This window comes from Aegilops tauschii, chromosome 2 (genome assembly GCF_002575655.3).
Source record: "Aegilops tauschii subsp. strangulata cultivar AL8/78 chromosome 2, Aet v6.0, whole genome shotgun sequence".
In the NCBI taxonomy this organism is placed as follows: Eukaryota; Viridiplantae; Streptophyta; class Magnoliopsida; order Poales; family Poaceae; genus Aegilops; species Aegilops tauschii.
Genome location: NC_053036.3, coordinates 580,730,669 through 580,802,757, shown reverse-complemented (window position 1 = coordinate 580,802,757; position 72,089 = coordinate 580,730,669). Strand labels below are relative to the sequence as shown.

The 72,089-nt window shown below is 47.3% G+C and overlaps 1 protein-coding gene across 1 annotated transcript; it reads right to left on the bottom strand.

Annotated features, from left to right (window-relative positions):
- Window positions 1-29,341: 29,341 nt before the first annotated feature.
- Window positions 29,342-34,158, bottom strand: LOC109736818 (peroxisome biogenesis protein 22). Its single transcript, XM_020296032.4, has 9 exons — window positions 33,726-34,158; window positions 31,158-31,388; window positions 31,029-31,076; window positions 30,874-30,930; window positions 30,693-30,794; window positions 30,274-30,339; window positions 30,069-30,170; window positions 29,867-29,989; window positions 29,342-29,592 (listed from the first exon to the last, which is right to left on the bottom strand). Exons 1-8 carry the CDS (start codon window positions 33,879-33,881, stop codon window positions 29,876-29,878), a joined length of 876 nt encoding a protein of 291 aa, XP_020151621.1. The 5' UTR covers window positions 33,882-34,158; the 3' UTR covers window positions 29,342-29,592; window positions 29,867-29,875.
- Between the last annotated feature and the right edge of the window lie 37,931 nt (window positions 34,159-72,089).

The following is a 72,089-nucleotide window of genomic DNA, read 5'->3' as shown; positions in this document are numbered from 1 at the left end:
TCCTCCTCTGACGCTCCAGAGCCCGAGCTCCGCCGCCGCCGCCGCGCACCTCGTCTTCACCGACCAAGGCCGCTGCATCAACCTGTCTTGACCAGAATCCTGCGGCGCGCTTCCGCTGCTCATCAGCACCAGTAAGTCCTCGCCGTCCCGTACCTTAGATCCGCATTAGGGCTCGCAAGTTCTCTGTGTTCTTCGTAGTTCATCGCGATTTCTTCACAGTTCCGCCACCGAGGTTCCCTTTGATCCAAAAACGGTACAAACTCCCTGCGGTAGTAGTTTCTCACTCATTTTTATGCTAGTAAATCCCCTTTGTCCGCAACAAGACCTCATTTAGAGCTTATGAACTTCTCTGTATCAGTTTTTAGGTCTAGAAATTTTTCCTTTCTAAACGATCGTTTGATCCAAAATAATCCCTGCAATCTGTGAAACTTGTTTGTGCAACACTTAGACAAAAACTGCATCTGTTAGCCATGGCGGCTCATATCGCCGGCTTAAAAGAGGCCGTGCTTTGTGAAATTTCCGGCTCATTCATAATAGATTTTTAAACAACTTGAATTACTTATGATATCCGCAGCGGCTTAGATAACCCGACACAATTAGCCATATATCATTAGGCCCCTTCATAAGCCGCCATCTTGAATACTGAACTGAAATCTTCCTCCGGCTTAAATTTGAACCGGAAATTTTCTTTTGTCATAGGCTTCCGTCTTTCACAATGCCGCCCAAGGCTCCCAAGGCACCCATTACGTGCAACTGGGTGAGATCCAACGTTACTGATAATACCTTAGATGACTTCGTGAAGACAGGTTACCTGCCTAAGAAGGAGGTCATGTCCTATCGTGCCCCTGACCCATCCGAAGAAAGACCTCAACCAAGAGACGGAGAGGTTGTTATATTTGCTGATCACATGAGCCGGGGTTTTGCACCTCCCGGCTCAAAATTCTTCAGAGATGTTCTGCACTTTTTCAATCTGCGACCTCAAGACATTGGACCCAATTCCGTGTCGAACATTTGTAACTTCCAAGTGTTCTATGAGGTGTACCTTGGAGAAGAGCCCAGCCTACTGCTCTTTAGGGAGCTGTTTTATCTGAACCGCCAGAACGAGTGTGCCAACGGGCCTAGCTTGGAACTTGGCGGAATTTCAATCCAACGACGAAGAGATTGTCTTTTTCCTTATGCTGAGCCGCCAAGCCACCCAAAAGATTGGAACCAGACATGGTTCTACTGCCAGGACACCTCTCCGGCTAACGAGAACCCTCTGCCCGGCTTTCGTGCCCTGCATCTGGAGTCAAATCACCCCCTGCCAGACAAATTATCTCAAGCTGAGCATCAACCACTTATCCCCACCATCAACAAGATCAAAGCTCTTCTGGGAAACGGCCTTAACGGCGTTGATCTGGTCCGGGTCTGGATTGCTTGGCGGGTGATTCCTCTAAGCCGCCGCCCCGGCTTAATGTGTGATTACACGGGCCGGAAGGATGATCCTCTTCGGCACAGCCCCAACGACTTACCTGAGGACGTCGTTGATGACATGACCAAGTCCCTTCTAAACGAGAGCTTAGCAGATTGCGGGAGGACAGGCTTAAGTCCCTTCTGCAAAGCTAACCCGGCTCCGGCGGTAAGCTACTGATCTGAGCACCTTACTTTCCATTTTAACAATTTTCATCTTAACTTCAAGAAACCTTTGTTGTATTTTTCAGGCCAATGATAAGTTCTGGAAGGTCAGGTATGACCATGAGGCTGCTAAAAAAGCCAGGAAGGTTAAAAAAGCCGCCAGGAGAGCCGCTCCCCGCAAGAAGGGGAGTAAGCCCAGTGCCTCAGACTTGCTTCAGTTGGATGACACCTCCGAGTCAGAGGTAGCCCTTGATTCTCTAGGCTCTTCTTTTGTTTTTTTGTCTGTTTTTAACCACCTTATTGACACTGACTATCAGCAGGATGATACCAGAGCGAGTAACCCGGTGATTGAAGAGGTAACTATACTTTCCTCCGACTCGGAGCCCTTGCCAAGGCTGAAAGTCCGAAGAGTAACCCGGAAAGTAAGATTTTCACATCCTTTAGCTTATCAAGATCCTCAATTTCTTTTGAAGAGACAGATTCATGAGAGCCGGAGGCAAACCCGGACCAATAAGGATGCAGACCTCTCCTCCGGCTTACCTGAAGCATCAAGGAAGCGCCGGACCGAGGTTATCTCCAACTTATATCCTTTTCATCCTTTGGCGGGCGTCACTCGTCAACCACTCAATTCTTCTGATTCAAACTATCAGGAAACTTCACCTTCCTCCGGGGACTCCATGCAATCTAACTTGCCGGCTTTCAAGACCGCACCCGGGTAATGATGATCAGCTTATTTTGTGCTTATCTTACTCATGTTTTTGCACTAACCTTTTGACTTTCAGTGCACAAGCAAAGCTCAGCAAGAGGGCAAAGAAAAGTAACCCGGTCGAAGAGCCGGTCTTGACTGAACCCAACGCCTCTGCCTCTGAGCCGCCGTCTGCACCGGCTCCAGAAACCACTGCTCCAACTGAAGAACAAGCCATGGAGGGTTCTGATAACCCGGAGATTCCCAGCCCAGCTCAACCGGCCGATGACCCGGATGTGGTGATTACCCGGACCGAATTTGTTGAACCGGGAAGACCCACCGTGCTGGCTAAGTGCTCTGCTAAGGAGGAACTTCTGGAACACCGCAGAGCCAGGCTGGACATTACTAACTATGCCAATCTGAGCATTGGAGATATTGTCGCTGGTTATATTGGTCAAGTGCACAACAGCCGGGACCTGGAAATTGACATGGTGAAGCAGATACAGCAAAAATCTGAGGTACAACTCTCTTGCTTACTCCATAGTCATCCTTACCATGCTAGCCCCCAAGTCTATTACTTATGACAGAATATGTTGTAGACTTAATACCGGCTTACCTGGTAACACTCAAGGGCCGGCTTAAACAGCATAGTTCACCTGATTCTTTCCTTACTTTAACCAAGTAGTTGAGCAACTTGACACATTAGCCCCCAAGTGCCAAGTACCTATGCCTGCAAATTGCTTGGGACTTATTTTCATGAACCGGCACTGTAAATAAAGCTTCTCAGCCTACATTAGCCCCCAAGTGCCAAGTGTCTTTGCTTGCAAAGTGCTTGGGACTTTAATGTTGCATGATAATCACTCAAACTGTAACCCGGAATTTGTACAGGCTGCCTGCAAGAAACTTGAATCGGAAATCTCTGATCTGAAGAACCGCCTGAAGACTCAGGAAAATGAGACCCAGAAGGCCAATGCCAAATTTGAGTTCAGTGTCTCTGCACAAGAAAAACTGAAGAAAAAATTTGAAACGGAAAGAAAAGCCTGGGCCGATGAGAAGACTGCCCTGCTCAGCCGGAACGAACAAGCGGAGGCTGCTCTTACTGAAAGAACCGCTGAACTCTCCGGCTTAAAACACCATGTATCGCAGATGGTCTCCGCAATCTTCGGTAAGTTACTTTGTAATCTTCTAACAAGTTTACATCATTCATGTCTCATAAGTCCCACCATTGCCATCAGCTCACCTGACTTTGTTATACAGGTCCCAGAAGCTCCAATCTCAATCAGAACATGCTGACCAAGCTGAAGGCTGTTTACACCTTGGTGGAGCAACTCTACACCGGGTCACAGCGTGCTTTAGCCGTTGTGGCTCTGTCCAATGAGGTTCCCACTCACTTGGCAGACGTACTCAGGCGGCTTGCCGTACTTCCTCAACGCTTCCAAGAGCTGAGATGGGCTTCTGCAAGAGCCGGAGCTATAGCTGCTCTGAGCCGGGCCAAGGCGTTTCTACCGGAGCTAGACTCGGCCGACATCGCTCTTGGATACCCCAGCCTGAAGGAAGACGGCACCCCCTTTGACCAGAAAGACTTCACCGCCTGTGTGAAGAGCGTGCGCCCGGTGGCCACCTTGATTGGGAATGACACAGACCATACCAAGTATCAGCCGGGCTATGACGCGGAGAATCAGAGGATCACTCCACGCTATGAAGCAATCAGCCTGATCCCTCCGACTCGTAAGCATACCTTCGCCCCAGAAGTTGACCTGGCCGGGTTAATTGATGATGAGGCTCAATTCGAAGCTTTGAGCGGCATTGACTGGAAATCATCAACCTTCCAGGTCATGGAAACAGCCGGAGGCGCGGAGAGGGATGAGCCGGAAGCTTCAACCCAACGAGCACTTTAAATTCTTAGGCGGCTCATGGTATGCTTTAAAAACAATGCCTCACCTTTTGGGCTCGGGGAGTCCTGTAATAGAGTAGGACAAACACTTAATTTTGTCGTGCCATAGTGCACGTGTGCGGCGCTTAACTCTGTTGAAGCTGCTCTTTTATATTCCTCCGGGTTATGTTTGACCATTTGCTTTCCTTAAACTTAAAGAGATGTCTTTAATTGTCCTGCATAGAAAACAAATCACAAGTCTCTAGGCGGCTTACCGCACTGAGAGTCATATTTTTGACATATAACCCGGAATATGAACCAAAGTCATAAAAGACCAGCTCTCAATTATATCCTCGAGGTAACCATAATAGCATACCTGCAAGCCTTCAAGTACACTTCCGGTTTATGTAACCCAAATAATGAGGTTAAGAACTCAACTCCGGTTCACCAGCATCGATAATGCTTATTGTGTGCTATCAACATTGTTAATCAAAGTTAAGCCGGCGGAGTAAGAACCGCCCTTGCACACTGTTGATATGATCAAAAGAACTTGTTGCAAACCAAAAGATCAAAACTTAGGGGCTTCTGGTTCGAATACGACCAGAGAACCGTCCCAAAGGGGTTAAGCTAAGATTCGAATGCGATCATGTAGCCCCCAGTGGCTTTGGCGTTGCCGATCAAGAGGGTACCGACAGCTATGTTCTCTTAGGTTCGAATACGACCTATGTTTGAACAGGAAGCCCCCAAATGACCTTGAGAGTTGTTTAACGACGCTGATTCGAATACGATCCACGTCGGTTCCCAAAGGGGGTTGAGCTATGATTCAAATATGATCAAGAAAAACTCCCCAATGAGCTCGGCAATTTGCCAATCAAGTGGGTATCAACAACTATGTTCTCTTTGGTTCGAATACGACCTATGTTTGAACAGGAAGCCCCCAAGTGATCATATTGTTAATAGCTAGATTCGAATACGATCATAAGCCAGATCAACCTCCAAGTGACCATGTAATGTTGTAATGGAAACAACAATAACACATTTACCTTTGGAGGAGAAAAAGGACAGAGTTCCTGCTTTATTATTTATCATAATATATACATGGCTATAGAAATATGTACATTATGAGAGCCGGTGGCTCAAGTGTAATAAGGCCGAAGCTGAGCTATGTTCCACGGCCGACGGGTTTCTTCCTCCGACTTACGTGAATCTTTGTGCTCCCGAACATCGATAAGGTAGTATGAACCATTGTGCAAGTTCTTGCTGACCACAAAGGGCCCTTCCCAGGGCGGGGATAACTTGTGTGCATCTGTTTGATCTTGGATGAGCCGGAGCACCAGATCGCCTTCCTGGAAGACCCTGGACTTAACCCGGCGGCTGTGATAGCGGCGCAGGTCTTGTTGGTAAATCGCCGAGCGAGTTGCTGCCACATCACGCTGTTCGTCCAACAAGTCAAGAGCATCTTGGCGCGCTTGCTCATTATCTGCCTCAACATAAGCCGCCACTCGAGGCGAGTCATGACAGATGTCGCTAGGGAGGACCGCCTCCGCTCCATAAACCATGAAGAAAGGCGTGTAACCCGTAGACCTGTTAGGAGTAGTATTGATGCTCCATAACACGGAGGGTAACTCCTCCACCCAACAACCCGGCGTCCCTTGCAAAGGGACCAAAAGCCGGGGCTTGATGGCCTTCAAGATTTCCTGATTGGCTCTCTCAGCTTGACCATTGGATTGAGGGTGAGCCACTGATGAAACATCAAGCCGAATATGCTCTCGTTGACAAAACTCCTCCATGGCGCCTTTAGACAAATTGGTACCATTGTCAGTTATAATGCTTTGTGGAAAACCAAAGCGAAATATCACCCTTTTCATGAACTGAACCGCTGTGGCTGCGTCACACTTACTAACTGGCTCTGCCTCAACCCACTTTGTGAACTTGTCGACTGCCACCAAGAGGTGGGTCTTCTTATCCTTGGACCTTTTAAAAGGCCCAACCATATCAAGCCCCCAGACCGCAAATGGCCAGGTGATTGGAATCATCCTCAATTCTTGAGCCAGCACATGAACCCGTCGCGAGAACCTTTGGCAACCGTCACATTTACTGACCAAGTCCTCTGCATCAGCATGAGCCGTCAGCCAATAAAAACCATGAAGAAAAGCCTTGGCCACAAGGGATTTTGAGCCGACATGATGGCCACAATCCCCCTCGTGAATCTCACGTAAAATTTCTTGACCTTCCTCAGGGGAAACACAACGCTGGAAAGTTCCAGTGACACTGCGACGATGCAGCTCGCCATTGATAATTATCATTGACTTAGACCGCCGGGTTATTTGTCTGGCCAAAGTTTCATCCTCAGGCAATTCTCCCCGGGTCATGTAAGCCAAGTATGGTACTGTCCAGTCCGGGGTAATGTGGAGAGCCGCCACCAACTGTGCCTCCGGGTCAGGAACAACCAAGTCTTCCTCTGTAGGCAACTTAACAGAAGGGTTATGCAAAATGTCTAAGAAAGTATTAGGCGGCACCGGCTTTCGCTGAGAGCCCAGCCGGCTTAATGCATCAGCCGCCTCGTTCTTCCTGCGATCGATGTGCTCTACTTGGTAACCCTGAAAATGTCCTGCAATGGCATCAACTTCGCGGCGATAAGCCGCCATGAGAGGGTCCTTGGAATCCCACTTGCCTGACACTTGTTGGGCCACTAAATATGAGTCGCCAAAGCACCTTACCCGACTCAAGCTCATCTCCTTAGCCATCCGAAGGCCATGGAGCAAGGCCTCGTACTCAGCCGCATTGTTAGTACAGGGAAACATCAACCGTAGCACATAGCAAAACTTGTCACCTCGAGGGGAAGCTAATACAACTCCAGCCCCCGAGCCCTCCAATTGCCTAGACCCGTTGAAGTGAATAGTCCAGTATGTATTATCCGGTTTCTCTTCAGGCACCTGCAGCTCTGTCCAATCGTTGATGAAATCCACCAATGCTTGAGATTTGATAGCAGTGCGCGGCACGTATTTTAGACCATGAGGCCCAAGTTCTATAGCCCACTTAGCAACTCTTCCTGTGGCTTCTCTGTTTTGGATGATATCTCCTAGGGGAGCAGAACTAACCACAGTGATAGGGTGACCCTGGAAATAATGCTTAAGCTTCCGGCTTGCCATGAATACACCATAAACAAGCTTCTGCCAATGCGGATACCGCTGTTTGGACTCAATGAGTACTTCGCTAACGTAGTAAACTGGCCGCTGAACCGGATACTCCTTACCCGCTTCCTTACGCTCCACCACCACAGCCACACTGACGGCTCGTGTGTTAGCGGCCACATACAGCAATAAGGGCTCCTTGTCAACGGGAGCAGCAAGGACTGGTGGCTCAGCTAGCTGTCTTTTCAAATCCTCAAAAGCAGTATTAGCAGCATCATTCCAGATAAAGTCATCCGTTTTCTTCATCATCTGGTACAGTGGCATGGCCTTTTCGCCCAACCGGCTTATAAACCGGCTCAAAGCAGCGATGCGACCCGCCAGACGCTGGACATCCTTTATGCACGCCGGCTTAGCCAGAGAGGTGATTGCCTTGATCTTTTCCAGGTTAGCTTCAATGCCTCTGTGAGAAACCAGGAAACCCAAGAGCTTGCCTGCAGGAATGCCAAAAACACACTTGGCCGGGTTAAACATCATCTTGTAGACCCGGAGATTATCAAAAGTCTTTTTCAGATCATCTATCAAGGTCTCCTTCTCCCTGGACTTAACCATGATATCATCCACATAGGCATGAACATTGCGCCCAATCTGGTTATGAAGACAATTCTGCACGCAACGCTGGTAAGTCGTCTGTGCACTCTTGAGCCCAAAGGGCATAGACACATAACAGAAGGCTCCAAAGGGAGTGATGAACGCCGTCTTCTCCTGGTCCTTAACTGCCATTTTAATCTGATGGTATCCAGAATAAGCATCCAAAAAGCTTAGGCGCTCACAACCCGCCATAGCATCAATAATTTGATCAATACGGGGGAGAGCAAAAGGATCAGCCGGACAAGCTTTGTTTAAATCTGTGTAGTCCACACACATCCGCCAGGTGCCGTTCTTCTTGAGCACGAGCACCGGGTTAGCTAACCATTCTGGATGAAAAACTTCAACAATAAACCCGGCCGCCAAGAGCCGGGCTACCTCCTCACCAATGGCTTTCCGCCTCTCCTCATTAAACCGCCGAAGGAATTGCCTGACCGGCTTAAATTTCGAATCAATATTGAGAGTGTGCTCAGCGAGTTCTCTAGGTACACCCGGCATGTCAGAAGGTTTCCATGCAAAGATGACCCTGTTCTCATGGATGAACTCGATGAGCGCGCCTTCCTATTTCGGATCCAGATTGGCACTGATGCTGAACTGCTGAGATGAGTCACCTGGAACAAAATCAACAAGTTTAGTCTCATCAGCTGATTTAAATTTCATTACCGGCTCATGCTCCGTGGTTGGCTTTTTCAAAGACGTCATATCTGTCGGGTCAACGTTGTCCTTGTAAAACTTCAACTCCTCTGTTGCACAAACAGATTCCGCGTAAGCCGCGTCACCTTCCTCACACTCCAAGGCTATCTTTCGGCTGCCATGAACCGTAATAGTCCCATTGTGACCCGGCATCTTGAGCTGCAGATACACGTAACACGGCCGTGCCATGAACTTGGCGTAAGCCGGCCGCCCGAACAAGGCATGGTATGGGCTTCTTATCTTAACCACCTCAAAGGTTAGTTTTTCCACCCTGTACTTGTACTCATCTCCGAAGGCTACTTCCAGCTCGATCTTACCGACTGGATATGCCGACTTGCCGGGCACCACGCCATGGAAAACCAGTATTGGACTGGCTGAGGTTTTTATCAGTTAAACCCATACGACGAAAGGTCTCATAATATAGGATGTTGATGTTGTTGCCTCCGTCCATGAGCACTTTAGTGAATTTATACCCCCAACCTGAGGAGCCACCACCAAGGCCAGGTGACCCGGATTATCAACCCGGGGAGGATGATCTTCCCTACTCCACACAATAGGCTTCTCAGACCATCTTAAATAGCGTGGAACCGCCGGCTCAATAGCATTCACAGCCCTTTTATGGAGCTTCTGCTCTCGCTTGCACATACTGGTAGTAAACACATGATACTGCCCGCCATTGAGCTGCTTTGGATTGGTTTGGTATCCCCCCTGCTGCTGCTGCTGATGACCCTGGCCGGACTGCTGATTAAAGCCCCCTTGAACATTCTGAGAATTGGAATTTGAGCCGCCGCCCGGGCCATGAAAGCCGCCGGCGCCTGAGCCGCCGCCCGGGCCATTGTTGCCATTGAAAGCATTGGAATTCTTAAAGGCCTTCATGATTGCATAGTCCTTCCATAGATGAGTGGCCGGCTTTTCCCTAGAGCCATGCCTTGGGCAAGGCTCATTCAACAATTGTTCAAGCGTCGGGCCTGACCCGCCGGCTCGAGGAGGTGGTCTCCCCTTGCGCCGGTGGTTGTTACCCTGTGAATTGGCATTGGCCACAAATTCCATACTGCCATCAGCCTTACGCTTGTTACCTCCTTGGTTCGCCGGGTTATGCTGGGGGCCCTTGCCATTGCCACTCCGTTTTCCCTTCCCTGTCCTTTCATCATCCGATGCGGGATCCTTGGTACTATCAGAGTCGGCGTACTTGACCAGAGCCGCCATCAGCGTACCCATATCATTGCAATCGCGCTTGAGCCGCCCGAGCTTCATCTTCAGGGGCGCAAAACGACAATTCTGCTCCAACATTAAGACTGCAGAGCCGGCATCCATCTTATCAGATGAATGTATTATCTCTTTGACCCGGCGGACCCAATGGGTTGTAGACTCACCCTCCTGCTGCTTGCAGTTAGTCAAATCCACAATTGACATAGATTGCCTACATGTATCTTTGAAGTTTTGGATGAACCGGGCTTTTAACTCAGCCCAAGACCCGATAGAGTTAGGCGGCAGTCCTTTCAACCAAGTGCGGGCAGTCCCATCTAACATCATGGTGAAGTACTTGGCCATTGCCGCTTCACTGACCTCCAGCAACTCCATAGCCATCTCGTAACTCTCGATCCATGCTCCGGGTTGTAAATCAGCCGTGTAATTAGGTACCTTCCTAGGCCCTTTGAAATCCTTGGGCAGACGTTCATTACGGAGAGCCGGCACCAGACAAGGAGCACCTCCGGTCCTCGTAGGTATACCTGCGTCGATAGAAGCCGTCGGATAAGCCGGGAGTGGCTGGTAAGCGGTCAACTGAGCCGCCTGCTCCGCCTCTTGTCGTGCTCTGTCTTGGTCTACCGCGCTAAAAGCTCCATTATGAACCGGGCCGTGGCCTGGAGGCAAGTCACGGCGTCGGACATTGCTAGAGCCGGTCGCTGAGACCATGTGTCTGCTATAACTCGGGCTCTGGCCTGGACGAGGGATTGAATGAATCCTGTCCCGGCTATATGAATATGCCTCCTGTTGCGCCAGAGCCGTCTGAAGGAGTTCTCTGACCCGGCGGGTTTCAACCGCCATTGGAGAGTCGCCCTCGATTGGGAGAGCCGCCAGTCGTGCCGCCGCGGCGACCATGTTTTCCAACGGGTTGGCATAATGACCCGGTGGTATCGGCACGTACTGAGGCGGGGTAGTGTTCACCCGGGGAGGCCCCATCACTTGGGCTGAATTGGCGTTCCAGCCCCGGGCGCCGTGAACTCTGGCGGGTTACTGGGCCCTGCACCAGGCGTGTTGAAGAGGTTTCGAGGATCGTAAACCGGAGGGAGTCGAGATTGGGCCTTTTGATGCCTCCTTCTCATGAACTCATTGGACACGTTCTGATCCATCATGAGCTGGAAAGACTGCGCCTGAATCAGCTGAGTCTGGGCGTCGAGAGCCGCCCTCTCTGCAGCCATCCTGATCCCTTCCGCCGCCAGATCCTCCTTGGCTTTTGCTAGATCCAACTTTAACTGTGCCACCTCCGCGTCATGCTGAGCTTGATCCGCTGGGGCGACCGTAGCGGTTAACAGGGCCGTCATCTTGTATGTGAGATCCATCAGCACCTGAGCCAGCGAGGGCACAGGACTTCCTGCCCCGGCGGCGGGGTTTTGAACAGGTTGTGCGCCAGCATAAAGATTCCAACCCGGCTCGGCGGCTCAAAGGGGTCCGGAATACTGTCGCCATCGGAACAACCCCTGAGCCTGCCATCTTGAAGTTGGTATAACGAGTCGGTCTCCTCTGTGGATGACTCGCCGTCAGAGCGAGCGGCCGTCTCCTCGCCAGATCCAGATCTTTCAGAGAGTCCTCCATGGACGCATCCCACGAAAGCATGCTTCAAGGCAGGCAGAGTCCGGGCGGGTCGTGCACGCTGAGCCGTCTCGATGAGATCGGCGCAGAGGTCCGGCTCAAGGCCCGGCTCACCAATCTTGCCAATGAAGACATGGATTCCGCCGAAGGGGACCCGGTACCCGTACTCGATTGAGCCGGCATCGGGGCCCCAGTTTGCATCGTCGATGTAGAGCTTGCCGCGATGACTCTTGGTCATCCGGCCCACAGCGTATCCCTTGAGCCCTTCGAAGCTGCCCTTCAAGAACTCAAATCCACCGTGCGCTGGCCCCACGGTGGGCGCCAACTATCGTGGAATTGTCACGGTAGATGTCCTCGTGCAAGGACTTAGTCGTGGAGCCATCGTAGCTAGGAAGCTTAAAGGGGTTAAACGGGATAAGGGACACGAGGATTATACTGGTTCGGCCCCTTACGGTGAAGGTAAAAGCCTACGTCCAGTTGAGGTGGTATTACTTAGGGTTTCGTTGACCAGGAGCTAAATCGCTCTGCCTGGCTATCGATCTCATCTTTCCCCCCCTGAACCGCCGCCGGGTCGTCCCTTTATATAGAGAGGTTGACGCCTAGCGGCTCTCAGAGTCCCAGCCGGCTTATAACAGTGTCCGGCTCGGACTCTTAACTATTCTTGTCTTACACTACAAGTCTTGCCATAACGGCGGTTTATCACTACGGGCCTTAAGCCGCCTCCGGGTCTTAAGCCCATTATTGAACCGCCATCGTCAAGCTTGGTATTGGGCTTCACGTGATGATCATTATGAGTAACCCGGCCCCTCCTGGGCGGGTGACTCTAATAGTTATATCCTCAACAAGTACCAAAGTCTGTTCCAAGTGAAGATACAAGTTCCACTCGGAGATAAAAGCAAACATATTCAAAGAAAAACCAAGTTCAGATAAATCCCACGAGGTTCCGAACTGCAGATAAAAGTACTCGAGCATCAGGCCCGAAGGAGTTTAACGGTTACAAAATCACTCGGCATACCAAGGCAAATTTAATTAAGGCTTAAAGTTTGTTCACTCCGCGGGAGGAGGGCTGGCAGGCTCGACGAACTCATCCAAGTCGATTCCATCTGCAATATGAGTAGCAGCAGCAATGAAGGTCTCCATGAAAGACTGGAAGTCAAGTCTCTTGGTGTTGGCGACCTTGATCGCTGCTAGTTTCTCTTCTTTGGCCTCCTTGCAATGGATGTTGTTGGTGTCAAAACCGGCGGATCTCGGGTAGGGGTCCCGAACTGTGCGTCTAAGGCGGATGGTAACAGGAGGCGGGGGACACAATGTTTACCCAGGTTCGGGCCCTCTCGATGGAGGTAATACCCTACTTCCTACTTGATTGATCTTGATGATATGAGTATTGCAAGAATTGATCTACCACGAGATCGTAGAGGCTAAACCCTAGAAGCTAGCCTATGATTATGATTGTTGTTGTCCTACAGACTAAACCCTCCGGTTTATATAGACACCGGGGGGGCTAGGGTTACACAGAGTCGGTTACAAGGGAGGAGATCTACATATCCGAATTGCCAAGCTTGCCTTCCACACCAAGGAGAGTCCCATCCGGACACGGGACGAAGTCTTCAATCTTGTATCTTCATAGTCCAACAGCCCGGCCAAAGTATATAGTCCGGCTGTCCGAGGACCCCCTAATCCAGGACTCCCTCGGTAGCCCCTGAACCAGGCTTCAATGACGATGAGTCCGGCACACAGATTGTCTTCGGCATTGCAAGGCGGGTTCCTCCACCAAATACTCCATAGAAGATTTTGAACACCAGGATCGTGTCCGGCTCGGCAAAACAAATTCCACATGCCACCGTAGAGAGTATAATATTCCACAAATCTATTCTGCTGACAAATTTCATAACATGACATCATGCAACGGTCCGGTCATTATTCGAACCGTTTTTCTCAACCAGCTACTGCACATATTGCGAGTCAGTTTTATAGGCACGTCTTGTCGAAGTAGAGATCGTGTTCCCCTTATCACGGGATTCTCATCAATACGGGTGTGGGTAACCCAACCGCGCCATCAATCACGGCGCTTGGGGAATAAGCGAGTTTACCAGGCAAGTGGGGAGGCACACAGTTTCTACCGCCCTTATAAAGGGACAAGGACTCCTCTTTTTCACCCACGCCTTCTTCTTCCCTGCCCATCTATCCTTGCGCACTTGAGCTCCAGCGCCCAAGTTCGCATCTTCTCCGCAAAACCACTCCAAACATGTCTGGAGCGGGAGGCAAGTGGATGGTCTCCTCCGTTACGGAGGAGGACATTACGAAGCTCCGGAAAGCCGGATACCTGGCCGCAGATATCGCGCACCGGCTCCCAGACGCGGGGCAGATCGTCCCTACTCCAGAACCCCATGAAAGGGTTGTATTCCTTACCCACTTCGTCCGCGGGCTGGGATTTCCTCTCCATCCGTTTGTCTGTGGGCTCATGTTCTACTACAGGCTGGACTTCCATGATTTGGCCCCTAATTTCATCCTCAACATCTCGGCGTTTATCGTCGTGTGCGAGGCCTTCCTCCGCATCAAGCCCCACTTCGGCCAGTGGCTGAAGACCTTCAATGTGAAACCGAAGGTAGTGGTCGGCCAGCAAGCGGAGTGCGGAGGCGCCATGGTGGGAAAAATGCCCAACGTCACCTGGCTGGAAGGCTCCTATGTGGAGACCGTGAAGGGGTGGCAATCGGGGTGGTTCTACATCACCGAGCCACGCAACACCAACTAGGTGGCGGCCCCCAAATTTCAATCTGGCATCCCCATGCGGCTCACCTCCTGGAAAGAGAAGGGCCTATCCTGGGGCTCATCGGCGGAGCTGACCGGACTCCAAAACTGTGTTAAAAACATGGTAAGCAAGAAAATCAAGCTTGTCAACGTGGTCCAAGTCATGCTCTTCCGCCGGATCCTCCCGTGTCAAAGACGGGCATTCAATATGTGGGAGTTCGACCTGGCTAAGCTCCAGACGTTGCGAGAGCTTTTCGACACGACGCACCAAGACATCTGGAAGGTGATGTTCAAGTCCGTCGAGGTACCTCCTCCCCTTACCGAGGATCGCGGACTCAGCGCAAAGCGCCCTGCCAATCGGGTAAGCTCCTTATATCTCATGAGATATTTCTTTTCCCAGTATAATCATGTGAGGGATCTGAGCCTCCATGCCATTTTAACAGGACTGGGTAGCGACAGCGGAGCTGATTGATTGTCCGGCTCCACTGCCCGAAGATCCAGCAACAACTCTCTTAACGGAGATGCTGGTTCTGGCGCCCTATGAGGTGCTGGAGAAGAAGGCCAAGAAGAAGGCCGCGGGGACCAGGAAAGGTCTCCGGCGCAAGGTTGTATCGGACTCGTCGTCTGAAAACACCGAGGCGCACTCCTCCCACGAAAACGAGGAGGAGGAAGAAGAAAGTTCCCCCCCCCAACCGGGGGGCGGGGGGGGACAAGAAAAGGAAGGTCGTCCCATCTGGGGAGGCCTAAGGGTCCAAGAAGGGAAGGGCCCTCCCTCCGGACCACTCCACAACAGCCGCCTACAGCGACGAGGAGTGGTTGCTCAGGGACAAGCCCCTGGCGAAGTCGTAAGTATCCGGATACTATAATAGCTCTGGTGTGTTATGTTTTATTGCTTGTTATATCATGTCAAACACTATCGTGCAGTCCGTCCAAAGCCCACATCGACGTATCCTCTTCGGAGGAGTCTTTGGCCCCGTCGGCGATGAACAGCGATTCGCTCCCGACAGCCACCTCCCCCCGGCCCATGGACGACACCGAGGTGCTGTCTCAGAGGATACCGGCCCGAGGGGAGATAATTCTAGAGGCGCCCCAAGGCGACATCCCAGACGCCGGGCGCGTGGGGGGTAAGACTCCCATGGGTTCCGATGATGGGGGCCGCGGCAAGCTTGGCCCCCGGCCGGATACTGCGCCGGAACCTTCAGTAGTTCCGGATTTTGACAGGCGACCCCTCGCTAAGGGGGGCGAGCCGTCTGTGCCGATGACCTCTGTCCATCCAAAGGCATCGGACAACTTGCTGGAAGCGCTTCGAGGCGCTTCCATTGACGAAGAGCACCGCGCCATCATGAGTGCGGTGGTCGAGAAAATTCAGTCCGCCAAAAGCGGATTGACCGAAGCCTGTGCCAGCCTCCTAACAGGCTTTGAGGTAAGTAATCAACTTATGAGAAAACATCCCAGCATAGACAGTAGCCCCTGATGCTCTGTTTGGTGTTCGGAAAGAAAGGCCGAATAGAGGATCAAATAATAATCACAGGAGTCTAATCAGAATATGTCTATGTGAATAAGCAGGCTGCGGTACTGGCCGCTGCCGCTCATACTGCGGAGGTCTCCGCACTGAAGCATGACCTTGAGCGGTCCGAGGAAGAGCTCGGCCTTGCCAAGAGGCAGCGCGAAGAGAACAAAGGTAAGTGATACCCCGTCTATATGTTGATAAAGAAAAAGAAGGTGGTTGTTAGATCATAGGATCGTCATGAATAGGGGCCCCGACCGAAGTGGCGGCCCTGAAGAAGGCGATGTCCGAGGCCGAAAACAAAGTAGCCAAGGAGCGCACCGAGCGCGAGAAGCAAGAGGCCCGAGTCGGCGAGGTTCAGCAAGAGGTCCAGGATTTGACCAAGAAATACAAGTCCTTAGAGCGTGACTCAAAGACGCAAGGGTCCGAGCTTGCGAAGGCCCTCGAGAACGCACAAAACGCCAAGGCCGAAGCCCAAAAGGCCCTCCAGGAGATTCAGGTGGTCAAGAAGATAGCAGCGGGTAAGGCATTCATTATGCAAAGCAAGCATGTGAAGGAAACTTTCCTTTTACTTACCCGAATTCGGAGCTCTCTAGGAGCGTTCGCAGATCTGCCCCGCAGCATATCGGATGCCCCAGAGTTCTACCTGGCCGAGGAAGGGAGCTCGACGGAGAAGTTGTTCTAGTCTTAGTATACTGGGACCAAACATCCGATGCCCTTGAGCGACCAGTTGAAGCAACTGGTCGAGCTTCACAAGGCGGCCGAACAGGCCATGAGGGGTCTCATAGTCCGGATGTGGCCAGGCGAGCCCCTGCCTGGCAGCTACTTCGGTCTGGTAAGGCGGCTTGTGAATGCCTGCCCACGTTTTGAAGCCATAAAGCGGTCCGTCTGCATTGAGGGTGCGTGCAGGGCCTTTGCCTGGGCAAAAGTGCACTGGGCGAAGATGGACGCCGAAAAGCTGGTGAAGGAGGGGCCGTCGGAGGGCAAGGAGCATCGCCACCCTGAAATGTATTATGACAGTGTCCTGAAGGGTGCTCGCCTCGTGGCGGAGGAATGTGCTAAGGATGTAATATTTGAATGAATGTACTCATGTGATCCTATAATATGAAAACTAGTTCATGTGCGCTATATAACGCTTGTTGATTTAAAATATTACCTTCTGTGCGGCCGTTTATAAAATCTGAGAGTTGGCAAGTCGTCGGCTTCTGCCCCCATGTAACTAGTACTGAGGTGTTCGGGATAAACCTGAGCACTCTTTATCCCAGTGTTGGGTCCTTTGAAGGAGGTGTTCAGCACAACGAACGAGGCAATCGGACTATAAAGCTTTATCACTCTCACTTAGCCATAGAAGTCTACAATTTTAAATTTTGGCGAAGCCCCTAGTATTCGGAAGGCCGAACTTGGGGCGCTATATACGCCTAAATCGGACAAGGCCGACTCCTCGCCCGAAGTGGAAAAAATCTTTAAGGATTTGAGACCTCTCGAACAGCGACCAGCTCTCGCCGCATCATGACAGCCAGTTTTCGGCTTTCTCTACTGAGGTGCTCGTCCGGAAGAACCGGGACACAATCGCAGTAGTTCTCCCAGTGCTACCTTAGCCGATATAGCGGAACCTAAGGTACCAAAACATGGGAGCCGGGCAAACCCAACTATTGACCCAAGACATGATTCGGAGCTGATGCATATAATGCTATAAGTTAGGGGTGCCGCACTGTCGAAAGTGTTCAGACTTTTCTTGCCATGTTATGGGGTACAATGAAGCCCCTGGCGCGCTAGACATACCAGAGTGTACGGGTGCAATGTGTCGTAAATAAGCAGACAAAGGAAAAAAAGATGAAGAAAAGCAATAACAAGCTAACGATGTACATTGTTATTAAATGATACGTCAAAGCGTATGTATACAAGTAGTGCAATAAGCAAAAAATAGGACTATTTGACATGTCCTATCCAAGGGCAAGATGCGTGTGGGTATGTAAAACAGTTATAGCGACCATTATCAGAGAACACCTAGGGATTCCCTTGTACGTCAAAGCTTCTTGCTTCCTTGGTGCTTCCCTCCCATGATGGGTCCGATAATCAGGCTATCGGAAAGGGCCTCCAGAGAAGAGGGTCCTGAAAGGAAGAAAATGATAGATATACTGGTCCTGAGGCGGTTGAGCCGCATTGTGGGCCGTGTCATAGCCGTGCCTCCGCCTATGCCCATGGTATCTTGAGTGCGTAATTATGTACGCGCGGCACAAATTTCGCCGCTTGACTGGGACTAGGACGGAGGCCGAATTGCTAGGCGAGCTCTGAACGTGCCTGGCGATCCTGTTGCAGGGTACTCCGAACTCGCTTGAAGGTGTCCGGGGGCTTGTTCGCCAAATTGGCGTTTGGCCTCAGAAGGCTGCTTTGCACTTCTGCTGCAAGGGCAGCGGTGTGTTCCTCCGTACGGAGCGAGCGTTCTGTGTTTCCATTAACTGTTATAACCCCGCGAGGTCCTGGCATTTTGAGCTTGAGGTATGCATAATGCGGTACCGCGTTGAATCTGGCAAATGCGGTTCGTCCGAGTAGTGCGTGATAGCCACTGCGAAAGGGGACGATATCAAAGATTAACTCCTCGCTTCGGAAGTTGTCCGGAGATCCGAAGACCACTTCCAGTGTGATTGAGCCCGTGCAACAGGCCTCTACACCTGGTATGACACCTTTAAAGGTGGTTTTGGTGGGTTTGATCCTCGAGGGGTCTATACCCATTTTGCGCACTGTATCCTGATAGAGCAGGTTCGGGCTACTGCCACCATCCATAAGGACTCGAGTGAGGTGAAATCCGTCAATGATGGGGTCAAGGACCAATGCGGCAGAACCGCCATGACGGATACTAGTGGGGTGGTCCCTGCGATCGAACGTGATCGGACAAGAAGACCATGGGTTGAACTTTGGGGCGACTGGCTCCATCGCATAGACGTCCCTTAGTGCACGCTTCCGTTCCTGCTTGGGGATATGGGTTGCGTATATCATGTTCACCATTTTCACTTGGGGAGGAAATTTCTTCTGTCCTCTTGTGTCCGGCGGCCGGGGCTCCTCCTCCTCGTCGCTATGCAGCCCCTTTTCCTTGTTTTCAGCGTTCAACTTGCCGGCCTGTTTGAACACCCAGCATTCTCTGTTGGTGTGGTTGGTTGGCTTATCGGGGGTGCCGTGAATTTGACACGAGCGATTGAGTATGCGGTCCAAACTGGATGGGCCCGGATTGCTTCTTTTGAACGGCTTTTTCCGCTGAACGGATTTAGAGCCACTGAATCCGGCATTAACTGCCGTGTCTTCGGCGTTGTCGCCGTTGTTGTGACGCTTGTGTCTGTTGCGACGTGGCCTGCCGTTGCTATCTTTGGCGTCTGAATTGCCAGGGTTTCTTGATGTGTTGTTGCTGCGAGCCAGCCAGCTGTCCTCGCCCGCACAAAAGCGGGTCATGAGTGTCGTGAGGGCTGCCATGGACTTCGGCTTCTCTTGGCCGAGGTGTCGGGCGAGCCACTCGTCACGGATGTTATGCTTGAATGCCGCTAAGGCCTCGGCATGCGGACAGTCGACAATTTGGTTCTTTTTAGTTAGGAACCGAGTCCAGAATTTCCTAGGTGATTCACCGGGCTGTTGGGTTATGTGACTCAAGTCATCAACATCCGGTGGTCGCACGTAAGTGCCCTGGAAGTTGTCAAGGAATGCGTCTTCCAAATTCTCCCAACTGCCAATGGAGTTTGCCGGCAGGCTATTCAGCCAATGCCGAGCCGGTCCTTTGAGTTTTAGCGGGAGGTACTTGATGGCGTGTAGATCGTCACCGCGGGCCATGTGGATGTGGAGGAAATCTTCAATCCATACTGCGGGCTCTGTTGTACCATCATATGATTCAATGTTCACGGGTTTAAAACCTTCTGGGAATTCGTGATCCATTACTTCGTCAGTGAAGCATAGGGGGGGTGCGGCGCCTCTGTGTCGGGCTATGTCACGACGCAGTTCATACGAGTCTTGTCTGCTGTATTCGGCCCGGCCGAATTTGCTTTTAGTATATCCGGCGTGACGATCGTCGTCACGCGTTGGGGCGCGCCCCCGTGATCCGTAGATCAATCTTGTATGTCCTGCTTTGTTTTCCAATACTTCTTGCAGGTCTTGCGTGTTGCCCCGGGCCTTGGTGTTTTTGTTAGGTTGGCGACGGGGTGCGGGCTGGACTTTGGGCTGATATGCCGCTCTGTCTCGGCCACGAGGTGGCCGGTCAGCCGCATCATGCGCTGGAAGCATAGGCTTTAGTGCTTCCTCCTCGAGTTGGGGTACCAACCTGCGCTTTGGGTAACTTTTTGTTGGGCACTCGAGTTCGTATTCCTCGGCCGCCAGGACCTCAGTCCATCTATCCGCTAGCAGATCTTGGTCAGCTTGAAGCTGTTGTTGCTTTTTCTTCAGGCTTTTTGCTGTGGCTATAAGCCGGCGCTTGAAGCGCTCCTACTCGACGGGATCCTCAGGCACGATAAATACTTCGTCGCCGAGGCTCACCTCGTCTTCGGAGAGAGGCATCTAATTGTCATCCTCTGATTCTCCGTCTGCTACCTGTTCCTTAGGGCTAGCTCGCCCATCCTCCTGCTCAAAGCCTGGCTGGAGGGGATTGTCTTCATCTTCGGCACTATCTGCAGCGTTGTTGTCTCTTGTGCCGGTATCGCTGCCTTTGCTATGGCGGGGCTTAGAGCGGCGCCGATGACGCCGTTGCTTAGATTGCTTCTCGAGGGGATTATCCTCCGTTGCCTTATTGCCATCGCTTTCTTTGGGGGTATCCACCATGTATATATCATATGATGAGGTGGCCGTACAGCGCCCTGTGGGCGGTGGTTCCTGTCCGTCTCCAGCATCGTCGTCCATACCGTCGATGTCTTCGGAGCCGAAATCAAGCATGTCGGTTAAGTCATCGACAGTGGCTATTAAGTGGGTGGTGGGTGAGGAACGAATTTCTTCGTCGTTCGCTTCCCACTCGAGCCGGACATAGTTCGGCCAAGGGTCTCCTAACAAGGAGAGAGACCTTAATGAATTTAGCACGTCGCCCAGGGGCGAGTGCTGAAAGATATCCGCGGAGGAAAACTCCATGATTGGTGCCCAATCAGATTCGATAGGCACAGACGCAGGCGGTTCAGAGCCCGTGGCCGGGGACGAATCCAAGTGTCCGGCAACACATGTCTCATAGGAGGTGAAGTCAGCATTCGGCTCTATCGCCGCTGAGTGTGCGGCCTCCGTGGCGGGGTCCATCCACCCGTCCTCGGACGGCGCGATCTGCTTCGGATTGAGGGCCGGAGCGGCCATAGGTGTGACCTCCCGAACACCGTCCGACGGCAGAGCTAAGTCATGCTCATCCTGATTGTGCGGCACACCTGACATGGGCTCGAATCCGTCGAAGATCAAGTCTCCGCGGATGTCAGCAGTATAGTTCAAGCTTCCAAACCTGACCTGGTGGCCAGGGGCGTAGCTCTCGATCTGCTCCAGATGGCCCAGCGAGTTGGCCCGCAGTACGAAGCCGCCGAATACGAAGATCTGCCCGGGGAGGAAAACCTCACCCTGGATCGCATCGTTGCCGATGATCGAAGGGGCCATCAAGCCTTTATGGTGACGGCACAGTGGAACTCTCAATGAAAGCACCAATGTCGGTGTCAAAACTGGCGGATCTCGGGTAGGGGGTCCCGAACTGTGCGTCTAAGGCGAATGGTAACAGGAGGCGGGGGACACAATGTTTACCCAGGTTCGGGCCCTCTCGATGGAGGTAATACCCTACTTCCTACTTGATTGATCTTGATGATATGAGTATTGCAAGAGTTGATCTACCACGAGATCGTAGAGGCTAAACCCTAGAAGCTAGCCTATGATTATGATTGTTGTTGTCCTACAGACTAAACCCTCCGGTTTATATAGACACCGGGGGGGCTAGGGTTACACAGAGTCGGTTACAAGGGAGGAGATCTACATATCCGAATTGCCAAGCTTGCCTTCCACACCAAGGAGAGTCCCATCCGGACACGGGACGAAGTCTTCAATCTTGTATCTTCATAGTCCAACAATCCGGCCAAAGTATATAGTCCGGCTGTCCGAGGACCCCCTAATCCAGGACTCCCTCAGACGCAAACAAGGGACAGAGCTACGTCAGCACCGCACCGAGCAGACGATTTCTTCCATTCTTGCACTCGACCAGGGATCTCATTGAGTCGAGTCATCAGAGACTCGAGGTCATTTTGGAGCGTCTCCCTTGGCCAGAGCGCCGTGTCGATCCGCGACACCGCAACCTTCAGTCGAGCGAGGTAGTCTGTAATGCTGGCAAGTCGGGATTCCAGTCGAAGCACGTTCATGGCAGCTTCATCTTTAACAGGGGAATTGATGGGGTCTAAGCTTGTCTCGATTCGCCCAGTTTCTTCCTCAAAGTTTTGGTAGAATTCTGCACTCACAAAGAAATAATGAGTCGACGGCTTTATGATTAATCGACGATAGCAAAACAATCGGACAAGGAAAGGTACCTTCAAGCATAAGGAATAATTTCTTGGCGAGTCCTCCCAGATAAGTCTCCAGCTCGTTTCTCCTCCGACTGAGATCACCAACCTTGTCAGTCAAAGCTCCCTTGTCCTTCTTCAGCCGAGTCACCTCCTTATTGGCCTCGTCAAGAGCAGTCTTTAGCTTGGCATTTTCTGTTTCTAACTTCCCGACTGAAGCCAGCTTCTGGTCGGCAAGTGTTGTTTTCTCTTCGGTCGATTTTTGTGCGGCTGCAAGGTCAAGATCCTTCTTCTCCAAAGCCTGGTTCATTTTTTCTGAGAGAAATAACGCTCGATTCAGAGGAAGTAAATAACACTCGGTTCAGAAAAGAGTCAGTCGACAAGTTTTCCATACCAGCAGCATCATCCTTAGCCTTCTGCAAGTTCTCCTTGGCAAACTCCAGATCAAGATTGAGCTGGATCTGCTTCTGCTCCAAGTCAGCAAACCGGGCTTCAAGTTCACAAGATTTCTGTGGTCAGAGGACAGTCAGTCGACAGATACAAAGTTTGGTTGCTTACCATGCAATAAAGTTCAAATTCAAAAAAGTTCTAAGACTACTGCTGAATCAAACATTCAAAAGTAGTCTCGGGGACTACACCCAGTGGGTGCACTTAGCGTGCCCCCACTAGTTCAGGTTCCACTCGACATAGTCCGTCCAGACCGAGTAGAAGAATGTCAAAAAAAGAAGAAAAAAGAGAAGGAATAGTTATTCTCAGACCACAACTGACTGCCCGCAGTCGACCGCGGTCTCGGGGACTACACCCAGTGGGTGCACTCAGCGTGCCCCCACTGGTTCAGGTTTCACTCGACATGGTCCGCCCAGACCGAGTGGAAGAACTGAAGAACAAGACATTTTTATCAAGACCCTTGCCGAATCACGCATTCGACGGCGGCCTCGGGGACTACACCCAGTGGGTGCACTCTGCGTGCCCCCACTAGTCCAAAGATAGAATCAACACAACCTAGTCGACTCAACTGGAAAAACTACTCAGCATAAATTGAAACACCTAGTGGGTGTACAGATGCGAAGTGCAGACTGACAAATGGATGCGCAATGAAGTTTTCAGGTAGCATATCCTAATAGAACAAGCGACAAGCTAGAAGATCAGTCGGAAATCAACTAACCTGGACATTGGCCTGGAGTGCTGAGCTGGCGTCATAGGCAGCTTGACTAGCCTCGCGCACCATTTTCATCTGCTCCATCATAAGGCCCGCCTGGCGTATAGCTTCCTTGGCGACGCTCACTTGGTCCTCTGAGACATGATGGGCGGTGAAAAGTGAAGACGGTGGATCAGCTGTAGCAGCTTGAGAATCTGAGGCATGGAGTTGCACAGATGAAGCAGGGGCCTGTGCAGTCGACGCTGAAGGATGTGCACTCGACAATGGAACCGCAAAAGTAACAAAAGCACGGTTGAGATCCCCGGACTGCTGGATAGCCGGTTCTGCCGCCAGCGTCGACTGAGGCGTCTGGCTAGCTGGTGTCCTCCTGCCCGAGGTCCTGCCCCTCCTTCCCGTGGGCTTCTGTGGCACATCTTCGTCGTCATCTGGAAGTTCAATAACATTTTGCGGAGCTGCAAAAGAATCGACCACAAGAGCTCAGTCGACCATAGAAGTGGCTGACAAAGAAAAGACAAGATGAAATGAGCCATACCAGCTTTGGATGTGACCGCATCTTCCATCTCCTCATCATCATCATCCTTATAAATGGAAGTCCCAGAGGTAGCAGCACTACAAATTCCAAGATTCACTCGGTCAAAACAGGAAAGTGAGTCGACCGAAGATCGAGTCATGCAAAAACTGAGAGGTCGAGTATAATGATTACCCAGAAGCGATGGGGACGTTCACTTTAATCTTGGGCAAGGCCTTCCGGGGTTTTGACGGCGCTACTTTGGGCTGCTTCGGCGCTTTCTCAGTCGGCACAGGAGAAGATGTTCGAGTGCGCTTTGAAGTCTGTCCAGTCGGTGGAGTCGCTTTGCCACGAACACTTGCTGGGTCTTGCCTCTGCTTGGAGCGTCTTTCCGGGCGAGGTGGAGAGTCAACCTCCTCACCACTGCTTGAGTCTTCACTCTCCTCATCTTCTCCTCCGTCAGAATGCCAGTCACCGCTGTCACCTCCGCTCGCCTCTCCCTCCTGCTCCTGCTCCTGCTCTCCGTTGGGCATCGAATACATTTCAGTGTAGATCTGCAAGGCACAGAGTTGAGCGGATATCAATCAGTTTCGAGAACAAATACATGTCAGAACAAAAAGACACTCGAAAAAAAAGAGTCGGACCTTGTCTGGTTCGTTGGTGTTGTCGAGTGGGGGAATCCTCCTAGACCCCCTGGGGTTGTCCTTGTTGCCAGTGATGCCCTGCAGCCACTGCGCCACCGTCTCCTCATCAACTTCCTCCGGGTGGATCCGAGTGCTGTCATCAATACCCGAGTACATCCACATTGGATGATCACGGGCTTGGAGTGGCTGAATGCGTCGACTGAGAAACACCTCTAACAAGTCATGCCAGTCACACCATCGCGGACAAGTTGGACTACTTGCTCAACCAACATATTCACCTCCACTTTCTCAGCTGGAGTCACTTTCAAGGGAGAGGGCTTCTCAACTCGCTCCATGGAAAACGGAGGAAGGCCAGTCGACTGACCAGGGGTCGGTTGGTCCTTACAATAGAACCAGGTCGACTGCCACCCTCTGACTGAATCAGGAAGAATCATAGCAGGGAAAGTACTTTTACCCCTCATCTGGATCCCTAGACCTCCACACGTCTGGATCATGTGCATCCTCTCATCACTCGGATTAGCCTTTTTTACAGACTGAGAACGACAAGTGAAAATGTGTTTGAAGAGACCCCAGTGCGGTCGACAGCCCAGAAAGTTCTCACACATGGACACGAATACAGCGAGGTATGTGATAGTGTTGGGAGAGAAGTGATGAAGTTGGGCTCCAAAATAGTTCAGAAAACCCCGGAAGAAAGGATGGGGGGCAAAGAGAAACTGCGGTCGACGTGGGTCGCAAGGACACACTCACCCTCCTGCGGCCGGGGCTCGGTCTCGTCCTCCGGAAGCCGCCAGGAACCGTGGGGAATCAATCCCCCCTCACCCAGATCCTCCTGCTAGATCGTGGACCGAATCCAGTCGCCCTGGATCCAGCCGGGCGCCAGGCCAGATCTTGACGACGACCCTCCCCGGCTCGTCTTCTTTCCCTTCGCCTTCGCCGTCGCCTTCTTCGCACGCTCTGGAGCCGCCGTCTTGTCCTTCGCCATCGCAGCGGGTTGCGCTTGGGCTGGGCGGCAGCGCCGAGGGTGGGGGCGGACGCGATGGAGAAGCAGGGGAGGAAGAAAGAAAGTGGGACGCACTGTGTAGAAAAACACCGCTCCAGACACCTTATATGGGCCAATTCCCCGAGTGACTGACTTATGGGCCCAGGCAATCCTGTCAAATCCCGCAACAGTCGCGCGCTCGGTACGTGGCGAAAAAGGTGGCGCGAGAATCAATCCGCCCCTGCCTAATCCGCTCCGCTTACTGCGGTCCTCTCCACCCCGCCCGCTTCCCCAAATTTCGAATCCTGTGAGATCCGGGAATGACAGTGCAGTCGATCGCGCCAAAGATTTTATACCATATAAGCATTCAAAGCTTATCAACAAAGTTCACTCGACAACCTCGGAATGGCTCAAGGCGACTGAAAACGAGGTCGAAGTTTTTGCATGGTTCACCAATCCAAGTAAAATGCTTCCGAAGCGTGAAAATTGGGTCGGAACCATCTTCAACTCCATCTCCACTCAGACCCTGAACCATTCGGGGGCTAATGACGATGACATGTACCTAGGGTAGGGTAATAGACCTGATCTAAACACCCTTCCCAAGGACACTGTCCTACAGTTAAGGACATTCAAAGGACAGCAACTTCTACCGACTGGAATCACCTCAAGATGCAACCCACTCGACCAATGGTTCCACTCGGATAATTCAATTCCATTCGACCAGGATATAATCATTCGACCATATCAGAAACCACTCGGAGTACAGAAGATCTAAGGTCACTCTGGATGGCAACGGTCGGACGTTCACTCCGTAGTCTTAATGATCATTTATATGACTTTAATGCTGACGTTACCTGTAACGTCCCCTCTTTATGTACATTGAACACTATGTAAGGGGGACGGCTAGGGTCCTGGCGCACTCTATATAAGCCACCCCCCCCTCCTCTGGGACAAGGGCTCGCACCCCCTGTAACTTCACGCATAATCCAATCGACCAGCCTCCGGGCACCGAGACGTAGGGCTGTTATTTCCTCTGAGAAGGGCCTGAACTCATAAATCTTGCATGCACAACTTCACCGTAGCTAGGATCTTGCCTCCTCATACCTACCCCCCATTTTACTGTCAGACTTAGAACCACGACAATGACTACAAGCATTGAAGCGAGCCGAAGACGTGCTGTCGTCATTGCCTCTCCCTCGCCGGAGCCTGGCACAACTTGTTGTAGTAGACAGTCGGAAAGTCGTCGTGCTAAGGTCTCATAGGACCAACGCCACAGAATAACAACCGTCACCGATGAAGAGAATTTTAGATCAGAAGGATCCAACCTGAAGACACATAAACAAAGACAAACAAAGACCGGATCCACCAAAGACAACCACCGACCAAATCTCGCGAGGTCCGCTGGAGACACACCTCCACACGCCCTCCGACGATGCTAGACACACCATTGGGAGGGGGGCTAGGCGGGAGAACCTTATTCCATCTTCAAGAAGTCGTCGCGGTCTCATTTTTTAAGCAGGACACAAACTCTAACAAAAATTGAAGAAGCACCTGAAATTGGAGCCCTCGCGCTGGTAAGGGCCGGTATCCACCGTCACCCATGGCCCTACGACCACAGGAGATGTGGGAGATCGGCGGCACCGCCGGCGGGAGGCAGAAACCCTAGCCGCCTTTTTTTTAGGCACGGCACAAAAGCAGTAAGTCTCAAAAACCAAAATGCATCGTGTTCTAGGCGGACGTGCCCATACAACAACTGAGTGTCGTTTCTCGCCCACTGATTTCGTCGACACAAAAAGGCTTATGCCCAAACCCGGTGGGTATCTTTGCCCCATGGAGATACGAATCAGGTATATCTCATGTATGCATATATTTGTCTCGCAGATAGCAAGTTCAATAGTAAACCCAAATCTTGATGTTGAAAATATAATGCAATACTGACAGAATGGCATTCTTATATCTCTACCTAATAATAAATACGGAGTTCTTATCACGTTCCGTCAAGCAATTTGCAAAAAAGAAAACTGCATTTTGTGTGAATTAATCCGCAGTACACACTTAAGTCACAGCCGAACCGTTATTTTACATTTTTTCAGAAACTCCCTCCGACTTTTTAGGTAATTCACGCGCAGATCATATTTAAGTCAAACAAATATATTTTTTAATTATCCAATCTCTTAAACCGTAACTTTGATTTTAATATGTTAAATATTAATTTTGATTAGAAAATATGTAGAATCTGAATATGATGTTATTTTTACCTGCTAAATTTTTATAAAATATTATTTTGGAAGATATTTAACTCAAGCAAATGTTTTTTCTAAACTATCCATATCTGTTAAACCGTAACTCCGATTTTAGTATGTTATATATGCAATTTTATTAGAAAAATGTGTAGAAGCTGAATATGATGTTATTTTTACGTGTGAAATATACTTCTAAATATTATTTTGGAAGCAAACTTATACTCTATAGTGCACAATCCGTTTTTCCTTTCGTACCGGTGGCGATCCGAATTGCAAATAAACACTTACTAACATCGATAACTACACATGCGCACCTCTAAACCTCGCGGGAGAAAAACAACAGCTTTCTCATCTCGGGAGCGGGGGGGGGGGGGGGGGGGGGGGGGGGGATGCTTTAGGATAACCACATTCAAACACATTTTGGTTTGTGTGAACACTGAGACCACCGCCGGCGAGGGTGGGAAGGAGGATAAACAGCAACACAAATGTGATGCCTCGCTAAAATAAGGACGTGGACCTATTGTAGTCTTGAGTGATGGTTATTGAGTTAAGAGCGTGTATTATTTTTTCTTTCGTTGCAACGCACGGGCTCTTTTGCTACTATACATTCAACGATTCAACCACATCATATCGAACGATTCAACCCATTCATAAAATGTTCGTTGATTCAAAAATGGTCATGCTTTCCAGAAAATGATCGTTAAATAAAAAAAAACGTTAAATCGAAAATTGTTTGTGAATTTCAAAAAAATGTTCGCCAATTCAAGAAAATTGTTTAAAAAAATGTTCACAATTTTTAGAAAAATGTTTGAAATAGTATAAAATGTTCATGAATTTATAAATGTTCTTCATTTTAGAAAATGTTCAAAAACTTGTAAGTGTCCAAGAATTTGAAAAATATTCGCAATTTCAAATATGTGCACAAGTTTTAAAATATGTTGATGATTTCACGAAAACTTACAAATAGTTTATTCATTCATAAAATGTTCGTTGATTCAAAAATGGTCATGCTTTCCAGAAAATGATCGTTAAATAAAAAAACCGTTAAATCAAAAAATGTTTGTGAATTTCAAAAAAATGTTCGCTGATTCAAGAAAATTGTTTAAAAAAATGTTCACAATTTTTAGAAAAATGTTTGAAATAGTATAAAATGTTCATGAAATTATAAATGTTCTTCATTTTAGAAAATGTTCAAAAACTTGTAAGTGTTCAAGAATTTGAAAAATATACGCAATTTCAAATATGTGCACAAGTTTTAAAATATGTTGATGATTTCACGAAATTGAGAGTGATAGTGTATCTCGGTGGTGCAGCAAAATGTGATCATAACCATTGGAAATTATGATTTTTTTTCCTCCCATTGTTTTGCTAGTATACATCAAATAACATGTTTTGTATAGGCTAAAAGAAGCCCATTTTGTTCTATGTATTTGTTCTGCACCACATATTAAAATATGTATACATTTCTCAGATTCTTTCGAGGTACAGAAATACTGTTTTTGAATCATTATTTTGTTAAAAGAATGGCTACATGTACGATGTAGCCCAGGCCCTAGAACTGTGGAGGTCGAGGGGTGGCATCAATATCATCTATCTTTGCCGGAGCGCTAATGCCAGTGTTTGTGAAAATACATATCATCATCTTGACAGCTGTTTACTTTGGTTATACAGGGACAATGTTGATGCATGAATCTACAGGTGCTGTCTTTCTATCCATAGCTTATGGGGCATTGCAGAACAAGTTTAGTACCAGCCACAACAAGACTTTTACACACAATACAAGAAAAACGAATTGCACCATTCAAGAAAATAAATTGAACAATGATGTTCCTCTTCGCTCTCACTATGCCACGGCTCGCTCAAGTCTGACCTGCAAATTATGCACATTCAAAACATAAGAGCATTTCAGGTCGAATCATATATGTATTTTCTGTTATCTTGAGCTCTCACTTAGGTTATAAAAGATGCATCAAACCAACTATTTAGTTTCATAAAAACACGCAAATGCACGTGTAGAATAATATATGTATTTTCTGTTATCTTGAGCTCTCACTTTGGTTATATAAGATGGGTCAAACCAATTATTTAGTTTCATAAAAACACGCAAATGCACATGTAGATCTGCATACTAGTTCCTGTTGTACCTCACTTTGTCATCTCTGATCAAGACCTCCAAAGAACTGTTCCAAGCTTGCAGAGCTGAAAACATTGGGTGACACCCTCTCCGTTTGCTGTGGCGAAATGTGCAGCTGATACTTGATAAACCTCTGCAATGGAGATAGCAAATAAAACCTCTGCAATGGAGATAGCAAATCAAACCTCTGCATTTGTGCATTTGTGACTTACAGATAACTGGTGAACGATTTCAGGACTCGAGTCAATGTGCCAGTCAGGTTCCAGTTGCCGGACAAAAGAGGTGCGACCAATTTCCGTACTGCAGAACAGAACCTACAGATTTCAGCAACAGTTATATTTCAAACACCTATTCCATATATCCAAAACTAAGGGTAGTGATAAATGTCTGTCTGCAAGGTCTTATTATGAAGTTTACCTTCTCTCTCACCAAACTGCCACTGGTAAAAAGCCCAGCTTCACTTAGGGCAGACAGTACCTTTTCCTGCATCAATTCAAATGTGTGGGGGTCAAGTTATCTGCTCCAAACACTATACTAGGTAATGAAGCACATACTTGTAATAATTCAAACTCTAAATTCCAAAACAATGAGCTGTAGTGAAATGAAAAACTTTATTTGGTATGCATATGATGATGGAAGTATACTGGTGCACAACATAATAAAGTAACAAGAGAACACACAGACCAATCCACCTACTTTGATAGCATAAAATCGTTCGGGGATTTTAATGTAAAAACACCTGCGCAGAGCTTGGAGAGCAGAGCACTCGGTTCTGGACAAAAAAGAAAAGGAAAAAGGAATTTATAGGGACAGTGGGGGGCTCTTTCAAGACCTACCTCACTTTCATCATCAAGAACGTGCTCCATCAGATAGACGTCACAAATTTTTGCAATTTCTAGAAGAACCTCCAAGACAGAAGGTCTCACTGTGACGTGATTCTGAAGGAAGACATACATCCATGAATTCATTAGTTAGTCAATAAAAATTAGCAAAATTTGCTGAAGCATTTCTGCTCACCTGGAGCTCCTCTGGAGTTGTTTCCTCCAAAATCACACCAAGTAACCGGCAGGTAACCTGAAACAGTTCTTCCCACATTAGTGAAACACATGCATTGGTCCAACAGGACGCTTGAAATTTTGTAACAACACTAAAAGCAGTGGTTTGCGCAGTACCCTTCGCCCTTCGCTCAGTTTATGCCTGACAAGCTGCTCAAGAGTCAGCTGAAGAAGAAACAGGCAACTATCAACCTAAGGATTACTTAAACATTAACATTATTTAGAAATAAACAAAGGAAGCACTACATTTACTGGTTGGAAAAGCTGATTGATCGCTTCATGTGCTCTTGAATCTACTGATGAGCAGGCATCTGTTCCGACCAAAGCACCTGGCTGTGATCTACTGCTTGTGTTGCTAGATGATGGAGCATCCCGTCTCCGTGGCCTCCGAGGTTGCTCTGGAGGAGCTCTCAACAGTTTCCAGGCAAATACAATTGTGATGGCAATTGCAGCAAGTGTGGTAAGCGAGCGAAGCTTCTAAACGAGGAAACGAAAGAAGTACTTCAATAATTCTGGCAACAAGGACTCAAAATAACATATCATAAAAATGGCAAGTCATGGGACTTAGCACTTGAGAACCCAAAAAACCTGTGATGGCAATTGCAGCAAGTGTGGTAAGCAAGCGAAGTTTCTAAATGAGGAAATGAAAGAAGTACTTCAATAATTCTGGCAACCAGGACTCAAAATAACATATCATAAAAATGGCAAGTCATGGGACTTAGCACTATAGAACCCACAAAACTTAATGTATCCTTTTGTTCTAGCCAAGTAACACACAATGCACTGATCAGTCCACTGTTTGCATCAAGCACTTATACTTTGTGGAATCATATCGTTGTTCAAACAGTGTAAATTTGCAATTATAGACGTCACAGGTCTTGATGTCTTGCATGAAGTGCTTACTTATGTTGCTTTGGTGTTTGAAACGGAATGTCTCATTACCAGAGCATTCCGTTTCGATGCGGACATATTAATTAATGTGTATTCAATTTATAGACACGAGTCATATAATTAGAAGAAAGATAAAACGTGAAAAATAATGATGAAAGGGTTAATGGTAGCTTGGACTAGCATGTTTACAACAAGGGAACGGCGAAGCCTACAAAGCAACAGGTCGAATATTCCATGTATATTGGCTCTCAGTAAAAGTAGAACCTCAGGACAATAGTACCACCTCGCTCTGTGGCACCGATTTGTCCGGCAACCAGCGTGTCCGTATCAAATACTGTATCTGATAAGGATACATTCCCAATATATATCAGTGGAGTATCAGTTAGTACGGTAATAATAAAGTATCTTAATTTAGATACATTTCAGAAGCTTCCCTGATCCTTTCTTGTACGGCCCGGCCCGGCCCAGCAAAAACTGAGTAAGGGGCATATCCTAATCCTAGCCTGTCCCCATCCCTTGTGTCCAGCCTCCACACCCGATCCTCTTCCTCCCTGCTGTACCCACTCTTGGCGGCGCCACCAGATCTAGCAGGCAACCCTAGCCTGTCCCCATCCCTTGTGTCCATCCAGCCTCCACTCCCAATCCTCTTCCTCCCTGCTGTACCCACTCTTGGTGGCGCCACCAGATCTAGCAGGCAAACCGGCGACAAGCCGGCTGTGGGCTACTCGCCTCCTCCCCCTCTCAGGCTCTAGCAGCAGCGCACTGGCCACAAGATACGGTGTGCTCCCCGCACCCTCCCCTTCTCAGGCTCCAACAGCAGGCCAACAGCTCGCCGGTGGTGGGCTCCTCGTCTCTTCCCCCCTCTCAGGCTACAGAAGCAGCTCACCACCGTGCTTCCTGCCTCCTGCCCCCTTAGGCTCCAGCAGTAGCTCGCCGGTGGTGAGCTCCTTGACTCCTTCCCCTCTCAGGCTCAGCATCAAGGTATGCTCCAGTGCACCAACTCCTCTCCTACAGATTTCTATCTAATGGCAGCTCCCCTCCTGTAGGCTAAAAACTTCTCCATTTTTGTGTTCTTTTGCGCGCTGTTTCTACCTAATCTGCACCTTCACTATGAACGGGAAAAGAGCAAAGCATCAAGCTAATCTGCTGTTCCTAGAAGAAAACTGTTTGTTGTTAATTGTTGGCCACTTTGCTATTGCAGTGTCCTGGCTGGAATTGCCAGAATTATGGCCAGTACGGAATGCAAGCTGCTGCGTGCTGTTTTTGTTCTGAAGCAGAATGAACAGGTAACTCCGGCCGGAATGGAAGGGGTTAAATAGGTATGCTCTATTGATCTAGGACATCATATTCTATTAACTAAAGAATATTTGCCATTTGGCAGTCTGACCTTAATCTATATCAAATTCAGGAATAGCAAAAAACACCCCATCACTATCTACCCACAGAGGTATATCATCTCTGGAGATCACATAGTAGCCATCCGAATCTTTCTGACTAACCGGCATTCCTATATAGCAGTACTGACTGATTCTTTCAGCCAAGGAGACATCAAAATCACAAGGACCACAGCAATCCCCTGACCTTTTGCCGAAACCGATCGCGCATTACCCTGAAAAATAGGAGACATGCTTTACAGTGAACACCTGCGAACCCCCACCATGTACATGCCCGAAGCTTGCGCGGCAGCTAACAATACATTACTGAATCGATGCCTCGCAACCTACGCAGTAATAGCTAGCGCAGCAGAACACCCGGTGGCTTATATACACAGCTCAAAAGCATAGCCCTTCCCCAAATATGGAGCCAGCAGCTTTGGAGGCCAGGCCACCAACAAAAGGGAATTCCTACTCAGCTACGAGGTAGTACTACCGACAGATCATTCAGGCACGGGAGGGGAGCGAGGCCACAGATCCGAGCGGAAACCTGGCGGTCGAGGTCGAAGGGGAGGCGATCGGAGTAGCGGGAGAGGACGTCGACGATGCGCCGCACCAGATCGGCCAGCTCGTCGTCCTTCCCGGCCCCGGCCCGCGCCGCCGCCGGAGACGAAGCCGACGCCGCCGCCGCGGACTCCGACGCCATCGCCGCCGACGAGACGGGGTGGGGACGGGCGGCCTGGGCAGACAAACCCTAGGAGCTAGTCCGAGGCGAGGCGCTCGTCGGTCGCGGCGAGGCCGGGGGCGGAAGTGTAATTTGGGGTGGGGTTGGAGGGGGCGGTGGGCTGTGTGACCTGTGAGATGTCGGGACGGAAGGAAGGGGAAAGCGGCTGCTTCGTGCTCTTGTTTTTGTCACGGCCTGGCGTGCGAAACCTCGTTTTCGCAGTTAAGGCCTTGGATTAGGGGAACTATTTTTTCTTCCCTCAGTTTATCAAGAAGTGAGGCTTTCTTAACTTTTTTTCAAGCTTTGCCTCTCAACTCTTCATACCAGTCTCCCTGACAGCGATATTTCTCGGTCAAACTCGGTTTTGACACTTCGCAAGCTTTGTCCCTTAACTGTTAATATCAGGTAGAATAGTCCCTAAAAAGAGTGTTCCTCGGCCAAATCCGGTTTTGACTTTTCCTGGCACGGTTTTGATCACTCAAACACTTGTAAGGTTTCCCCTCCCTTTGTCTATCGCCTCGCTCTTCCTCTCTTGTGAACTAGATACCACCGCCATCGAATCCTCCATGTCATTGGTCCAACTGGTACCAATGACCATGATGCCTTCGCCTTGCATCCCCAAGGGTTTGGGATTGTACCTCATCACGGCGGAGGCTTGTATGCAGTGGCGAATTGTGCTCCTTTCTCTCATCTGTGCTAGTTTAGATCCGATCTGCCACCTATCCTCACCCTGACTGTCCTGGTGACCATCTAAAGCGGGAGGATCTTCTCCCATCACCAACCTCCTAGAGCAGCACCGTCGCCTCGCTCTCAGCATCACGCAATGTACATCTAAAACGGGTGGAGTTGCTCCAGTCGCTGGAGCAGCGTCAATGGTTCAATGACGATATGTATGTACGTATGTATGTATGTATAATAAAAGAGAGAGAGAGAGATTCTCTCGGTGACATGCGGCCCTATGCCACCTAACAGTGATGATGTGGCCAAAACCATGTGACATAAGGTCAAAACCGGGTTTGTAAGGGAATACCGATATCAGGGACTAACTATACATGGTATTAAGAGTTGAGGGAAGAAGGTTGCACCAGAAAAAGTTAAAGGACGAAAGCCACATTACACGATAAATTGAGGGACGAAAAATACACTCTTCTAATTATACCCCGAGAATACCCTAGGTCGGGCTTGGAAAGGCCCTACTGAAAATGCCACGCCCTGGCCCAAAAGAAGTTAATTTTGTATTTAAAAATTATGTAGTACACATGATTTTTGGAATCAAATAACAGAAGACTATACATATGTTTTCAAAAAACACGAAAAATCATATTGTTCTCCATATCTATGGACGGGGCTATTATCTACGTTAAGACACCATCTTTCTATATCACTTGCTCACTCATGCGCTTTGTTCTCTCTTTGCGTGAGTGGCGCTTGTCCTCTCGATGCTACGAATAGAGTAGTGGTAAGAGCACCCTATTTACGGTTGCTTTGATTCAAAGAAGTTTCATATGTTTTTTGGAAGATCTAGATTGTTATTTTTCTACATATGTCGTTTGATTTATTGGAATGGAAATACTTACGAAAAAATTATAAGCTTTGCTTTCCACGTTATTTTGGAGGAAAATTTTCATCTACTCAACCCTCTTTGTGCAATTCCTTTATTTTTCTTACATTAAACACTCTTTTGATCCAAATTCATGTGGCTTTCTATTCCTCTAGGGTTCAAGAGGACATGCCATTCTAATAATCTTCTTTTCCTATTCCTGCATTTTGTGAAGTCTATAAATCAAAGAGGCCTTATATAAGAGACAAATGTCGGTTGCTAGCTAAACATTTGAGTCGTAGTGACCTTTCAAAACTCTTGGAACTGGTAAGAAACATTGGTTGATGTCTCACTCAATTGACAAAATAGTCGATTATTGTTGCGTGGACGACATGCAGATGCAGGAGTCCACGTCCATATTTCTGCTTCCTACACTAGGGTGCTACTAACACAACCAACTCCCTTTGTTTCTTTTTAGTCTTCATATAACTTTAAACCCGCATATCAAGAAATGGAGATACTAAGTTTAGGGTTGGTCTTGAGATTTAGCAAAACTAGAATCCTAGACCCTTAGTTCAAACATCGAAATAATAATAAACATGTGTATATATACTCTCTTAAGCTTGGACTGTTTGAGGATTTCCATACTGCCTTTTTTGGTGGTTCTCATTACTAATAGTTTTCTTAAAAAGAATCGGACCTGGCATAATGAAGTGTTCTTATCTACCTTGGTAAGAAATTCATGAACCCTAGCTATTCTTGCACATTCTTTCCACCTAGACTTATTATACATAGACATAGGGAAAGGGTGTGTAAGCTGTGTTAAAATATGCAAAATTAGTATGTTATTTTCTCATGCTCTCTTTCTTAAAAAAACAATGTCATATTTTGTTCTTCACTTAACTTACAAGAATGAGGACCTATGTACAAAAACTATGGAAAATATATTTGATTCTTATGAATTAATCAATGAATTGAGATGAATATTTTTCTAGATCGATCAAACGCATGCCAAACCCTTCCTTTCCCATCACTAAGCCCTTACCCATCCATTACGGTCATCCATGTCAAATGCCCCCCTCACGCTGATTCTCCAAGTTGTTGTATAGGATATTGCAGAGCGCATGAAGATGGTGCAGTCTGAGGGTAGGACCATCTACGGTGAGTGTGTTATCTTCCTATTCACTCGAAAATAGCTTCTGTATGCACCTATGACTTTTTTGTGTAGTTTTTTTTGTTGCAATAATTTATCTCGTAAGACTATTCATGTTCTATTGATGATGATCTTTAACTTTGCTTTGCAATGTGACAAGATCTAGTAGTCAATAGTAATATGCTGCCTCTTTCTTAAGAGGTATATACGTATCCAATGTATCACATGGTTTCAGTTCCTATTGTTCAAGTCTGATTTATAATAGGGCCTTCCATTGAATATAACTTTTGTATTCACCTATTTACATTTTTTGTGCATTTTTATTGTTTCAAATTAAGTTGCATCTTGATTGACTATCCACATATTGCAATTGCTAACATTTTTATTATTTTACGAATTATTTGTGCAATAATTGTGTCATTTTGAGTTGTTATATGCTTATTTTGAGTACATTCACCACTCTACATTGTGCTTTTCTCTTTGAAATTGTAGGTATTAACTTTTGTTCCCATTTATATGCTTGCAAGCTTCAGTTAATCGTCATGCTAATGTTTTTGTTGCCCTTACACATTTTTTGCACTTTTTCGATTTTTTTCTCACATGGTGAGAAATCATGGGCTTGGATTAGCTTCGACTCCCGAATTATTCTTGCATTCCATGATTCTAGATAGCATTAAGCTTTTCCTTGTTTTTCTATAGTGTAGGTTGATTGGAGCAAATGATTACACTAACCAAATAAGATAAAATGATTGTTTAACCATTCATTTGAGGTAACTCATTTCCTTCAAATGTGCATATGATGTCATGTGACTGTTGCTGGATATTACTCGGTAATACGGATAAGTTACTAGACGGGCATGTTTTCTTTGGAAGCTGCTATTGAATTGGTATGTGTCTTACTAGCTTTGATCAAATCAAATTTCTTTTGTCTTGCTATTTGGACGAGAAAAATAAGCTGCCATGTTTTTTAATCATATATGCTTCTAACTCCATACCATCTTTTTTGGACTACTATTCGTGTTTTCATGCCACTCTTTTGTAAGCTTTATGGTATGAAAGAAAGTCATTGTTCTCCTTTTGCACTTCAAATAGTTTAGATTTGTTGTTTGTGGCCGGCAATCTTACTTACACTTATAATTTGGTTTGATGCAACGACAATCTACTGGAGGGGCTTTAGCATGCTCGAGTCTACGCTCCAGCAATGCAAAATTTTCTACTGCTAATATTAAGGCCTACCCAGCCAATCGGTGCCAGCCCATCAAGCCCCACACAACCATGATCAAGATAATATGTCCTTGAGTAGTCACTCATTCATTCCAGACCACCTCGCATGAGCTGCTCGCACGCCATGTCACCATCAATGCCCTAGTTGCCGCCAAAATCAGTTGGCCGGAATCTCTTCATTGTCTCGTCCCCAACAATGACTAGCCAACCTCCCCTACGGTGGACCAGCCTTAGCCGGCTCGTACCCTCAACAACATCGACTTCCCCAACATGGCGCCGGTGGCATCCCCATCTAGTCCACCGACGATGGCATGGACTTAAGGGGGCTTGCTCCAACCTCTTGCTCACTGGTTACCTGTGGTCAACAGCTCTCGCATCCTGCTCTGTCTGGTCATCCGGGGTAACGCTACTCTGAAGGTCGTGTTTAGCTATTTTCTCTATTTTGTTACTCTTTTATAGTAGCTAGCTATTAAGAGTTAAAATTTAAGAATTAGGCAATGCTTTTTGTTAAGAGTTAAAATCCTCTAGTTATAGTAGCTAGTCAGTATAGTTATACTTTAAATCAATCAATGTATTAAGTTATATTCTTGTTTGTAGAAATGAAGAGAAAGAGGACTTTGCACAATTGGTTTGGAAGCAATTCAAATGTCCCCATGTTGTTCCCGAACCCAACACTTCCCCCATTGATGTTGTTCTTCAACCAGCCCCAGTTGAGAACATAACACCCCCTACTCCAATAAATGAGAGCACTAAACCCATCCCCTACATACGAGAGTACCAATCCTCAACATATGAGATAACTAGCTGTTGGGGAACGCAGTATTTCAAAAAAAAATTACCTACGGTCACGCAAGATCTATCTAGGAGATGCATAGCAATGAGCGGGGAGAGTGTGTCCACGTACCCTCATAGACCGAAAGCAGAAGCGTTTAGTAACGCGGTTGATGTAGTCGAACGTCTTCGCGATCCAACCGATCCAAGTACCGAACGTACGGCACCTCCACGTTCAGCACACGTTTAGCTCGATGACGTCCCTCGATCTCTTGATCCAGTTGAGGACGAGGGAGAGTCCCGTCAGCATGACTGCGTGGCGATGGTGATGATGAAGTTACCGGCGCAGGGCTTCGCCTAAGCACTACGACGATATGACCGAGGTGTGTAACTGTGGAGAGGGGTACCGCACACGGCTAAGACAATTGATCTTGTGTGTTCTAGGGTGCCCCCTGCCCCCGTATATAAAGGAGGGGAGGGGGAGGCGGCCGGCCCCTATAGGGCGCGCCAGGAGAGGAGTCCTACTAGGACTCCAAGTCCTAGTAGGATTCCACCTGGAGGAAGGGGGAAGAAGGAAGGGAGAGGGGGAAGGGAGGAAAGGGGGGTGCCGCCCCCTTCCCCTAGTCCAATTTGGACCCAGGGGGCTGCGGCCAGCCCCTTGTGGCCCTTTTCTCTCCCCACTAAGGCCCATGAAGGCCCATTAGTTCCCCCGGGGGGTTCCGATAACCCTCCGGCACTCCGATATTTATCCGGTACCTTCCAGAACTCATCCAGTGTCCGAATAACATCGTCCAATATATCAATCTTTATGTATCGACCATTTCAAGACTCCTCGTCATGTCCATGATCTCATCCGGGACTCCGAACAAACTTCGGTTATCAAATAACATAACTCATAATACAAATCGTCATGGAACGTTAAGCGTGCGGACCCTAAGGGTTCGAGAACTATGTAGACATGACGAGACACATCTCTGGTCAATAACCAATAGCGGTAACTGGATGCTCATATTGGCTCCTACATATTCTACGAAGATCTTTATCGGTCAAACCGCATAACAACATACGTTGTTCCCTTTGTCATCGGTATGTTACTTGCCCGAGATTCGATCGTCGGTATCATCATACCTAGCTCAATCTCGTTACCGGCAAGTCTCTTTACTCGTTCTGTAATGCATCATCCCGTAACTAACTCATTAGTCACATTGCTTGCAAGGCTTATAGCGATGTGCATTACCGAGAGGGCCCAGAGATACCTCTCCGATACTCGGAGTGACAAATCCTAATCTCGATCTATGCCAACTGAACAAGTACCATCGGAGACACCTGTAGAGCACCTTTATAATCACCCAGTTACGTTGTGACGTTTGGTAGCACACAAATTGTTCCTCCGGTATTCGGGAGTTGCATAATCTCATAGTCATAGGAACATGTATAAGTCATGAAGAAAGCAATAGCAACATACTAAACGATCAAGTGCTAAACTAACGGAATGGGTCAAGTCAATCACATTATTCTCTAATGATGTGATCCCGTTAATCAAATGACAACTCATGTCTATGGCTAGGAAACTTAACCATCTTTGATTCAACGAGCTACTCAAGTAGAGGCATACTAGTGACACTTTGTTTGTCTATGTATTCACACATGTACTAAATTTACGGTTAATACAATTCTAGCACGAATAATAAACATTTATAATGATATAAGGAAATATAAATAACAACTTTATTATTGCCTCTAGGGCATATTTTCTTCAGAGAGTTGGTGCAAACTTCGCCGGTGCATCCAAACCCCGTGATACGATACACTCTATCACACATAAGCCTCCTTATATCTTCCTCAAAACAACCACCATACCTACCTATCATGGCATTTCCGTAGCCATTCCGAGATATATTGCCATGCAACTTCCATCATCATCATATACATGACTTGAGCATTTATTGTCATATTGCTTTGCATGATCGTAAGATAGCTAGCATGATATTTTCATGGCTTGTCTATTTTTTGATATCTTTGCTACGCTAGATCATTGCACATCCCGGTACACCGCCGGAGGCATTCATACAGATTCATATCTTTGTTCTAGTATCGAGTTGTAATATTGAGTTGTAAGTAAATAAAAGTGTGATGATCATCATTATTAGAGCATTGCCCTAGTGAGGAAAGGATGATGGAGACTATGATTCCCCCACAAGTCGGGATGAGACCCCGGACTTTAAAAATAAAAATGAAAGAGGCCAAAGAAGCCCAAAAAAAGAGGCCAAAGAAGCCCACCAAAAAAAATGAGAGAAAAAGAGAGAAGGGGCAATGTTACTATCCTTTTACCACACTCGTGCTTCAGAGTAGCACCATGTTCTTCATATAGAGAGTCTCTTGAGTTATCACTTTCATATACTAGTGGGTATTTTCATTATAGAACTTGGCTTGTATATTCCAACGATGGGCTTCCTCAAATGCCCTAGGTCTTCATGAGCAAGCAAGTTGGATGCACACCCACTTAGTTTCAGTTTGAGCTTTCATACACTTATAGCTCTAGTGCATCCGTTGCATGGCAATCCCTACTCCTCGCATTGAAATCAATTGATGGGCATCTCCATAGCCCATTGATTAGCCGCGTTGATGTGATACTTTCTCCCTTTTTGTCTTCTCCACACCACCTCCACCATCATATCCTATTCCACCTATAGTGCTATCTCCATGGCTCGCGCTCATATATTGCATGAAGGTTGAAAAAGTTTGAAAATACTAAAGTATGAAACAATTGCTTGGCTTGTCATCGGGGTTGTGCATGATGGGAGCATTTTTGTGTGACGAAGATGAAGCATAGCCAAAATATATGATTTTGTAGGGATGAGCTTTCTTTGGCTATGTTATTTTGAGAAGACATAATTGCTTGGTTGGTATGCTTGAACTATTATTGTCTTAATGTCAAATGATAGACTATTGCTTTGAATCACCCGTATCTTAATATTCATGCCATGATTAGATTACATCATCAAGATTATGCTAGGTAGCACTCCACATCAATTTTTTTATCATTTACCTACTCGAGGACGAGCGGGAAATAAGCTTGGGGATGGTGATACGTCTCGGTCGTATCTATAATTTTTGATTGTTCCATGCCAATATTCTACAACTTTTATATACTATTGGCAACTTTTATACTAATTTTGGGACTAACATATTGATCCAGTACCCAGTGCCAGTTCCTGTTTGTTGCATGTTTTTTGTTTCGCAAAAAATCCATATCAAACAGAGTCCAACAGGATAAAAACTGATGGAGATTTTTTCTGGAATATATGTGATTTTTGGGAAGAAGAATCAACGCGAGACGATGCCCGAGGGGGCCACGAGGCAGGGGCGCGCCCTAGGGGGTGGGGGCGCCCCTGACCCTCGTGGACACCCCGTAAGGCGGTTGGTGCGCTTCTTTCTCCGCAAGAAAGCCAATATCCGGATAAAAATCGTGTTCAAATTTCATCCCAATCGGAGTTACGGATCTCCGGGAATATAAGAAGCGGTGAAAGGCCAGAATCTGGAGCGCAGAAACAGAGAGACAGAGAGACATATCCAATCTCGGAGGGGCTCTCGCCCCTCCCATGACATGGAAGCCAAGGACCAGAGGGGAAACCCTTCTCCCATTTAGGGAGAAGGTCAAGGAAGAAGAAGAAGAAGAAGGGGGGCCTTCTCCCCCTCTCTTCCGGTGGCGCCGGAACGCCGCCGGGGCCATCATCATCACTGCAATCTACACCAACACCTCCGTCATCTTCACCAACATCTCCATCACCTTCCTCCATCTATCTACAGCGGTCCACTCTCCCGCAACCCGTTGTACCCTCTACTTGAACATGGTGCTTTATGCTTCATATTATTATCCAATGATGTGTTGCCATCCTATGATGTCTGAGTAGATTTTCGTTGTCCTATCGGTAATTGGTGAATTGCTATGATTGGTTTAATTTGCTTGTGGTTATGTTGCTGTCCTTTTGTGCCCATCATATGAGCGCGCACGTGGATCACACCATAGGGTTAGTTGTATGTTTTTTTTGAGAAAGGGGTTAGTTGTATGTTGATAGGACTATGCATTGGAGGGCAAGAGTGACAGAAGCTTCAACCTAGCAAATAAATTGATGCATACAGGATTGAAGGGGGACCAATATATCTTAATGCTATGGTTGGGTTTTACCTTAATGAACGTTAGTAGTTGCGGATGCTTGCTAATAGTTCCAATCATAAGTGCATAGAATTCCAAGTCAGGGATGACATGCTAGCAGTGGCCTCTCCCACATAAAACTTGCTATCGGTCTAGTAAAGTAGTCAATTGCTTAGGGACAATTTCGCAACTCCTACCACCACTTTTCCACACTTGCTATACTAACTTTATTGCTTCTTTACCTAAACAGCCCCTAGTTTTTATTTACGTGCTCTTTATATCTTGCAAACCTATCCTATCACACCTACAAAGTACTTCTGCTTTTATACTTGTTCTAGGTAAAGCGAATGTCAAGCGCGCGTAGAGTTGTATCGGTGATAGATAGAACTTGATGGAATAATTGTTCTACCTTTAGCTCCTGGTTGGGTTCGACACTCTTATTTATCGAAAGAGGATACAATTGATCCCCTATACTTGTGGGTTATCACACCGCACGCGACTAAGACAATTGATCATGTGTGTTCTAGGGTGCCCCCTGCCCCCGTATATAAAGGAGGGGTGGGGGAGGCCGGCCGGCCCCTGTAGGGCATGCCAGGAGAGAGGAGTCCTACTAGGACTCCAAGTCCTAGTAGGATTCCACCTAGAGGAAGGGGGAAGAATGAACGGAGAGGGGGAAGGGAAGGAAAGGGGGTGATGATGACATAGACCTGGTGTAGGGTCATAGGTCTGACCTATACGCCCTATCCAGGGTCGCTGCCCTAGAAGCAAGGAAGCTCAGTAGACAACAGGGAGGGCCTAACACTGGTGTCGAGTGCAATCCACTCGACCTACCATCTACTCGGAGACCCCTCCTTCCTGTGGTCACTCGACCACTCGACCATACAAGAATCCATTCGACTTATTGAAGACCAGGAGTCATCCAGAACAGCAACGGACAAGCGTTCACTCTGTAGTCTTTAAGGCCATTAAGGCATTTAAGGCTGGCGTTATCAATAACGTGTCCTCTTTATGTACATTGAACTCTTGGTCACGGAAGATGGCCGGGGTCCTGGCGCACTCTATATAAGCCACCCCCCTCTTCTGGCACAAGGGTTCGCACCCCTGTAACACACACACATAATCCAGTCGACCGCCTCCGGGCATCGAAACGTAGGGCTATTACTTCCTCTGCGAAGGGCCTGAACTGGTAAAACTCGTGTGTACAACTTCGCCATAGCTAGGATCTTGCCTCCTCATACCTACCCCCATTCTACTGTCAGTCTTAGATCCACGACAGTTGGCGCCCACCGTGGGGCAGGTGTCTTAGCGACTTTTTGGTGGAGTTGCGCTTTTTTCCGATTCTCGTCATCATGGTTTCCACCGGAGGATTGGCTGAGGGCCGCGAGATCTGTCTCGGCACGCTCGTTTTCGTTGCCGACGACTCCGCTTGGCTTCAGGAAGCTCTACTCGACGTCGAGGCGCTCCCCGTCCGCGGGGCGACGCACTTTCGTGCATGCGTCCGCGGTGTCCTTCTCCGGCAGCCGTCGACGCAGTATTGGTCGGCTCGTATGGTGTCCTCGCCCCCCGCTGCTCGCCGGCGCAAGCGTTCCGGTCGGTCGCGGCTCCAGCGGTGGGTGAGACACGCGGTGGCCCGTTAGTCAGCCACCCCTCAAGTCGCGGCAATCGAGCCCGACGAAACTCTCTATGGCCTGTTCGACCTGTCGACTGGCTCCGTCGAGACCGCATCTGAGTGCGACAGCAGCGATCCCGCGGCGGAAGTCTTGATGGTCAATGGACCACGCAGTCCTCCTGGCTTCCCCCACGACGACGATGGTGATGGCGGCGGCGATCCGTCGCGCGTTCACGAGGAGTACCGCCCCGAGCCCCTTTCTTCGCAGCAGAGGGAAGAGCTTCGTCGCCGCAATATGGATGCGCTTCACACTCCTATCGTTGGAGAAACCCCTGAGGCTCGGGCCTTGGAGGAGGCGCGCCTGGCCAACTTGGCTGAGCGCACTCAACTAGAGAATCTGCAGCATGCACTCGACGAGCGTGCTCGGCAGCGGATCCCTGAGTCCAGTCGACGACAACTTTTTCCGCCTCAACCTCAGGTATATCGCACTCCGATTCAAAATCTCATGGCAGCGGCCCGCATAGCAGAGTCAATTCAGCCTTCCCAGTCGGAGGCTGGCAGAGGTTTGATGCAGATCTGGGCCTTACTCCGGGCGGCCGGAGAGCAGAACACAGCGGTATCTCAGTCGCGGAACAGGATTCATAGCAGATCTGTGATGGCAGATACGGTTCAGTCGGCTCACAGCCCAAGATCGCCCCCGCGGCGTGAAGGACGTGGGCACAGGCAAGATCAGTACAGAAACCACGAGCAATATGATCACTGGCTCGGCCACGATGACCGTCGTCGAGTGCCCACGCCTCCTCCGAGGAGTGGGTCATATGTGCCTCGGTGGCATGATGACAGACGCCCTCACAGCGGCGAGCGAAGAGTACCAGTCGACCCAAGGGAGCCGGGCATTGATGCGAGATCTATTCTCGTTCAAGGTCTGGTTGACAGGAACAGAGCACACAGAGAAGGCCATGACAGATATTATCCGACTGGCAGCAGAGTGCGTGTTTCAGTTCCCGAGTGTTTCAGCAAAGCCATCAGGGCCGCAGTGATTCCTCCCAACTTCAGGTTGGCGACTGGAGTCAGCAAGTTTACTGGTGAGTCTAAGCCTGACACTTGGCTTGAGGACTACCGAGTGGCTATACAAATTGGTGGTGGCAATGATGAAGTGGCCATGAAGCACCTTCCTCTGATGTTGGAAGGCTCGGCCAGAGCATGGTTGAACCAGTTAGCGCCTGGCAGTATATTCAGTTGGGAGGAACTCGCCCGAGTGTTTGTTAGGACTTTTGAAGGTACTTGCAAACGACCAGCGGGATTGACAGAATTGCAGCATTGTGTGCAAAAACCGAATGAAACCTTGAGAGACTATATCCAGAGATGGATCATGTTGCACCATACAGTGGAGAATGTGTCAGATCACCAAGCAGTTTATGCTTTCAAAGAAGGAGTTAAGTATCAAGAGGTGAATCTGAAATTCGGTCGGACAGGGGATATGTCCCTGACTCGGATGATGGAGATTGCCACCAAATACGCTAATGGCGAAGAAGAAGACCAACTCCGGAGTGGCAAGCACAAAACAGTCGCCCAGGAAACCGGAGGAGGGAATTCCAGTCGGAAACAGAAGCGCAAAGCCAAGCCAGCTGCTCCTGGAGAAGCCTTAGCCGTGGCTCAAGGAAAGTTGAAGGGGAAGCCCAAAGGGCCCTGGACCCCCAAGAAAGTGAAAGATCAAGCCAGACATGATGTGTTGGATTTGCCATGTCACATTCACATCAAGAAAGATGAAGAGGGTAATCTGATTTATCCTAAACATACCACTCGATAGTGCTGAGTTTTGATCCAGCAGTTCCGAGAAAAGCAACCCAATGAGAAGGAAAAGGAGTTGGACAAAGATGAGGATAAGGAAGAAGATGACGATGGTTTTCCCAACGTCAATTCCACTGTGATGATTTTTGCTGATGTGGAGAGAAAAAGTTGACTGAAAGTTATCAACAGAGAAGTAAATATGGTTGCTCTGGCAACGCCCAGTTATTTGAAGTGGTCTCAGACGGCCATCACATTCGACCAATCTGATCACCCAGCGCGTATAGCCACCCCTGGGAGGCAAGCGTTGGTGGTCAACCCAGTTGTTAAAGGTACTCGACTGACCAAAGTGCTAATGGATGGTGGTAGCGGCCTGAATATCCTTTATGCTGAAACCTTGAAGGGAATGGGCATTCCGATGTCCAAGCTCAGTGAAAGCAATATGAGTTTCCATGGCGTTATACCTGGCAAGAAGGCTGAATCACTCGGCCAGATCGCCCTTGATGTGGTTTTCGGTGATTCCAAGAATTACCGCAAGGAAAAGTTGACATTTGAAGTAGTGGATTTCCAGAGTGCTTACCATGCTATTCTGGGTAGGCCTGCCTATGCACATTTCATGGCTCGACCATGTTACGTGTACCTCAAATTGAAAATGCCTGGTCCCGATAACCCACAAGTATAGGGGATCAATTGTAGCCTCTTTCGATAAGTAAGAGTGTCGAACACAATGAGGAGCTAAAGGTAGAACAAATATTCCCTCAAGTTCTATCGACCACCGATACAACTCTACGCACGCTTGACGTTTGCTTTACCTAGAACGAGTATGAAACTAGAAGTACTTTGTAGGTGTTTTTGGATAGGTTTGCAAGATAATAAAGAGTATGTGAATAAAAAGTAGGGGTTGTTTAGATAAAGACACAACTAAATTAGTTTTAGTAAAGAGCTTGTTGTCACGAGAAAGTTATTTGTCCCTAGGCAACCGATAACTAGACCGGTAATCATTGTTGCAATTTTATTTGAGGGAGAGGCATAAGCTAACATACTTTCTCTACTTGGATCATATGCACTTATGATTGGAACTCTAGCAAGCATCCGCAACTACTAAAGATCATTAAGGTAAAACCCAACCATAGCATTAAAGTATCAAGTCCCCTTTATCCCATACGCAAACAACCTACTTACTCGGGTCTGTGCTTCTGTCACTCACGCCACCCACCATAAGCAAATCATGAACATATTGCAAACCCTACAGCGGGGATCCCTCACGCTTGCACGACACGGAGAGCACAATAGGACAGCACCAATAATAAAACATGCAACTCAAACCAATCTTGATCATCAAATAACCCATAGGACAAAACGGATCTACTCAAACATCATAGGATAGCCATACATCATTGGGAAATAATATATAGCGTTGAGCACCATGTTTAAGTAGAGATTACAGCGGGTAAGAGAGAGGTTACACCGCTGCATAGAGGGGGAGGAGAGTTGGTGATGATGGCGGTGAAGTTGTTGATGTAGATTGCGGTGATGATGATGGTGGCCACGGCAGCGTACCGGCGCCACCGGGAGAGAGGGGGAGAGGGGCCCCCTTCTTCTTCTTCTTCCTTGACCTCGTCCCTAGATGGGAGAAGGGTTTCCCCTCTGGTCCTTGGCCTCCATGGCATGGGAGGGGGAAAGCCCCTCCGAGATTGGATCGGTCTCTCTGTCTCTCTCTGTTTCTGCGTTCTGTTCTGCTGCCCTTTCACCGTTTCGTATATATATGGAGATCCGTAACTTTGATTGGACTGAAATCTTCGCTGTGATTTTTTCTAAAAATTAGCTTTCTTGCGGCCGAAGAAGGGCATCAACCGCCTTACGGCGAGCCCACGAGGGTCAGGGGTGCGCCCAGGGGGGTGGGGCGCGCCCCCCGCCTCGTGCCTCCCTCGGGCACCGTCTCGCGTGGATTTTCCTTCCCATATTCTCCGAATATTCCAAAAATAATCTCCGTCCGTTTTTATCCCGTTTGGAGTCCATTTGATATGGATATTCTGCGAAACAAAAACATGCAACAAACAGGAACTGGCACTGGGCACTGGATCAATATGTTAGTCCCCAAAAATAGTATAAAAAGTTGCCAAAAATATATGAAAGTTGTAGAATATTGGCATGGAACAATAAAAAATTATAGATACGACGGAGACGTATCAGGTCCCAGAGGAGTGATCACTATCACTGGCAATCGGCAGAAGGCAGAAGAGTGCTTCCAGAAGGGCTCAAAAATCGCCGATGCACAAATGGCTGTAGTCGAAATGCAAGAATACCGGAAAAATGCAGACCCGAGTGATTTGCTGCGCTCCAAGAAGACTGCCACAGATTCTGCATTTTGGTCGTCCGGTGAAACCAAGCCGATTCATATTCACCCGACCGATCCTAATGCTGCTCCTACTCATATCTCAACATCACTCGACAGCAAATAGGAAGAAGCGCTCATCCAGTTCCTCCATGACAACGGGGACATCTTTGCATGGAAACCTTCTGACATGCCGGGTGTACCCAGGGGACTGGCTGAGCATCGTTTGCTAGTCGACCCGAAAGTAAAACCAGTCAAGGAACATCTTCGACGGTCCGCCGTACAGAAGAGAAAAGCAATTGGTGAGGAAGTGGCTCGGCTCCTGGGTGCTGAGTTCATCCGAGAGATTTTCCACTCCGAGTGGCTCGCCAGTGTTGTCATGGTCCCCAAGAAGGACGTCTCACTTCGCATGTGCATTGACTTCAAGCATATCAATCGGGCCTGCCCGAAAGATCATTTTCCTCTTCCCTGCATCGACTAGATCGTCGACTCGACTGCGGGGTGTGAGCGTCTATCTTTTCTAGACGCCTATTCCGGGTACCATCAGATCCGACTGTATGGACCCGATGAGATAAAAACGGCTTTCATCACTCCATTCGGGTGTTTTTGTTATGTCACCATGCCATTCGGTCTCAAGAACGCTGGAGCCACATTCATGAGGATGATTCAGAAGTGTCTCCTCACTCAAATCAGTCAGAATGTGGAAGCAGACATGGATGACATTGTGGTCAAGTCACGTAAAGGTTCCGACCTGCTGGCTGACCTTGCTGAAACCTTTGCCAACCTAAGAAGGTATGATATCAAGCTTAATCCATGAAAGTGCACATTCGGAGTTCCTGGCGGAAAGTTACTCGGCTTCCTCGTTTCCGAACGAGGGATCGACGCGAACCGAGAGAAAGTTGGTGCCATACTCCGGATGAAGCGCCCTGCGTGTGTGCATGATGTCCAGAAGCTTACTAGTTGTTTGGCCGCCTTGAGTCGATTCATTTCTCGCCTCGGTGGAAAGGCATTGCCTCTTTACCGACTAATGAAGAAATCTGACAAGTTCGAGTGGACTCCTGAAGCTGATGCAGCATTTGCAGAACTCAAAGCCCTACACCCAGTGGGTGCTCGCTACCCCCTTCAGCAAAGAGCCTTTACTGCTTTATATTGCAGCCACTGGACAAGTTGTCAGTACAGTACTCACGGTCGAGCGGGAAGAAGAAGGAAAAGCCTATAAAGTTCAGCGCCCAGTATACTATGTTTCTGAAGTTCTGAATCCATCCAAGCAAAGATATCCTCATTATCAGAAGCTTGTTTATGGGATTTACATGACCACGAAGAAGGTTGCACATTATTTCTCTGATCACTCCATTACAGTCGTCAGCAACGCACCATTGTCAAAAATTCTGAACAACAGAGATGCAACTGGTCGAGTGGCAAAATGGGCGATTGAACTCCTTCCCTTGGATATCAAGTTTGAGGCAAAGAAAGCTATCAAGTCCCAAGCAATAGAAGATTTCCTCGCCGAGTGGGTCGAACAGCAACTGCCGACTCAGATTCACTCGGAGCATTGGACCATGTTCTTTGATGGATCCAAGATGCTGAATGGTTCCGGTGCTGGGGTGGTATTGGTATCCCCCCGAGGTGACAAGCTCAGCTATGTTCTCTAGATTCATTTTGATTCCTCCAACAATGAAGCTGAATATGAGGCACTTTTGTACGGGTTGCGTATGGCCATTTCACTCGGCGTCCGTCGCCTCATGGTCTATGTCGACTCGGATTTAGTGGTTAATCAAGTAATGAAGGAGTGGGACGTCAGAAGCCCGGCTATGACTGGCTATTGTAATGAAGTGAGAAAGTTAGAGAAGAAGTTTGAGGGTTTAGAGCTCCATCACATACCCTGATTGTAAAATCAAGCAGCCGATGATTTGGCAAAGATAGGTTCCAAGAGGGAAGCCATTCCCAGCAATGTGTTTTTGGAACATATTCATACACCTTCAGTTCAGGAAGATCCTTTCACTGAAGAGCCCCCACAACCAAAGAGTGCCACTGATCCGACTGAAGTCGAAGTCCTAGCTGTGGTCGACTTGATCTTGGAGGTTTTGGTCATCACTCCCGACTGGACAGTGCCGTACATTGCGTACATTCTTAGGAAGGAACTCCCAGAAGATGAAGAAGAGGCTCGACAGATCGTCCGTCGATCCAAAGCCTTTACGGTGATAAAAGGACAGTTGTTCAGAGAAAGTGTAACTGGAGTCAGCCAGAAATGCATAACACCAGAAGAAGGTCGAGTGATCCTCAACGACATCCACTCGGGGACCTGTGGTCACCATGCATCCTCTCGGACCATTGTGGCCAAAGCATACCGAGCAGGGTCTTATTGGCCACAAGCAAATGAAATGGCGAAAGAAATAGTCGACAGATGTGAAGGTTGCCAGTTTTACTCGAACATGTCTCACAAACCTACATCAGCCCTGAAGACCATTCCACTCGTCTGGCCCTTTGCTGTTTGGGGATTGGACATGGTTGGACCTCTGAGGACTGGCAAAAGCGGCTTCACTCATGTGCTCGTGGCAATCGACAAGTTCACCAAATGGATTGAAGCCAAGCCTATCAAAAATCTTGAAGCCAGTACTGCTGTCAGCTTCATCAGAAAATTAACATTCAGATATGGTGTTCCGCACAACATCATCACCGACAATGGATCTAACTTCGATTCTGATGAGTTCCGAGCCTTCTGTGCTTCCCAAGGCACTCGAGTCGACTATGCTTCAGTCGCCCATCCCGAGTCGAATGGACAAGCATAGAGAGCAAATGGATTGATTCTCAAAGGACTGAAACCCCGATTGATGCGTGATCTCAAGCATGCAGCAGGCGCCTGGGTCGATGAACTTCCATCAGTGCTTTGGGGATTGAGGATAACTCCAAATCGGTCGACTGGCCGAACTCCATTCTTCTTGGTCTATGGAGCTGAAGCTGTTCTACCGAGTGACTTGCTTCACAATGCACCCCGAGTCGAGCTTTTCTCTGAAGATGAAGCGGAGCAGGCTAGGCAAGATGCAGTTGATCGCCTGGAAGAGGAAAGAGAGATGGCCCTGATCCGGTCGACCATTTATCAGCAAGACCTGCGTTGATTCCACGCCAGAAACGTGAGGGGTCGAGCATTTCAAGAGGGAGACTTGGTTCTTCGAGTGGATCAACAGAAACCTCACAAGCTCGCTCCTGCTTGGGAAGGCCCCTTCATTGTCACCAGAGTGCTCCACAACGGAGCGTATCATCTTTACAATGTCGAGCACAAGAAAGACGAGCCACGCGCTTGACAACCCACAAGTATAGGGGAATTGTAGCCTCTTTCGATAAGTAAGAGTGTCGAACCCAACGAGGAGCTAAAGGTAGAACAAATATTCCCTCAAGTTCTATCGACCACCGATACAACTCTACGCACGCTTCACATTCGCTTTACCTAGAACAAGTATGAAACTAGAAGTACTTTGTAGGTGTTGTTGGATAGGTTTGCAAGATAATAAAGAGCGCGTAAATAAAAACTAGGGGCTGTTTAGATAAGGACACAACTAAATTAGTTTTAGTAGAGAGCTTTTTGTCACGAGAAAGTTATTTGTCCCTAGGCAATCGATAACTAGACTGGTAATCATTATTGCAATTTTATTTGAGGGAGAGGCATAAGCTAACATACTTTCTCCACTTGAATCATATGCACTTATGATTGGAACTCTAGCAAGCATCCGCAACTACTAAAGATCATTAAGGTAAAACCCAACCATAGCATTAAAGTATCAAGTCCTCTTTATCCCATACGCAAACAACCTACTTACTCGGGTCTGTGCTTCTGTCACTCACGCCACCCACCATAAGAAAATCATGAACATATTGCAAACCCTACAGCGGGGATCCCTCATGCTTGCGCGACACGGAGAGCACCATAGGACAGCACCAATAATAAAACATGCAACTCAAACCAATCTTGATCATCAAATAACCCAAAGGACAAAACGGATCTACTCAAACATCATAGGATAGCCATACACCATTGGGAAATAATATATAGCGTTGAGCACCATGTTTAAGTAGAGATTACAGCGGGTAAGAGAGAGGTTACACCGTTGCATAGAGGGGGGAAGAAGTTGTGATGATGGCGGTGAAGTTGTTGGTGAAGATTGCGGTGATGATGATGGCCACGGCAGTGTTCCGGCGCCACCGGAAGAGAGGGGGAGAGGGCCCCCTTCTTCTTCATCTTCCTTGACCTCCTCCCTAGACGGGAGAAGGGCTTCCCCTCTAGTCCTTGGTCTCCATGGAATGGGAGGGGCGAGAGCCCCTCCGAGATTGAATCTATCTCTCTGTCTCTCTCTGTTTCTGCGTTCTGTTCTGCTGCCCTTTCACCGTTTCTTTTATATCTGGAGATCCGTAACTCCGATTGGGTTGAATCTTTCGCCCAGATTTTTCTCATAAAATTAGCTTTCTTGCGGCAAAAGAAGAGCGTCAACCGCCTTACGGGGTGCCCACGAGGGTCCAGGGCATGCCTGCCCCCTGGGGCGCGCCCCTGCCTCGTGGCCCCCTTGGGCACCGTCTCGTGTTGATTTTACTTCCCAAAAATCATAAATATTCCAAAATAATTCTCTGTCCGTTTTTATCCCGTTTGGACTCCGTTTGATATTGGGTTTCTGTGAAACATAAACATGCAACAAACAGGAACTGGCACTGGGCACTGGATCAATATGTTAGTCCCAAAAAATAGTATAAAAAGTTGCCAAAAGTATATGAAAGTTGTAGAATATTGGCATGGAACAATCAAAAATTATAGATATGACGGAGACGTATCAGCATCCCCAAGCTTAATTCCTGCTCGTCCTCGAGTAGGTAAATGATAAAAAATATATTTTTTGATGTGGAATGCTACCTAATCTTGATCATGTATCTAATCATGGCATGAATATTAAGATACGAGTGGTTCAAAGCAATAGTCTATCCTTTGACATAAAAACAATAATACTTCAAGCCTACTAATAAAGCAATCATGTCTTTTCAAAATAACATGGCCAAAGAAAGTTATCCCTACAAAGTCATATAGTCTGGCTATGCTCCATCTTCACCACACAAAATATTCAAATCATGCACAACCCCGATGACAAGCCAAGCAATTGTTTCATACTTTTGACGTTCTCAAACATTTTCAACTTTTGCGCAATACATGAGCGTGAGCCATGGATATAGCACTATAGGTGTAATAGAATATGATGGTGGAGGTTGTGTGGAGAAGACAAAAAGGAGAAAGTCTCACATCGACGCGGCTAATCAACGGGCTATGGAGATGCCCATCAATTGATGTCAATGTGAGGAGTAGGGATTGCCATGCAACGGATGCACTAGAGCTATAAGTGTATGAAAGCTCAAACTGAAACTAAGTGGGTGTGCATCCAACTTGCTTGCTCATGAAGACCTCGGGCATTTGAGGAAGCCCATCATCGGAATATACAAGCCAAGTTCTATAATGAAAATTCCCACTAGTATATGAAAGTGATAACTCAAGAGACTCTCTATATGAAGAACATGGTGCTACTCTGAAGCACAAGTGTGGTAAAAGGATAGTAACATTGACCCTTCTCTCTTTTTCTCTCATTTTTTTTCTTTTTTTTCTTTTTTTGGGCCTTCTCTCTTTTTTTTCGTCCGGAGTCTCATCCCGACTTGTGGGGGAATCAGTCTCCATCATCCTTTCCTCACCGGGGCAATGCTCTAATAATGATGATCATCACACTTTTATTTACTTACAACTCAATATTACAACTCGATATCTAGAACAAAGATATGACTCTATATGAATGCCTCCGGCGGTGTACCGGGATGTGCAATGATCTAGCGTAGCAATGACATCAAAAAACGGACAAGCCATGAAAACATCATGCTAGCTATCTTACGATCATGCAAAGCAATATGACAATGAATGCTCAAGTCATGATGATGATGGAAGTTGCATGGCAATATATCTCGGAATGGCTATGGAAATGCCATGATAGGTAGGTATGGTGGCTGTTTTGAGGAAGATATAAGGAGGGTTATGTGTGATAGAGCGTATCGTATCACGGGGTTTGGATGCACCGGCGAAGTTTGCACCAACTCTCGAGGTGAGAAAGGGCAATGCACGGTACCGAAGAGGATAGCAATGATGGAAGGGTGAGAGTGCGTATAATCCATGGACTCAACATTAGTCATAAAGAACTCACATACTTATTGCAAAAGTCTATTAGCTATCGAAACAAAGTACTACGCGCATGCTCCTAGGGGGATAGATTGGTAGGAAAAGACCATCGCTCGTCCCCGACCGCCACTCATAAGGAAGACAATAAATAAATAAATCATGCTCCGACTTCATCACATAACGGTTCACCATACGTGCATGCTACGGGAATCACAAACTTCAACACAAGTATTTCTAGAATCCACAACTACCCACTAGCATGACTCTAATATCACCACCTTTATATCGCAACTATTGCAAGGAATCAAACATATCATATTCAGTGATCTACAAGTTTTATGTAGGATTTTATGACTAACCATGTGAATGACCAGTTCCTGTCATCTCTCTAAATGGATATAAGTGAAGCAAGAGAGTTTAATTCTTTCTACAAAAGATATGCCCACGCTCTAACAAATATAAGTGAAGCAAAAGAGCACTCTACAAATAGCGGTTGTCTAAGTGAAGAGAAACAGGCAATCCAAACTTCAAATGATATAAGTGAAGCACATGAAGCATTCTATAAAGCCATACTCAAATAATATAAGTGAAGTGCAAAGAGCATTCTATAAATCAACCAAGGACTATCTCATACCAGCATGGTGCGTAAAAGAAAAATGAAAACTAAATGCAAAAGACGCTCCAAGATTGCACATATCGCATGAACGAAACGAATCCGAAAACATACCGATACTTGTTGAAGAAAGAGGGGATGCCTTCCGGGGCATCCCCAAGCTTAGACGCTTGAGTCTCCTTGAATATTTACTTGGGGTGCCTTGGGCATCCCCAAGCTTGAGCTCTTGCCTCTCCTTCTTCTCCTCATATCAAAACATCCTCGATCTTCGAACACTTCATCCACACAAAACTTCAACAAAAAACTCGGTAAGATCCGTTAGTATAATAAAGCAAATCACTACTCTTAGTACTTTTGCAAAACAATTCATATTTTGTTTTTGCAATAGTTTCATTAAAAGAAGCAAACTACGCATCAAAAACAGAATCTGTCTAAAACAGAGCAGTCTGTAATAATCTGAACATTCACCATACTTCTGATACTTGAAAACTTCTGCCAAAATTAGTAAAAATAAAAAAATATATAGAAAGACAGTGCAAAAAGAATCAGAACCATTTGATGTTCCAGTAAAAAATTAAAAATCACGCACTACAGCCAAAGTTTATGTCCTGCACCGTACAAACCAACAAGCATTGTAAACATCCTAAAGGCAAACCTTCGCACATTATTTTTATAATACAATGGAATTGTACAAGGGGATAATTATTTTTATTGAAAAGTTTCTGTAATCAATATTCACAAAGTTTCCGTGAGCATGAACAAAGTTCAAGGCTAGCTCCCACTTCAACAATGCTTGTCTCTCTCACTTTCACTTTCCTTTTTGATAAAGTTTTGGGTTCCCCTCTTTATTTTTTGTTGTTTTTAAACTATATGAAAGAACTCAACAGAAATAAATGACTCTCTAAAACTTCCGGGTTGTCTCCCTGGCAGCGCTTTCTTTAAAGCCATTAAGCTAGGCATATAGTGCTCAAGTAGTGAATCCACCGGATCCCAAGGTATATCAAAGCCAATTTTAATTAGCAATGATTTATAATTTAATAGTGAGCACAAAGCAACATATATCATGTAATGACGAAGTCTAACTCTCTTCTTATGCATCAGCATGTCATAAAAGAACAATTCATGCACATATAGTAAAGGCCAATGCATAGTATAAACAGTTTCTTGCAATTTTACCATGTTGGAAACATAGAGAGGTGGAGATATAGTTCCTCTCTCATAATAATTTCAAGTAGGAGCAGCAAGCACATGCATATTATATTCATCAAAATCATCATGTGCAACGGTATAAGGCAACCCATCAATAAGGGTAAACTTCTCCGATATAGTGTAGTTGGGAGAATTCAAAAAGATAATAGGACTATCATGCGTGGGTGCAATAGCAACAATTTCATGTTTAACATAAGGAACTATAGCAAGTTCATCTCCATAAGAATAATTCATATTGGCATCTTGGCCACAAGCATAGCAAGCATCATCAAAAAGGGATATTTCAAAAGAATCAACGGGATCATAGCAATTATCATAACATTCATCCTTCGGTAAGCATGAAGGGAAATTAAACAATGTATGAGTTGAAGAGTTACTCTCATTAGAAGGTGGGCACGGGTGATCAATCCGCTCTTCCTCCTTTTGTTCTTCGCTCTCCTCCTCATCTTTTTCATCCAATGAGCTCACAGTTTCATCAATTTCTTCTTCCATAGATTCCTGCAAAATATTAGTCTCTTCTTGGACAGCGGAGACTTTCTCAATAAATGCATCAATATCGGAATTGTATTCATAATTCTCATAGCAATATTTCAATATAGCAAAATTTTCAGGCCTATAAACATCATCATCAAAAGCTTCATACTTTTCAAACAAAGATTCAATTTCATAAGCACCCTTAAAAGCAACAAATTCTTCAATTTGTTCAACATCATAGTAATCATATATACCATTAACATAAGAAGATAAGGTTTCATTATCACTAAATTTGCATGAAAAGGGAAGGTGTGGAGCCTTCATCCTAGAGCAACAAGTATAATCATAACTCAAGCATACTTGCCTAGCATACCACTTCAATATATAAATTTGATCCCATAATAGTTTCCCTTTTTGAGTCAAGCGATAATCCCTAAAGTATTCACGTTGGTCCAATGTGTCTCCCATTACATAATTGAATGGGGTTTTCTCAGGATTATCAAAGTAGTAGATAATCTCTTTCACATAATGAGCATCGAGGGTTTTAGGAGGTTTCCCATCTCCATGAGTAGCAAGTAAACCTTATTTTTTTGGTATTTCGTGTTCCATATCCATAACTAAAGATAGAGAACAACTTAGAACAACAAATAAAAATTACTTAGTGATAAAGCAAACAAGCACACATGAGAATATTCACCCCACGCTATTGCTCCCCGGCAACGGCGCCAGAAAAAGGTCTTGATAACCTACAAGTATAGGGGATCAATTGTAGCCTCTTTCGATAAGTAAGAGTGTCGAACACAATGAGGAGCTAAAGGTAGAACAAATATTCCCTCAAGTTCTATCGACCACCGATACAACTCTACGCACGCTTGACGTTTGCTTTACCTAGAACGAGTATGAAACTAGAAGTACTTTGTAGGTGTTTTTGGATAGGTTTGCAAGATAATAAAGAGTATGCGAATAAAAAGTAGGGGTTGTTTAGATAAAGACACAACTAAATTAGTTTTAGTAAAGAGCTTGTTGTCACGAGAAAGTTATTTGTCCCTAGGCAATCGATAACTAGACCGGTAATCATTGTTGCAATTTTATTTGAGGGAGAGGCATAAGCTAACATACTTTCTCTACTTGGATCATATGCACTTATGATTGGAACTCTAGCAAGCATCCGCAACTACTAAAGATCATTAAGGTAAAACCCAACCATAGCATTAAAGTATCAAGTCCCCTTTATCCCATACGCAAACAACCTACTTACTCGGGTCTGTGCTTCTGTCACTCATGCCACCCACCATAAGCAAATCATGAACATATTGCAAACCCTACAGCGGGGATCCCTCACGCTTGCACGACACGGAGATAACAATAGGACAACACCAATAATAAAACATGCAACTCAAACCAATCTTGATCATCAAATAACCCATAGGACAAAACGGATCTACTCAAACATCATAGGATAGCCATACATCATTGGGAAATAATACATAGCGTTGAGCACCATGTTTAAGTAGAGATTACAGTGGGTAAGAGAGAGGTTACACCGCTGCATAGAGGGGGGAAGAGTTGGTGATGATGGCGGTGAAGTTGTTGGTGAAGATTGCGGTGATGATGATGGCCACGGCAGCGTTCCGGCGCCACCGGAAGAGAGGGGGAGAGGGCCCCCTTCTTCTTCTTCTTCCTTGACCTCCTCCCTAGATGGGAGAAGGGTTTGCCCTATGGTCCTTGGTCTCCATGGCATGGGAGGGGCGAGAGCCCCTCCGAGATTGGATCTGTCTCTCTGTTTCTGCGTTCTGTTCTGCTGCCCTTTCACCGTTTCTTTTATATCCGGAGATCCATAACTTCGATTGGGTTGAATCTTTCGCCCAGATTTTTCTCATAAAATTAGCTTTCGTGCGGCAAAAGAAGAGCGTCAACCGCCTTACGGGGTGCCCACGAGGGTCCAGGGCGCGCCCCCTACCTCGTGGCCCCCTCGGGCACCATCTCGCGTTGATTTTACTTCACAAAAATCATAAATATTCCAAAATAATTCTCCGTCCGTTTTTATCCCGTTTGGACTCCGTTTGATATTGGGTTTCTGCGAAACATAAACATGCAACAAACAGGAACTGGCACTGGGCACTGGAATAATATGTTAGTCCCAAAAAATAGTATAAAAAGTTGCCAAAAGTATATGAAAGTTGTAGAATATTGGCATGGAACAATCAAAAATTATAGATACGACGGAGACGTATCAGCGCTTGGAATGCGGAGCTGCTCCGCCCCTTTTACTTAAGCGTTCAGACTGTTGAGATGTAATAAGAAATGCCTTCTAGTTTGATTATTAAAGACATAGTTTTTACAGTCTCATAAATGATTGTTGTTCCTTTTTTATTCTCTAAATCCCCCAGTGGGTGGCTTAGCTGCGAACCCGTTTCGCCTAAGTTCGAAAAATCCTACCGAGTGGTGAGCAAGCCTCTCACTCGGGAGCTTAGTTGCGAATCCGTTTCGCCTAAGTTTAAAAAATCCTACCGAGTGGTGAGCAAGCCTCTCACTCGGGAGCTTTGCTGCGAATCCGTTTCGCCTAAGTTTAAAAAATCCTACCGAGTGGTGAGCAAGCCTCTCACTCGGGGGCTTAGCTGCAGTCCAGTACTCGCCTAAGTTTGAAAAAATCCTATCGAGTGGTGAGCAACCCTCACACTCGGAGGCTTAGCTGCAATCCAGTACTCGCCTAAGTTTGAAAAAAATCCTACCGAGTGGTGAGCAAGCCTCTCACTCGGGGGCTTACCTGCAGTCCAGTACTCGCCTAGTTTGAAAAAATCCTACCGAGCGGTGAGCAAGCCTCTCACTCGGGGGCTTAGCTGCAGTCCAGTACTCGCCTAAGTTTGAAAAAATCCTACCGAGTGGTGAGAAAGCCTCTCACTCGGGGGCTTAGCTGCAGCCCAGTACTCGCCTAAGTTTGAAAAATCCTACCGAGTGGTGAGCAACCCTCACACTCGGGGGCTTAGCTGCAGTCCAGTACTCGCCTAAGTTTGAAAAATCCCACCGAGTGGTCAGCAAGCCTCTCACTCGGGGGCTTAGCTGCAGTCCAGTACTCGCCTAAGTTTGAAAAATCCTCCGAGTGGTGAGCAACCCTCACACTCGGAGGCTTAGCTGCAATCCAGTACTCGCCTAAGTTTAAAAAAATCCTACCGAGTGGTGAGCAACCCTCACACTCGGGGGCTTAGCTGCAGTCCAAGTACTCGCCTAAGTTTGAAAAATCCTCCGAGTGGTGAGCAAACCTCACACTCGGAGGCTTAGCTGCGGTCCAGTACTCGCCTAAGTTTAAAAAATCCTACCGAGTGGTGAACAACCCTCACACTCGTGGGCTTAGCTGCAGTCCAGCACTCGCCTAAGTTTGAAACACATCCCTATCCGCAAGGACGACGAGGTGCAGGTCGACTGCAACCTTCTCTTTGGAGCTGCGCCACAAATACAACGTGCGCTCCATCCTCATCCGCAAGGACGACGAGGTGCAGGTCGACTGTAACCTTCTCTTCGGAGCTGCGCCACAAGTATAACATGCGCTCCATCCCTATCCGCAAGGACGACGAGGTGCAGGTCGACTGCGTCCTTCTCCTCAGAGCTGCGCCACAAGTATAACGTGCGCCCCGTCCTGATCTGCAAGGTCGACGAGGTGCAGGTCGACTGGGACCTCCTCCTCAGAGCTGCATCTCAAGCACAAAGACTATTCCGAGTGAAGAACAAGTTCCACTCAAAGGCAAATACAAGCATACGCAGAGATAAACCAAGTTCAGATAAATCCTAAGGTTCCGGACCACGGATCAAAAGTACTCGAGCATCAAACCCGAAGAAGTTTAACAATTACACGATCACTCGGCATTCCGAGGCAAATAAAGGTGGAGCATAATGTTTTTTGGTCACTCGTCAGGAGAAGGACTGGCTGGGTCGCAGAAACTGTCAAGGTCTATGTTGTCTGCGATGCGAGTGGCGGCGTCAAGGAAAGTGTCCATGAAGGACTGGAAAGTGTGCCTTTTGGTGTTAGCAACCTTGAGCTCCGCCAGCTTGTCTTCTTTGACATCCTTACAGTGCACTCGAACCAGTGACAAGGCGACATCAGCACCGCAACGAGCAGATGATTTCTTCCATTCTTGCACTCGGTCAGGTATTTGATTCAGTCGAGCCATCAGAGACTCGAGGTCTTGAGACAGTTCCGCCTGAGGCCAGAGTTCAGCATCAACCTGAGTCATCGCCGCCTTCAGACGGGCAAGATAAGCAACCGCGCTATCCATGCGCGATTCCAACCGCAGCACATTCATCACGATGTCATCTTTGACTGGACAGTTTATGGGATCGAGATCCGTCTCGACCCGCCCAGTTTCTGCTTCAAAGTCCTGGCAAAGTTCTGCGCAGTCGAGTAAATAGTGAGTCGACAATACAGTAAGATCTACCACTCGACAGCAACAAGTCAGTCGAACAACAATACCTTCAAGCTTTAAGACCAGTTTTGCAGCAAGCTGGCCCAGATAAGATTCTAACTCGCCCTTCTTAGCCTTGAGGTTTCCAATCTCGTTAGTGAGCTTGTCCTTGTCTTTCTTCAGTTGCTCGACCTCCCGAGTGGCATCAGAGACATCGGTCTTCAGTTTGGAGTTATCTTCTTCTAACTTGTCGACTGAAGCAAGCTTCTTGTCAGCAAGTGTCGTTTTCTCTCGCGCCTCCTTCTGGGTAGCAGCAAGATCCAGATCCTTCTTCTCCAGAGCCTAGTTCATTTTCTCTAAAGAAACAACATTCTTCAGACGAGCTTGGAGTTGACGGTTTTCACTACGCACATCTGTTCGAGTGAAGTCACCCGGTTCAAAGTGACTAAAAAAACACGGAAAAGTGCCAGTCGTAAGATGGACAGTTGACGATTGGTTACCTCCCATGGCAGCTACTTCATCACGAGCAGTATTGAGGTTCTTCTTGGCCAGTTCTAGATCAAGGTTGAGGCTGATTTGCTGCTTGTTCAGTGTAGAAAGTTGAGCCCCAAGATCACAAGATTTCTGCGGTCAACATATAAGACATATCAGTCGACAGAAACAAAAGAACATCACAGTGAAAGTTACTCTAAGACTACCGCCGAATCAAACATTCAACGGTAGTCTCGGGGACTACACCCAGTGGGTGCACTTAGCGTGCCCCCACTGGTTTGATTCAACACTCGGCATGGTCTACCCAGCTCGAGTCGTAAAAAAATAAAAGAGCGAAGAAAGTTGTTCTCAGACCATAGTCGACTTCCCGCAGTCGACCACGGTCTCGGGGACTACACCCAGTGGGTGCACTTAGCGTGCTACCACTGGTTCAGGTTTCACTCGGCATGGTCCGCCCAGGCCGAGCGAGAAAATTCAGATTCTTAGACCACAGTCGACTGCCCGCAGTCAACTATGGTCTCGGGGACTACACCCAGTGGGTGCACTCAGCGTGCCCCCACTAGTTCAAAAACTCAATCAATTTAATCCAAGTCGACTCAAGTGGAAGACCTATACAACTTTAAGGCAGACAAACCCCAGTGGGTGATTGGATGAGAAATAAGATCAGTCGGAAATCAACTAACCTGGACATTGGTTTGCAGAGCAGCACCGGTGTTGTAGGCCACCTGACTGGCCTCGTGCACCACTTTCATCTGCCCCATCACAAGATTCAACTGAAGTAGAGCTTCCTTGGCGGCACTTGGTGGGTCGTCTGGAGTTTGGTACGCAGTGAAAGCGATGATGGCAGGGCAGTCGAAGCAGCCGCTGGGTCTGATGCGTGGAGTTGTATTGGAGCAGCAGGGGTCTGAGCAGCTGACCCTGATGGGCAATCAGTCGACAGCGGGATAGCGAAAGTGGCGTTGGTGCGAGCCGGATCTGTGGATCGCTCGACCGCCGTCCCAGGCATCAGTGTCGACTGAGGAACCTGAACCTCAGGCGCTTTCCCGCTCGGTCCCTTGTCCCTCCTCCTCGTTTCCCTCAGGGGCACTTCTTCTTCATCGTCCAGAAGCATGACAACGTCTCGTGGAGCTGCAACAAATAGAATAAATCAGAGATGCAACTGACGAACAATCCAATCGACAGAATAAATTCGAGTCGAGCAGACTTACTAGCTTTGGAGGTAGCCGCGTCATCGGTTTCCTCGTCGTCTGGGACCTTGTCGATATCCATATCAGTCGCGGCAGAGGCTGTGCTGGAAAAGTTCACCATCCACTCGGTCAGAATAGGAGAATCAGTCGGAGCAAGAAAACACGGAAATAACATTTACCCGGAGGCAACAGGTTAATCTTAATCTTAGGCAAGGTCTTCCGAGCCTTTAGGGGTTGATCTTGGGCTGCTTGGTGACTTTCTCCGCCAGCTCCAGAGTTGAAGACCGAGCGCGCTTCCGCGCTTGAGCGCTCGAGGCCACAGCCTTACCGCGCCTGCCCGCTGGATCATGGTGCTGCTTGGATCGACGTTCTAAATGAGGCGGTGAGTCGACTACCTCCTCCTTGTCTGACTCGTCGCTCTCGTCTTCATCATCGTCGCTCGGCGACTCCCAATCACCACTCTCCTCCGCGCTGTCCTCGCCCTCATGGTCCTGCTCCAGAGCTTGTTCGCCATTGGGCATTGAGTACATCTCTGTATAAATCTACAAGACAAGAAGTCGAGTGGAAATCAGTCGGATTAAAAAATAATCAGAAAATGTATCCAAATGCAATCGGTTGTAGCGGCCGAACCTTGTCTGGCTGATTGCTGTCGCTGAATGGATCGACTCTCCTGGCACCCCTGGGGTTGTCCTTGTTTCCTGTAATACTCCTCAGCCATTGGGCCACTGTTTTGGCAGGCACCTCCTCTGGATGAACCCGAGCGGTGTCGCTAGCTCCGGAATACATCCACATAGAGTGGTCACGTGCCTGGAGCGGTTGGATGCGCCGACTGAGGAATACCTCCAACAAATCAATGCCGGTGACGCCTTGGTTGATCAGCTGGACCACCCTCTCGACCAGCATGGCTGTCTCCGCCTTCTCCGCGGCGGTCACTTTCAACGGAGGGGGGGTCTTAACATGATCGGAGGAAAAAGGGGGAAGTCCAGTCGACTGGCCTGGGGTCGCGATATCCTGGCAGTAGAACCAGTTCGACTGCCAGCCTCTGACCGACTCAGGGAGAGTCATCGAAGGGAAAGAACTCCTCTTCCTCTTCTGGATACCCAAGCCCCCACACATCTGGATAACGTGGGTTTTCTCGTCATTCGAATTTGCTTTCTTCACCGTCTGGGAGCGGATGGTGAAAATGTGCTTGAAAAGACCCCAGTGCGGTTGACACCCCAAGAAATTCTCGCACATGGACACGAACGCGGCAAGATATGTGATGGTGTTGGGAGAAAAATGATGGAGTTGGGCCCCGAAGAAATTCAAGAAGCCCCGGAAAAAAGGGTGCGGAGGAAGTGAGAAACTGCGGTCGACATGGGTGGCGAGAAGAACACACTCACCAGGCGGTGGTTGCGGCTCCGTCTCCCCCTCCGGCAACCGCGCAGCTTTGTGGACGGTCAGCCCGGACTCGGCCAGCTCGTCCAAATCTTCCTGCCGAAGCGAGGATCGGATCCAATCGCCCTAGATCCAACCCGACGGCAGCCCCGACCGCGACGAAGACCCCCGATTCGTCTTCTTGCCTTTCGCCGCCCCGGTCGCCTTCTTCGCACGTTCCAGCGCCGCCATCTTTTCCTTCCCCATGGCGGCGGAGCGGCGGCGTTGAGAGCGGAGAAGCCAGATGCGGTGGAGAAACAGAGGAAGAAGAAGGAGAATGGACGCGCACAGTGCAGACGCCTCGGCCTCGTCACTTTTAAAGGCCCACTTCCGAGTAGCTGACGCGTGGGCCGGGGCAATCCTGTCAAATCCCTCAACAGTCGCGCGCGGGATACGTGGCGAAAAAGGTGGCGCGGAAATCAAAACGTTCCTGTTTATCCACCCCGCTTACCATGGCGCGCTCCGCCTCGTGCGCTTTCCCGAAATTTCGAATCCCGTGAAATCCGAGATACGCCGTAACCAATCGCGCCAAAGGTTTTGCGTCAAAAACAACACTCGACGGATGACGTTATAAGTCCAATCAGCAATCTCTGAATCGATCAAGGTGACTGAAATGAAGCCGAAGTTCCAACACTGGCCTCCGTTCAAAAATGAATAGTTGTGAAACACAAGAGTCGAAGCAAGATCAACTTCAACCATCTTTTCACTCGAACCTCAATCCATTCGGGGGCTAATGATGATGACATAGACCTGGGGTAGGGTCATAGGTCTGACCTATACGCCCTATCCAGGGTCGCTGCCCTAGAAGCAAAGATGCTCAAGAGACAACAGGGAGGGCCCAACACTGGTGTCGAGTGCAATCCACTCGACCTACCAGCTACACGGAGACCCCTCCTTCCTGAGGTCACTCGACCACTCAACCATACAAGAATCCATTCGACTTATTGAAGACCAGGAGTCATCCAGAACAGCAACGACAAGCGTTCACTCTGTAGTCTTTAAGGCCATTAAGGCATTTAAGGCTGGCGTTATCAGTAATGCCTCCTCTTTATGTACAATGAACTCTTGGTAACGGAGGATGGCCGGGGTCCCGGCGCACTCTATATAAGCCACCCCCTCTTCTGGCACAAGGGTTCGCACCCCCTGTAACACACACACATAAACCAGTCGACCGCCTCCGGGCATCGAGACGTAGGGCTGTTACTTCCTCTACGAAGGGCCTGAACTCGTAAAACTCGTGTGTACAACTTCGCCATAGCTAGGATCTTGCCTTTTTTTGCATGGATCTTGCCTCCTCATACCTACCCCCCATTCTACTGTCAGTCTTAGATCCATGACAGGGGGCACCGCCCCCTTCCCCTAGTCCAATTCGGACCCAAGGGGGAGGGCGCGGCCAGCCCCTTGTGGCCCTTCTCTCTCCCCACTAAGGCCCATGAAGGCCCATTAGTTCCCCGGGGGGTTCCGATAACCCTCCGGCACTCCGATATTTATCCGGTACCTCCCGAAACTCATCCGGTGTCCGAATAACATCATCCAATATATCAATCTTTATGTCTCGACCATTTCGAGACTCCTCGTCATGTCCATGATCTCATCCGGGACACCGGACAAACTTCAGTTATCAAATTACATAACTCATAATACAAATCGTCATGGAACGTTAAGCGTGCGGACCCTACGGGTTCGAGAACTATGTAGACATGACCGAGACACATCTCTGGTCAATAACCAATAGCGGAACCTGGATGCTCATATTGGCTCCTACATATTCTACGAAGATCTTTATCGGTCAAACCGCATAACAACATACGTTGTTCCCCTTATCATCGGTATGTTACTTGCCCGAGATTCGATCGTCGGTATCATCATACCTAGCTCAATCTCGATACCGGCAAGTCTCTTTACTCGTTCTGTAATGCATCATCCCATAACTAACTCATTAGTCACATTGCTTGCAAGGCTTATAGTGATGTGCATTACCGAGAGGGCCCAGAGATACCTCTCCGATACTCGGAGTGACAAATCCTAATCTCGATCTATGCCAACTGAACAAGTACCATCGGAGACACCTGTAGAGCACCTTTATAATCACCCAGTTACGTTGTGACGTTTGGTAGCACACAAATTGTTCCTCCAGTATTCGGGAGTTGCATAATCTCATAGTCATAGGAACATGTATAAGTCATAAAGAAAGCAATAGCAACATACTAAACGATCAAGTGCTAAGCTAACAGAATGGGTCAAGTCAATCAAATTATTCTCTAATGATGTGATCCCGTTAATCAAATGACAACTCATGTCTATGGCTAGGAAACTTAACCATCTTTGACTCAACGAGCTACTCAAGTAGAGGCATACTAGTGACACTCTGTTTGTCTATGTATTCACACATGTACTAAGTTTCCGGTTAATACAATTCTAGCATGAATAATAAACATTTATCATGATATAAGGAAATATAAATAACAACTTTATTATTGCCTCTAGGGCATATTTCCTTCATAGAGTTGGTGCAAACTTCGCCGGTGCATCCAAACCCCGTGATACGATACGCTCTATCACACATAAGCCTCCTTATATCTTCCTCAAAACAACGACCATACCTACCTATCATGGCATTTCCATAGCCATTCCGAGATATATTGCCATGCAACTTCCATCATCATCATATACATGACTTGAGCATTTATTGTCATATTGCATTGCATGATCGTAAGATAGCTAGCATGATATTTTCATGGCTTGTCCGTTTTTTGATATCTTTGCTACGCTAGATCATTGCACATCCCGGTACAACGCCAGAGGCATTCATACAGAGTCATGTCTTTGTTCTAGTATCGAGTTGTAATATTGAGTTGTAAGTAAATAAAAGTGTGATGATCATCATTATTAGAGCATTGCCCCAGTGAGCAAAGGATGATTGAGACTATGATTCCCCCACAAGTCGGGATGAGACCCCGGACTTTAAAAATAAAAATAAAAGAGGCCAAAGAATCCCAAAAAAAGAGGCCAAAGAAGCCCACCAAAAAAACAAAACAAAACAAAAAAATGAGAGAAAAAGAGAGAAGGGGCAATGTTACTATCCTTTTACCACACTTGTGCTTCAGAGTAGCACCATGTTCTTCATATAGAGAGTCTCTTGAGTTATCACTTCCATATACTAGTGGGAATTTTCATTATTGAACTTGGCTTGTATATTCCAACGATGGGCTTCCTCAAATGCCCTAGGTCTTCATGAGCAAGCAAGTTGGATGCACACCCACTTAGTTTCAGTTTGAGCTTTCATACACTTATAGCTCTAGTGCATCCGTTGCAATGGCAATCCCTACTCCTCGCATTGACATCAATTGATGGGCATCTCCATAGCCCATTGATTAGCCGCGTTGATGTGAGACTTTCTCCCTTTTTGTCTTCTCCACACCACCTCCACCATCATATTCTATTCCACCTATAGTGCTATGTCCATGGCTCGCGCTCATATATTGCGTGAAGGTTGAAAAAGTTTGAAAATAATAAAGTATGAAACAATTGCTTGGCTTGTCATCGGGGTTGTGCATGATGGGAGCATTTTGTGTGACGAAAGATGAAGCATAGCCAAACTATATGATTTTGTAGGGATGAGCTTTCTTTGGCTATGTTATTTTGAGAAGACATAATTGCTTGGTTGGTATGCTTGAAGTATTATTGTCTTAATGTCAAATGATAGGCTATTGCTTTGAATCACTCGTGTCTTAATATTCATGCCATGATTAGATTACATGATCAAGATTATGCTAGGTAGCATTCCACATCAAAAATTATCTTTTTTATCATTTAGCTACTCAAGGACGAGCAGGAATTAAGCTTGGGGATGTTGATACGTCTCCGTCGTATCTATAATTTTTTATTGTTCCATGCCAATATTCTACAACTTTTATATACTTTTGGCAACTTTTATACTATTTTTGGGACTAACATATTGATCCAGTGCCCAGTGCCAGTTCCTGTTTGTTGCATGTTTTTTGTTTCGCAGAAAATCCATATCAAACGGAGTCCAAACGGGATAAAAACTGATGGAGATTTTTTTTGGAATATATGTGATTTTTGGGAAGAAGAATCAACGCGAGACGATGCCCGAGGGGGCCACGAGGCAGGGGGCGCGCCCTAGGGGGGTGGGGGCGCCCCTGACCCTCGTGGCCACCCCGTAAGGTGGTTGGTGACCTTCTTTCGCCACAAGAAAGCCAATATCCGGATAAAAATCGTGTTCAAATTTCAGCCCAATCGGAGTTACGAATCTCCAGGAATATAAGAAACGGTGAAAGGCCAGAATCTGGAGCGCAGAAACAGAGAGAGACAGAGAGACAGATCCAATCTCAGAGGGGCTCTCGCCCCTCCCATGCCATGGAAGCCAAGGACCAGAGGGGAAACCCTTCTCCCATCTAGGGAGAAGGTCAAGGAATCAGAAGAAGAAGGGGGCCCTCTTCCCCTCTCTTCCGGTGGGGTCGGAACACCGCCGGGGCCATCATCATCACCGCAATCTACACCAACACCTCCGTCATCTTCACCAACATCTCCATCACCTTCCCCCATCTATCTACAACGGTCCACTCTCCCGCAACCCGCTGTACCCTCTACTTGAACATGGTGCTTTATGCTTCATATTATTATCCCATGATGTGTTGCCATCCTATGATGTCTGAGTAGATTTTCGTTGTCCTATCGGTAATTGGTGAATTGCTATGATTGGTTTAATTTTCTTGTGGTTATGTTGCTGTCCTTTGGTGCCCATCATATGAGCGCGCGCGTGGATCACACCATAGGGTTAGTTGTATGTTGATAGGACTGTGTATTGGAGGGCAAGAGTGACAGAAGCTTCAACCTAGCATAGAAATTGATGCATACGGGATTGAAGGGGGACCAATATATCTTAATGCTATGGTTGGGTTTTACCTTATTGAATGTTAGTAGTTGCGGATGCTTGCTAATAGTTCCAATCATAAGTGCATAGAATTCCAAGTCAGGGATGACATGCTAGCAGTGGCCTCTCCCACATAAAACTTGCTATCGGTCTAGTAAAGTAGTCAATTGCTTAGGGACAATTTCACAACTCCTACCACCACTTTTCCACACTTGCTATACTAACTTTATTGCTCTTTACCTAAACAACTCCTAGTTTTTATTTACGTGCTCTTTATATCTTGCAAACCTATCCTATCACACCTACAAAGTACTTCTAGTTTTATACTTGTTCTAGGTAAAGCGAACGTCAAGCGTGCGTAGAGTTGTATCGGTGGTAGATAGAACTTGAGGGAAGATTTGTTCTACCTTTAGCTCGTCGTTGGGTTCGACACTCTTACTTATCGATAGAGGCTACAATTGATCCCCTATACTTGCGGGTTATCACACCGCACACGACTAAGAGAATTGATCTTGTGTGTTCTAGGGTGCCCCCTGCTCCCGTATATTAAGGAGGGGGAGGCCGACCGGCCCCTGTAGGGCGCGCCAGGAGAGAGGAGTCCTACTAGGACTCCAAGTCCTAGTAGGATTCCACCTGGAGTAAGGGGGGAGAAGGAAGGGAGAGGGGGAGGGAAGGAAAGGGGGGCGCCGCCCCCTTCCCCTAGTCCAATTCGGACCCAAGGGGGAGGGAGTGGCCAGCCCCTTGTGGCCCTTCTCTCTCCCCACTAAGGCCCATGAAGGCCCATTAGTTCCCCCGGGGGGTTCCGATAACCCTCCGGCACTCCGGTATTTATCCGGTACCTCCCGGAACTCATCCGGTGTCCGAATAACATCATCGAATATATTAATCTTTATGTCTCGACCATTTTGAGACTCCTCGTCATGTCCGTGATCTCATCCGGGACTCCGAAGAAACTTCGGTTATCAAATCACATAACTCATAATACAAATCGTCATGGAACGTTAAGCGTGCGGACCCTACGGGTTCGAGAACTATGTAGACATGACCGAGACACATCTCTGGTCAATAACCAATAGCAGAACCTGGATGCTCATATTGGCTCTTACATATTCTATGAAGATCTTTATCGGTCAAACCGCATAACAACATACGTTGTTCCCTTTGTCATCGGTATGTTACTTGCCCGAGATTCGATCTCGGTATCATCATACCTAGCTCAATCTCATTACCGGCAAGTCTCTTTACTCGTTCTGTAATGCATCATCCCGTAACTAACTCATTAGTCACATTGCTTGCAAGGCTTATAGTGATGTGCATTACCGAGAGGGCCCAGAGATACCTCTCCGATACTCGGAGTGACAAATCCTAATCTTGATCTATGCCAACTCAACAAACACCTTCGGAGACACCTGAAGAGCATCTTTATAATCACCCAGTTACGTTGTGACGTTTGATAGCACACAAAGTGTTCCTCCGGTATTCGGGAGTTGCTTAATCTCATAGTCAGAGGAACATATATAAGTGATGAAGAAAGCAATAGCAATAAAACTTAACGATCATTATGATAAGCTAACGGATGGGTCTTGTCCATCATATCATTCTCTAATGATGTGATCCCGTTCATCAAATGACAACACATGTCTATGTTAGGAAACTTAACCATCTTTGGTTAACGAGCTAGTCTAGTAGAGGCATACTAGGGACACTTTGTTTTGTCTATGTATTCACACATGTACTAAGTTTCCGGTTAATACAATTCTAGCATGAATAATAAAAATTTATCATGATATAAGGAAATATAAATAACAACTTTATTATTGCCTCTAGGGCATATTTCCTTCACTAGCCCCCCTAAAAATAAGAGAAACTTTGGAAGATATGAGGGACAATGGATATGAGTCATTATGCAACCAAGCCAAAAAAATTGTGAGGAACATGCCATTGACGTGCCAAATATGGATAATCTTGTTGGAGTTTTGGGTCAGTCTATTTACCCTAAGAATAAGGGGACTCAACACCATTATTTCAAGGTTGCATATTTACTGTTTATACTGATGCAACTATCACTGAGATGAACCATACATTCAATGAATTTAGCATGGAGTTAGTGGATTGCATCTCTTATATTAATCAAGAAAACAACTTCTCAAAGTTTAATGTTGACAAACTTATTAGACTTGCTTAAATTTATGCTAAGGATTTCGCAGAAGCTAATCGGTTGTTGCTAAAAATGATCTTTGAACATTCTTTAGAAATATTAGGAGAGGTGAGGAATTTAATGGGTGCCCGGATGTTTCCACCCTGCCTCTTTATCAGTTGAGAAAATATTTTTCAACAATGGAGATCATCAAATAAAACTTTTGTAATAATATATCAGATATATCGCCTCATCAAGTTGGCATTGATCATTCCCCTGGCAACATCATTAGATGAGCGAGTATTTTCAACAATAAAGATTATCAAAACAAATTTGCGCAATAAGATATCATATGAAGGGCTCAATGATTTAATAATGTGCAATTGTTAGAAATGGATATTAAAAAGAATCCATGATGATCAAATCATGATACAAGTTGAGAAAAATAAAGATCATAAAAGACATTTTCCTCTTGATTATAATGTGATTTCTTAGAGGTATGTCTAAGTTTTACTAGTGCATAATAGTCACTTCTGGATGCCTTATATTATTGTACTATTATATCACTAATAATTGGGATAATGTGGAGATATGCCTTA

What these genes read in the sequence shown, in the direction of transcription:
- LOC109736818 (XM_020296032.4), bottom strand. Translation starts at nt 33,881, where the DNA reads ATGGCGTCGGAGTCCGCGGCGGCGGCGTCGGCTTCGTCTCCGGCGGCG. An exon ending in AGCTTTTCCAACCAGTAAAT is followed by an intron (nt 31,077 to 31,157) that starts GTAGTGCTTCCT and finishes TTTCTTCTTCAG; the next exon opens with CTGACTCTTGAGCAGCTTGT. An exon ending in GCAGTTTGGTGAGAGAGAAG is followed by an intron (nt 30,171 to 30,273) that starts GTAAACTTCATA and finishes TGAAATCTGTAG; the next exon opens with GTTCTGTTCTGCAGTACGGA.